General features: G+C 40.9%; 1 protein-coding gene across 7 annotated transcripts; it reads right to left on the reverse strand.

Moving 5' to 3' along the window:
• Positions 1 to 18,009: 18,009 nt before the first annotated feature.
• On the reverse strand, positions 18,010 to 54,254 carry PPM1A (protein phosphatase, Mg2+/Mn2+ dependent 1A). Of its 7 annotated transcripts, XM_080617876.1 has the most exons (6): positions 53,881 to 54,254; positions 38,165 to 39,016; positions 36,005 to 36,122; positions 30,919 to 31,027; positions 28,317 to 28,374; positions 18,010 to 26,177 (listed from the first exon to the last, which is right to left on the reverse strand). In XM_080617876.1, the coding sequence occupies exons 2-6, from the start codon at positions 38,996 to 38,998 to the stop codon at positions 26,148 to 26,150; spliced, it is 1,149 nt and encodes a 382-aa protein (XP_080474002.1). In that variant the 5' UTR covers positions 38,999 to 39,016; positions 53,881 to 54,254; the 3' UTR covers positions 18,010 to 26,147. The 7 variants fall into 7 exon arrangements, 4 of the variants coding, with proteins under 4 accessions (XP_080474002.1, XP_080474004.1, XP_080474005.1 ...); XR_013956866.1 differs by lacking the exons at positions 18,010 to 26,177; positions 28,317 to 28,374 and adding an exon at positions 32,272 to 32,403 and having other exon boundaries at positions 30,942 to 31,027; XR_013956867.1 differs by lacking the exons at positions 18,010 to 26,177; positions 28,317 to 28,374 and adding an exon at positions 32,272 to 32,417 and having other exon boundaries at positions 30,942 to 31,027.
• Positions 54,255 to 72,089: the final 17,835 nt, after the last annotated feature.

Consider the following 72,089-nt stretch of genomic DNA (forward strand, 5'->3'; position numbering starts at 1 on the left):
TAGCTCCCTGAAGCAAAGTAGGCAACGACTTATTTATGCTGGCTGGAAAAACTGCTCATTCTATACACTTGTTCTTCTCCCACCTATAGCTCTTCCCAAGTGAGGCTAACTAGCCTGGTGATTTTGCATATCAGGTCTTCTATTAGACACAAAAATGTCTGCTAATGTAACATGTATGAGTTAAAGCGCTTGGCAGCGAGTCATTGGTTAAGACATGTAACTCCATCAGCAATTATCCTCATTCTGACAAAGGAAGGAAAAGCAGTGGTGAAATAATTGTGTACCTAAAGAAAGGTTGCAAAGTCATGTTCTGATCCATATACAGCAGTGTCAAATTGCAATGAAGTCTGCTTACATCCAACAGAAAACTGGAGAAAAGTGTTTACTCTCATGTCCAACCTCATGGACCTGAGAAGTGCTGTATAGAAGATAAAGAAGTCAGTTCTCATGTCTGTACCAACAAATGGAACTGGCCTAGCCTGAGATTAGTACCTGAACTGCCTTCAGCATACACAGTGAGTCTGGTAGGACCTCTGCCACTGCCTCTGCTTTGCCTCCATATCTGAAGACTGTCCAACATGCAGACACGTGTGTGATTCCCACCAAATGCTTCATGGCTCCATGGTGAGCAAAGAACTCTCTCAAGACTCAAGAACTGTGTAGGGGCAGCCATTGTCCTTGCTGTGCAGATAAACTGGATGGTTTTGGGACAAACTGGGAGTGTTGGGTAACAGAAGTGGGAGGGAGGGGCGAGCTCAGTTGGATGTGCTATCTCTGTGTCCCACTAGTAAAATCTAGCTGAATATTGCTAAAAATCACAGATGGCAAAATTATTTTTTAACACCTTTAACTGAACTCACCAAATTAGTGCACTGTTTGCCTTATTGGTTGGAACGTCTTGCTACTAACCAAATAATTTCATGAGCTGTTTTCTTGCTAAACGTCTATAATTACTCTCAATTCAGATAAGCCCAAAGGTAACAAAATAACATCCTTTCCACAGGTTTTTCTTACTTTGATTCTCCAGAGATGAGGTCTTATAAAGGTCATATCTTGACAGAATTCCTTTTTTACCCTCCCTGTTGTGCTAAAATAGATCAGTATTATTGACCTTGACAACAATGCCTGAAAGGTTTAGTGAGAACCTATTCTGTATCAAGGAGCACAGAAAACTGCATTTATGGGCTGGGGCGCTCTCTGTGCATTTGATAGCAGGCAGATCAGCTCTTCTTGACAAGACATTGAGTAAAAAGATTTAATGTATCCATCTCAATGTGAATTGGATCGTACCCTCCTGACATGAGATCCCCAGCCCCAGGGAGAGCCATGCTCAGCGCTGTGTTGCTGCATTAGTCACTCGTAATGGCTACATGAAGAAACAGAGCATGACAAGAGCTAAATAACCTTGTGAGTGTGGAAACTTCCAGGTTTCCCCAGCCCCTCTGCTTCCCCAGACTTTTTATATGTAAAAAGCAATAAAATGCTATAAAAGGGGGCTTATTTTTCTTTCAAAGCCACTCTTTTCTGAAGCATGCTTTGTAGAGGTAGATGCTGCACAATGAATAATGCAGCCACGGGTGGTAAAGCAGCTGATAGAATCATAGAATAGTTAGGGTTGGAAAGGACCTTAAGATCATCTAGTTCCAACCCCCCTGCCATGGACAGGGACACCTCACACTAAACCATGCCGCAAGGCCTCATCCAACCTGGCCTTGAACACCACCAAGGATGGAGCACTCACAACCTCCCTGGGCAACCCATTCCAGTGCCTCACCACCCTCACAGTAAAGAATTTCTTCCTTAGATCCAATCTAAACTTCCCCTGTTTAAGTTTTAACCCACTACCCCTTGTCCTATCGCTATAGTCCTTAATGAAGAGTCCTTCCCCAGCATCCCTATAGCCCCCCTTCAGATACTGGAAGGCAGCTATGAGGTCTCCATGCAGCCTTCTCTTTTCCAGGCTGAACAGCCCCAACTTTCTCAGCCTGTCTCCATACAGGAGGTGCTCCAGTCCCCTGATCATCCTCGTGGCCCTCCTCTGGACTTGTTCCAACAGTTCCATGTCCTTTTCATGGTGAGGACACCAGAACTGCACACAATACTCCAAGGGAGGTCTCATGAGAGCAGAGTAGAGGGGCAGGATCACCTCCTTCGACCTGCTGGTCACGTTCCTCTTGATGCAGCCCAGGATACAGTTGGCTTTCTGGGCTGCGAGCGCACACTGAAGCCGGCTCATGTTCATTTTCTCATCGACCAACACCCCCAAGTCCTTCTCTGCAGGGCTGCTCTGAATCTCTTCTCTGCCCAACCTGTAGCCGTGCCTGGGATTGCTCTGACCCAGGTGTAGGACCTTGCACTTGGCATGGTTAAACTTCATCAGGTTGGCATCAGCCCACCTCACAAGCGTGTCCAGGTCCCTCTGGATGGCATCCTTTCCCTCCGGCGTATCAACCGAACCACACAGCTTGGTGTCATCGGCAAACTTGCTGAGGGTGCACTCAATCCCACTGTCCATGTCACCGACAAAGATGTTGAACAAGACCGGTCCCAGCACCGATCCCTGAGGGACACCACTCATTACCGGTCTCCAGCCGGACATCGAGCCATTGACGACAACTCTTTGCATGCGGCCATTCAGCCAGTTCTTTGTCCACTGAGTGGTCCACCCATCAAATTGATGTCTCTCCAATTTAGAGAGAAAGATGTTGTGCAGGACAGTGTTGAACGCTTTGCACAAGTCCAGGAATATAGGCATGGAGGGCTATGTCCTTTTCAGGAAAGACAGGCCAGCCAGGCGGGGTGGTGGGGTTGCTCTTTATGTGCGAGAGCAGCTGCAATGTACTGAGCTCTGTCCAGGGACAGGGGATGAGCGAGTTGAGAGTCTGTGGGTGAGAATTAAGGGGCAGGCTGGCAGGGGCGATACTGTTGTGGGTGTCTGTTACAGGCCACCAGATCAGGGTGAGGAAGTTGATGAGGCCTTCTACAGGCAGCTGAGAGCAGCCTCACAGTCACAGGCCGTGGTCGTCGTGGGGGATTTTAACTTCCCTGATGTTTGCTGGAAGGACTACTCAGCAACCCAGCCACAGTCCAGGAGGTTCCTCTGGTGTATGGATGATAACTTCCTCATGCAAATGGTGGAAGAGCCAACCAGGAGAGGAGCCCTGCTGGATCTCATCCTCACTAACAAGGAGGGTCTGGTCGAAGCAGTAAAGGTTGAGGGCTGCCTTGGTTGCAGTGACCACGAGATGGTGGAATTCAGGATCTTGTGCGCTAGGACCAGTACAATAGCAAGTAGAATTGCAACCCTGGACTTTAGCAGGGCAAACTTTGGCCTTTTCAAGCAATTGCTAGGGGAAATCCCATGGGCAAGGCTGCTTGAAGGTAAAGGGGCCCAAGATAGTTGGTTGACATTCAAGAATTGCTTATTCCAAGCTCAAGAGCAGAGCATCCCGACACGTAGGAAGTCAAGGAAGAGGGCCAGGAGACCTGCGTGGCTAAATAAGGAACTGCTGGGTATGCTCAAGTGGAAGAGGAGAGTTTATAGGTCATGGAAGGAGGGGCTGGCCACTTGGGAGGAATATAAGGCTGCTGCTAGAGGATGTAGGAAGGCAGCTAGGATGGCTAAGGCCTCCTTAGAATTAAATCTGGCCAGAGGGGTCAAGGACAGCAGAAAGAGCTTTTTCAAATACATAGCTGATAAAACTAACACCAGAGGCAAGGTAGGCCCACTGGTGAATGGGGTGGGTGCCCTGGTGACAGAAGATACAGAGATGGCAGTTATTGAATGCCTTCTTTGTCTCTGTCTACTCTGCCGGAGGCAGTCCTGAAGAGCCCTGTACCCCTGTGACCTCAGATGAAGTCAGGTCAACGGAGCAGTTTGCCTTAGTCGACGAGGAATGGGTTAGGGACCAGTTGAGCAATCTGGACATCCATAAATCCATGGGTCCAGATGGGATGCACTCGCGGGTGCTGAGGGAACTGGCAGAAGTCATTGCTAGACCACTCTCCATCATCTTTACCAAGTCTTGGGAAACGGGAGAGGTGCCTGAGGACTGGAGGAAAGCAAATGTCACTCCAGTCTTCACAAAGGGCAAGAAGGAGGACCCGGGTAACTATAGACCGGTCAGCCTCACCTCCATCCCTGAGAAAGTGATGGAGCACCTTATCCTTGATGCCATCTTAAGGCATGTCAAGGATAAGAGGGTTATGAGGGGCAGTCAACATGGCTTTACCAAGGGGAAGTCATGCTTGACCAACCTCATAGCCTTTTATGAGGAAATAACATTGTGGATGGATGGTGGCAGAGCGGTGGACGTGGTCTACCTTGACTTCAGCAAAGCATTTGACACAGTCTCCCACAGCATCCTCATAGCTAAATTGAGGAAGTGTGGCCTGGATGATCAGGTAGTGAGGTGGACTGCAAACTGGCTGAAGGACAGAAGCCAGAGAGTTGTAGTCTATGGGGCGGAGTCTAGTTGGAGGCCTGTATCTAGTGGAGTGCCTCAAGGGTCAGTATTGGGACCAGTATTATTTAATATATTCATCAATGATTTAGATGAGGAAATTGAGTGTACTGTCAGCAAGTTTGCTGATGACACTAAGCTGGGAGGAGTGGCTGACAGGCCAGAAGGCTGTGCTGCCATCCAGCGAGACCTGGACAGGCTGGAGAGTTGGGCAGGGAGAAACTTGATGAAATATAACAAGGGAAAGTGTAGAGTCCTGCATCTGGGCAGGAACAACCCCAGGTTCCAGTATAGGTTGGGGAACGACCTGTTAGAGAGTAGTGTAGGGGAGAGGGACCTTGGGGGTCCTGGTGGATGGCAGGATGACCATGAGCCAACACTGTGCCCTTGTGGCCAAGAAGGCCAATGGCATCCTGGGGTGTATTAGAAGGGGGGTGGTCAGGAGGTCGAGAGAGGTCCTCCTTCCCCTCTACTCTGCCCTGGTGAGACCGCACCTGGAATATTGTGTCCAGTTCTGGGCCCCTCAGTTCAAGAAGGACAGGGACCTGCTGGAGAGAGTCCAGCGCAGGGCAACTAAGATGATTAAGGGAGTAGAGTATCTCCCTTATGAGGAAAGGCTGAGGGAGCTGGGTCTCTATAGTTTGGAGAAGAGGAGACTGCGGGGGGACCTTATTAGTGTATATAAATATATAAAGGGGGAGTGTCACGAGGATGGAGCCAGGATCTTCTCAGTGGCAAACAATGATAGGACAAGGGGTAATGGGTACAAACTGGAACACAAGAGGTTCCACTTAAATTTGAGAAGAAACTTCTTCTCAGCGAGGGTAACGGAACACTGGAACAGGCTGCCCAGGGGGGTTGTGGAATCTCCTTCTCTGGAGACATTCAAAACCCACCTGGACACATTCCTATGTAACCTCATCTAGGTATTCCTGCTCCGGCAGGGGGATTGGACTAGATGATCTTTTGAGGTCCCTTCCAATCTCTAACATACTGTGATACTGTGATACTGTGAGATGACGTCAGCTGCTCTGCCCCTGTCCATCAGTTTCGTAGCCCCATCATAGAAGGCCACCAAATTGGTCAGGCAGGATTCCCCCTTAGTGAAGCCATGCTGGCTGTCACCAACCACCTCCTTGTTTTTCCTGTGCCTTAGCATGTCTTCCAGGAGAATCTGCTCCAAGAGTTTGCCAGGCACAGAGGTGAGACTGACTGCTCTGTAATTCCCCGGGTCATCCATTTTACCCTTCTTGAAAATGTGGGTTATATTTCCCTTCTTCCAGTCATTGGGAACTTCACCTGACTGCCGTGATTTTTCAAATATGATGAACAGTGGCTTAGCAACTTCATTCGCCAGCTCCTTCAGGACCCGTGGATGGATTTCGTCAGGTCCCATGGACTTGTGTACATTTAGGTTTTTAAGATGGTCTCGAACCAGATCCTCTCCTACAGTGGGCCTAGGGTCTTCATTCTCACACTCCCTGTGTCTGCCTTCCAAGACTTGGGTGCTGTGGTCAGAGCCTTTGCCAGCGAAGACCAAGGCAAAAAAGTCATTGAGAACCTCAACCTTCTCCAAATCCTGGGTAGCCAGTTCTCCCAGTATCTTCCGGAGGGGGCCTACATTGTCCCTAGTCTGTTTTTTATTCGCTATGTACCTATAGAATCCCTTCCTGTTATCTTTCACATCCCTAGCCAAGTTTAATTCTAACTGGGCCTTAGCTTTCTCACCTGGTCCCTAGCTTCCTGGACAGCATCCCTGTATTCTTCCCAGGCCACCTGTCCCTGCTTCCACCTTCTATAAGCCTCTTTTTCCCTTTGAATTTTCCTGAGCAGCTCCTTATCCATCCAAGGAGGTCTCCTGGCCCTCTTGCTGCACTTCCTCCTAGTTGGGATGCAACACTCCTGAGCTTGGAGCAGGTGATCCTTGAATAACAACCAAGAGTCTTGGGCCCCCCTGCCCTCTAGGGCTGTATCCCATGGAACCTTACTAAGCAGGTTCCTGAAGAGGCCAAAGTCTGCTCTCTTGAAGTCCAGGGCAGTGAGCTTGCTGCACACTCTTCTTACTGTCCTGAGGACAGTGAGAGCGATCCCCTAACATTTAAATGCTCTCCTGTTTGCTGACTCTGGTTTCAATGGGGCCAGCCCTCAGGCTGTCTATGCTCTTACACCTGCTCTGAGGCAATAGGTTCCTCCTAACTGCATTTTTCTTTTCCTTCAAACTCTTTTCTTCAGTGATGCCCAGTCAAAAATAATCAACAAAAACTGGAGTTTAAACTCTGTATTTGGTGAAACTCTGGCCCAAGTGGCGGCAATGCAAACGTGCCAGTGGTGTCAGTGGGGGCAGGATTTCACTTGTTTAGTTAGAAACAGGTTTTGCCAGAATCCTGACTCTTTTCCCCAGAGTTACGGTGATTACTGGGGGAGAGGGGAAGGGAGAGGGAAGAACTGTAACAGATAAATAGATGAATAAAAAAATCACACAGTGGGAAAATGCTCAATGACTGTTATAATTCTGGTGTTCTATATTAAAATTTTAAAAAGCAAGCGCACCAAGAAATGAAGACAAGACAGAAATTAAGGGGTTTGTTTCAGAATTCACATTTTTCTTGTTTAAGGGGTTATAAATAATTCTTCCTAATGGGCTGAGTTACCTCCCATTATTAGTCTTATCTCCACGATGCCTGTTCTATCATGTTGCTCATTTCAGGGTCAAAAAATTCACCTGGAAAAGCAGCACCACACAGCAGATTTGCCCGAACACAAGCAGGGAGTTTTGTTAACCAGCCGTTTTGTTATTCCACCACTGGGAAGTCAACCAAAGCTTTGTGTATTTGGCCTCAGGGTGTCCTCCTCTGTATTACTGTGTTTAGAAGGGGCATGGAAGCATCATAACAACTCTTCATGATCTTTCTTGGAGATGCAGGATTGTGGTTCAAGGATCAACAGCTTCTGTATCAGTCCATATATATCTGAAACGGTATAATTGGATTGATGTAATTGAAAACAACGTTTGGAAAAAAAGGTGTAGCTCACTGCAACTCAACCCCTGGGACTGGAGAACACTGAGTACAGGTACATTATTCTTGCCACGTGTGTGGGAATGAGGGACGGAACAGGGATGAATGCCTGTGTGCACACACATTACTGAGCACCAGGGTTTATGCAGAGACCCCTAAAAATCCCATACTCCTTTCTTTCTCAAAACAAAGAGTACAACATCACTCTCCCAAGACATGATGCTTCTGTACTTCATGTTTCACCCATATGAGCTTGTTTGATTTCTGCAGGGGCAGAAAGCACAGAAAATAGCAAAAAAAAGAGCTTTGCTATGGTAAGCTTGGCTGCATACACGTCTCTGTGCAAGTCAGGGACCACCACCATCGCTTAAAACATTAGTTTAGCACAGCATGGTTGCTGCAGGTCAAAGAAATCGAGCTCAGGTGGCTGGTAAAGTAAATTCACTGGCATTTAGGTTCCTGCTTCAATCATTTTAAGGGCAGCTTGCAGATCAAAAGGGTCTTGAAAAAGTGAAGACACAGGTTATTTGAAATACAATCTTGGTTGGAATAAGCCACTGTGGGGTTCCTTTCCTAAGGCAGCCCCTGTGTCCAGGTGCTGCTCTGGAAATGAGAACAAAAAAGGGAGGTAGCAGAGGGTGAACAAAACCCCCTGAAAGTCAAGGAAAGAATGAGGAGGAAAAGAGAAAAGGTTAATCGTTCCATCACCAGCAGACTCCTGAGCAGGGCATTTGTTCTTTCTCTATGAAAAGTCCTTCCTTTGCCATCCAAAACAATTACCTGGCATTTAGCTTGCCGTCAGCCCTTTCTCCCTGTTTCAAGCATGTAATTATTTACACCAGGTGCATTGCTTCAACCCATCTCTTACGACGTCCCCATTCACAAGTAAAGGATTGTAATTTGCCAGCCTTCACTGAAGCTTCTTTGTACAAGTCTCCTGCCCTGGGTGTAGCGTTACATTGACAAGAGGCATGGCACAATGGAAAGGGAAATAGAATTTACCCGTTGAACAAAAGGTATTAGTGCTCCCTGCCTCTAAACCCAGGTGACCGTACAGAGCTGCCTGCAGGGTCTCTGGTAACAGAAGGCTTGGGTCATATAAAACCCGAGAGTGTGGCAGCAGTGCTGGCAGCTACATCTGCAGCAGCCCATAGCTGTGTGCAACCATGCTGCTTTGTGCTGTTACTTCAGGTAGATGCTGCTGGTATTACTTGAAGTAGAAACTAAGGAAAGATTTTGGCTGGCAGGCTCCTCAGTGCTGATGGGGGGTATTTAAGTGAAGCAGCACTTATCCCCTCCCTCCCCAGCAACTAACAGAAGATTGCTGCATTGCTGCCTGATTTACACTGCGTGGTCTGGCCTTTAGTGCATGGCACTGCCCCAGACTCTGCTGACAGCTGCATTCAGGATCAGGTGCAGTAATAGAAATGCTGTGAAAACTCAGGTCTCGTGGCACCATCTCATGATGCTGCCTCTTTGTTTCACTGAAGCTCATGGAATTTGCCTGTTGCACCCACAACGGGCAGGACCTGTCCCTTTGTGTGCAGTCAGGAACCCTCCCTCGTCAGGGCTGATCCATGACAGATGCCCTTGGGCTCTGTAAAACAAATAAACAATGACAACAATAATGAGGGGAAGGTGAGAAGAGGGATTATTTCGGTTTGCAGCTCTGTCCTTTGATTTGGTTTAATGTAGCAAGCCCAGGCATAGATGAACCAGAAGATGAAAGGAATCTGAGTGCTCCCCCCTTAGCCCCGGCTATGCAGCATACGTGCCACTGCATGCAAAGCTGCTTGCAAGTGCAATCCCTTTTCATGATCTAAATCAAAGGTGTCTCCTGTCTTTCCCTCACAGAAAAAATCCCAAGGTCATGGACCACACAGAGATGCAAATAAAAATACTGAGACGATGATGCCAGATAAACACTGACTCTCCTATCACTTCTCATTGCTTCTCTTCCCTGGAAAGCATGTGTGATAAGCTAAATAATAAAACGTGTGTTATAAGAGTCCTGAATGCGACAGGGGAGAAATTCCTGCTTGTTCAACTTCAGCCTACATTCCCCAGCCCCTGCTGTCCCATCTAGACTTTGACTGGAGGCAGGGGGAGCCCCGGTCGCCTCTTTTCAGAAGCAATTTCAGTTCCCAATTCATACACTGCATACTCTGGCCATACTTTGTGATCCTGCTCCAGATTTGCCCTTTGAAAAATGGCAGTCCACTGCCTTTAGTCTGACCACCAACCAAGAGGCTGGAGGCCAGAGAAAGGTGCAGCAGGGAAGGGCCACCACACTATAACTCACATGCCGCACCTGGAAAAGTGGTGCACCCCAAGAGTCAGTGTAGGGGCCAATACTGTTTAACCTCTTCATTTCTGACCTGGGTGACAGGAAGGAATGCCCCCTCATCAGGTTTGAAAATGGCATGAAGTTTGGAGGAGTGGTTGGCACACCAGAGGGTTGTGCTGCCATTCAGATGCTTGGAAGATTTCCCACCACAAAACCTCAGCCTCGCTGACAGCTGCATGACCATTAAACCAGAAGCTACAGGCAGCTCTGTAGGAGAGATTCCCAGGGGTGAAAGGAAGGTTCAGATGTGCTCCTGCACATACACAATTTGATTTTTTGTATTTTCTCCATTTATTTGGGTTTCTAATCTATTGCAAAATGAAAATTCAGGGGAGGGCAGCAGTTCCGAAGTTGCTTCCTCTGAACATCCCTAAAGCAGCAGCTTACAACAAACTTGGATAACAGTATGCTGCTGGCTGCACCGGCAGGAGGAATGTCCTAAAGCCTTTTTTTTCATGGCTTCCTCTGACCCACAGACTGGAGGATGAAGTGGGCAGCTGTTTCAGATGGAGACATGGCATCACTGGGTTTTTATATCCTCCATTTGTATGAACTGTAACTTTGAAGTGGCGCCAAGCACAATTATTCCTGAAGAAATTAAGGCATGAGCAAGCCACATGGTTTAGCTTTCAGTACCGGAGAAGTTTAGCTTCCTTGTGGGGCACATTAAGATCTGTCCCTCCTTCCGATCACCTCCACCTTCTCCCTATAAACCTGCAGTTACCTGGAGAGCTCCCAGTACACCTGGCCATGCCACAGGACCATCTGTACACTCACTGAGTTAAAACCAGGAGCACTGGAAAATAACTTTCTTGAGGGACATTTCTAGGGCATTTGAAATAACAGTCTCAGCCTGGCTGTTTGATATAGTAGGTATTTCTCCCATGGACAAGTCGTTTAAAACTAGAAAGGAATAGCATAAAAAAAGTAATAAAATCTGCCCATCTCCAAATTGGACTTGATCCCAAGCACTGCAGGGAATGAGCCCACCATTCAATACGCAAGCCTGTACCAGAATTTTGCTTACCTGTTTCTCCATGGTTTCTCTAGGTCACCCCACAACTATATTTAAAGGTTTTTCTCAGGTGCTGAAAAGAAGAGTGCAGAAATGGGTAAAAGGTTGCACTGCAGCATTCTTGGAGCTTTTGGGTGCACTTGGGTCCCAGGCATGACAACAACATGTCTGTCTGTTCCACCCTACCACCTCTCACTGCCTGACTCTCCCAGAAGAAGTGCTGTTTTACAGCTGAAGAGCAAAATTAGAGTCATCCTCCCCTTGGAAAGGCTTTGACATCTCTAGTTGAAAGCTTTTGCTCTGTAATAAGCATTGCAGACTGAAGGTGTAGGTTTAGCATATTGCAACACCCTGATTTTTAGAGCATATTTCAAATGCAAGTTTTTTATCAGACTACAGATTTAGCTTGTAGATAAATAGGAGACCTTCAGATTTTGATTTTCTATTAATTTTCTATTAATTTTCTGCTAATTCTAATTGGTTTTCTATTGATTTTTACTATTTTTTCATTTTTTATTCCATTTCCTCTGCTTTTTTTTTCATCATTCTGCATTATAATCAGTTGAGATGAATAGACAGTTCTGGCCTCTTCCCATTCATTGCATGGGATTGTTTTGTTTCTCATTAACTTGTTTCTCTCTTTGGTGCTTTTTGTTCTGGAAACCATCCACTGTCTGCTAAGAGAAAGAGAACACAAGTGTTGCATTTTAACCCTCAAATTTTTGTCCAGATTTCTGCTGCTGAGATGTCTGGACCTTATCTTCATACCAGCCGCATTTTCTATTGCTCAGTTCCGCAGCAGCCAGACTTAGTGGCAAAAGCCCAGATCCAGCATTCAATGCTAACCTGGAGAAAGATGTCCTATTCTAGGACATCTTCCTGAGAACAGGCAGACAATTATGTTAAGTACAGGAGACAAGAGAGTGAGAAAACGTCAGTAGTGACAACCTCTTTTACCAGCATCTACCAGTTTCATTTATAAAAAGGAAATTACTGCAGGAAAATCCAGTGTTCACAGCAGGCTGGAAAAATCCCTCAAATACAGTTTCCTTTGACTCTCCCTTCTGCAACAGTTGGGACTCAGTCTGAAATTCAAATTAACTTTCATACACAGCCTACGATTCCATTTTGTGCCCCGAAGCAAAATTTCCTGCATAATTGTGCGTATTTAGGTCACTTCTCCATTGTTCGCTTCGCAAAGAAAATAGCTGATTTGCTAGTGGAGTAAATTCCTAATACAGTTTTCAAAAGCACTTTTGCAATTAGATTGTGCTGCTAAATGACACTGGAACGTAGGCATGCATTTGGTTGGGTAATGTCTTGAGACTTTTTATGTCTGTTTTTGACAGCAGGGTGACTCCATTTAGACACAGACCATATTAAATATTTATACAGTTTGCCAAACTATATCGAGAAAAGTTTCACACTTCTACCAAATATTAACCATAAGTATGCAGCATGTGCAAATGTCAATCTAATTAACATTTAATCAAGAGAAATAACAATTACCGTCTTTTCCTGTTCAAAGGCTCTATTCACTGCAACTTTTCCCTACACTGAAGTTGTGTGAACTGGTTTTGTTTCTAAATTTCTGCTGTGAGAAGTATTCCATTAGTACCTTCTTTTTACGTTTGACTGTAAAGCACCAGCCACATGCACAGACAGATCCATATAAACATTTTAACTTATGCAGGTATCAAATGAAAACAAAACATTTTGAGCTGAGTGTAATGAATAAGAAAGCTCTCTCGAATGCTCAGTTAATTGGCTTAGACCAGGGATCTACGCAAAGTGATGCCTTTATGTGTGCACCTTTCAATGAAGCAAGGAGCATGACTCAAAATGTGTATTTTCTCAGCGACCTTAGAGACCACCTTAGAGATCCATGGTCTGGTCTTCTGGCTTCCTAAATATTTTTGTGAACATGCTGCCAGAACAGGTCCAGACAGTTTGAACACATCATTCAAAGGCCCCATCGGGGCTGCAGTTCAGGGCAACGGCAACAAGGTTGGGCGGTGGAAAGCCAAAAGCTGCCTGTAGATATCTAGGCATTAATTAAGAAATCAAATCAAATCTCTACCACCCCAGCCCCCCCCTCCCCCCCGACGCTTGCAAGGGACAACAAAGCATGGCAGATCTACCTTGGGATGCTGGGAGAGAGGGGGAAAAAGAATCAGGTCAAAGCACACAATATACAAATCCTTGGGATGCCGTAGGGCACAGTATGCAACGACCTCAGACTGGTTTGAAAATCGATTAGAGGCAGCCTTCAGCTGAATGGAGTCAATGACCCTATCTATGCATGGCAAAAGGAAAACAGCTACATCTTCCCTGAGCCAATACGTACGAGGGTTCCTGGCCCAAGATCCTCACCATGGCTTGCAAAAGGGGCCCAGCTATTCTTCTTCAGACCAGGAGAGGAAAACACTGGTTTTCTTTTCATAAAGGATTGATTTCCATGAGATCAAAATAGATGAACCCCAGTTTTCCTCCTCCCCTTTGAAAAAATATCACCATCTGTGCTAGGGGTCACAATGTAATAGACAAAGAACGTGTGTAATTCTGGAACTACAACTGCCTAATGAAATATATGTCAAAACAGACAGCTGGCCTGAAGGCTTGGGCTGCCAACTGTCTTTGTCTTAAGGACTGGTGGTAGGGGTGAGTATTATCTGGTATATTCAATTGCCAATGCCTCCTTTTCTTGCGCTTTAACTTGCATCCTTCGGGATTTGTAACTATTGTCCAGTTAAAGCTGTTCTGCTTTGACAGTGTAAGCCATGACCAGTGCATGAGAATGAAGGGTTTTACTCCTCGTGAGCAGAGGATTCAAACACCATTGAATGTGATTTGGGTAGCACAGAAGTGGCAACACTAAGACTCATGATGCTCCAACAGAAAAAAATGAGTCTCCTTGTGTTACCTACTTGGGAAAGACTGCTTCCAGTAGCTGTTTCCATCATCCTCATCAGAGCAGGAGAATTAGTAAAGATCTCGGTTCAGTGACGTGCATTGAGTCTGCTCTCTCCCTCATTGCTTAAAGCACAGAAGATATTTATGCTAACCATATAAACACATTTTTAAGCTGATAAGGATGAAGAAATTACACCAGAGTGTGGTCAGCAGGACTAGAGAAGTGATCATTCCCCTGTACTCGGCACTGGCGAGGCTGCACCTTGAATCCTATCTTCAGTTCTGGGCCCCTCACTACAAGAAAGACATTGAGGTGCTGGAGCAGGTCCAGGAAGGGGCAACAAAGATGGTGAAGGGTCTGAAGCATAAGTCTTATGAGGAACAGCTCAGGGAACTGGGGGTGTTCAGTCTGGAGAAGAGAAGGCTCAGGGGGGACCTTATTGCTCTCTACAACTGCCTGACAGGAGGTTGTAGTGAGATGGGGTCTGGTCTCTTCTCCCAAGTAACAAGTGATAGGACAAGAGGTAACAGCCTCAAGCTGCTTCAGGGGAGGTTTAGATTGCATATTAGGAAAAACTTCTTCACCAACAGAGTTGTCAAGCATTGGAACAGGCTGCCCAGGGTGGAGTCGCCATCCCTGGAGGTATTGAAAAGACGTGTAGATGTGGCACGTAGGGACACTGTTTAGCTGGGAACTTTGCAGTGCTGGGTTAATGGTTAGACTTGATGATCTTAAAGGTCTTTTCCAACCTAAACAATGATTCTATAATTCTATGAATTGGAAATAAGGTTGGAGACCACTACTTCTATAAAATTGTAAACTGGAGCAGAGGGATTACCTTGCTTAAAAGCACACACTCTTCAAATGTGAAAAACATGACAGAGCAGCACCAGTTCACTGACTAAACACATTTTCCAGGCACTTGTGAAAAAAAAAAAAATCTTTTGAAGTCAAGCAATACTGAAGTAATAAAGATAAAAAAGGGTCAAAAGCGGCTCCATTAATTTTCTTTGCCTTAACTAATGTAGACTGTACAATTGTGTCTTCCTGTTTCTCTTTCTTCTCTCAAAAAAGCCCATAGCAATGATAGAGGAAATGAATTGAGAGTTCAGTGCCACAAACATATGAATGGGCTTACTTCTAAGCACGCAAGAAGCTCACTGGCTTCAGCTGGGACGGAATGTTCAGCATATGCTGCAGGGCTCTGCCAACGCAGGACCTACTTGAGTGGAAATACACAAAATGTCTATGCATGGTCAGATAAGCTGAGATAAGGTATTCACACTACAGCAAGAATTAGCTGCCTGTAGACACGGTAAAAAGCATTTAGCTTTTTAGCAGTGCACCTAAGAGCCTCAAATCCTATTAAACCAGGTGGTATAGAAAGCAAGCTTTCACTATTCCTAATACAAGGAGATGTAGAAAATGCACAGAAGATACAAAAGGGAATATTACAACACCCTGAGAATCTGAAGACTTTTACAGAATAGTCCAGCAGCTTCAGGCTAAAAGAGATAGTTAGGGAAGAGAAATCAAAGGGATCAGGTGTATGTGAGAGGTGGCAGAAGGAATGCGCTTCACTGCATGCAAAGCAAGAACCAACCACAGAACAAGACCCAACCGATTTGTGCACATGGGGAATATAAAAATTAGGCTAAAGGTTCCAGTCTACCTAGGTGATCAAGTGAGTATAGCCTCTTATCAAATTTTAATATGAAAGCTTTGATTAGCTATCAAAAGCCAGGCTGTGGCCTGGAGCAGCTTTCTTCTAGCACTGTACTCATGCCCATGCCAAGGTTTTCAGACACAGGTAAATTGAGACTCTTACCCTCAGCTTAGCATCTGAAATCAGGGCAAGGTTCAGCCTATTAGGCTGGCCACCTATTAATGTCTCCTAACAGAACAATGAAGTTTTCATACTGAAACTCATGTAAGTTTTAAGTCTCAAAGCAATACGCTAATATATTTCTGTAATTAAATATTTACATGATTTCAATTCATGCTGTCCATTTCATCATTACTATTTTCAGTAAAGGCCTTCTGAAGTCAGCCTTCTGTTTTGTTGGGTTTTGTTTGTTTGAGTTTGTTTCCCTCCCCAAAACTGATTCCTGATACCCTGCCAGTCTCCAGCTCATTACTGGGAGTCAACAGTAATCAACTGGAAGGTGACTTCACTTACTTCTATACCAATTGTAGTCCTTTAAGATAGCCAAATATGAGCATTAAAATCTCCCAAATAAACAAAACAATGCAACAACAGCAAAAAAATCCAGGACCGTTCCAAAGTGCACACTTCAGGATACTTAATATGAAACATATTGGGATTGAGACTGATTTAAGCAGATCATGTAACTTCATATTCTTCAGGTGGGACTCCCACTATATCAGTGACAGAAGCGAGCACTACAAAACCAGGAGATGACTCTTGAAAAGGCATACTTTGAAAGGCTTCTGGCCTTTTGGAAAAACTAATTTGCCCAAGTAGGAAATGCAGGTAACAAAAAAAAAAAAGCACAGTTACAAAAGACCTGGAGGACAGCCATTTCCAAATACCCTATTCTTACTGTCTAGATTTTAGTCCAAAAGCTTTTGTCTCAGTAAATGTTTTTGGTTGTGTTGTTTGTTTATTTTTTATGTTTGTAACATACAATTGTAACAATTATTTTGCTGAGGTACATTATACACAGTTGTTTGATCCTGTACCTTCTTATAATTCATGGGATAGGATTCAGGTTTCAGAGGAAGGTGATTGTTCTTACCAAGCTACACTTGGTATTCATGAGCCAGCAGCAAACTCTACGATTTTAAAGTAGAGGGGATGAGCCATGATGCAGCTTTGGCAAGATGATACTTCCTAAAGGGAATCATCAGGACTAGACAGTGTCACAGACATGTCTACTACTAAGGAGCAGAGATAAAGACAAGAAAACACATATAGGTTACGTTTATTTTATATTTACTTCACAACTGCTCTACTCTACAAATAAACTGGTTTAAATGTCTATTCAGCAAACTTTTAATTCAAGACACGTCTAAGAGTTAGGTCTCAGCAAAGCTTTCAGTCTTGTTTAATAGAAGGAAAAATCTGGCTAGCAAATACTTTCTTAAAGTAGAAGATAAAAACCAGAAAAAGTCGCTAATTGGGTAAAGAAAACAAATCTCTCAGTTGTGGCTTGTAAATATGATCTTTGAAGGGCTGCAGATAATCATAAGCTCTCCCACTTTCAGTAAAAACATTGGAAAGTTAGCACTGAAATTGGTACGTACAAATTAACTGTGTCAATATATGAATTCTCATTATATCGAACTTCCAGTCCCGCAAGCTCACAAATGACAGCCACAGCCCAAGTTCACTCAACTCCCAGAGCCTCTCTCATGTACACATACTTGCAGAGGTAATTATCTTAGTTATTACTATCAGTAACTGTAAGCAATTCTTCTTGCTACTCTTTGCCAAATTCACCTTCATTCCTTCAGAAATTCATATAATAGGAAAATCTTATATTCTTAAAAATTGCTGAAATTAAATTGAAATCAATTAAATGATTTAACTGAGCTTCAGGGTTCTACCTCTTTTAATTTAGCCCATGTAAAAGCAGTATGACTAAATTCAGCCACAACAAATTGTGTCTTAGATCAGCTAAATATTTTTACCTAAAAAGCTCCAATGATATTAAAATTGTTACATGTCAAGAATAAAAAACCACTTAATTCCAAACCAGTAATGCTATTCAGAGGTATGCTATTCTTCGGCTTTGAGGGAAAATACACTAAAATGCAGATTTTCAATTGGACGGGATAAAACATCTTTTTTAGAAACTTTGAGCTAGAAAACAAAGCAATACACTTTGTCTCTCATGTTTGCTCCATTAATGTGAACAAGGATAACAATCACTCATACCATAGCAAATTCAGTTTTTTAATCCACAGAAAATATTCCTTAATTCTGCAAGACAACTCAGCTGTTCTGATTTTCAATTCTCAAAGGGATGGGGCTGAACCCTCAGAAAGGACGAGTTTGCTCCAGGTCACAGGTGACAGCAGAACACCCTCCTGTCCCCTCCCCTGGTTTAATTTGTATAGTCCATGTCAGCATCTGTCTATAAAGATTTCCAGGGAAGACAAATGCGAACAGATAATATATAGGCTCATATTCCCTCAAAATCCTAAAGAAGTCTATCCTGTATTTCCGGGTCCTGAATCAGGGCAAAAGATACAAATATATTTTGCTCCTTTGTGACGTGGTTTTTCCAGAAGCTGGGCACCCTGAGCAATCCCTAGCTTTCGCAAAAGACCCAGACCAGGCAGCCTCTGGGGAATGCCATGGCTGGAGCCAAGTGCACACTGCATTACCTTGGAATTTCAACATTCAAGGGGAAAAACAGTGAAAAAGGGGAATTTTGATCACTGTAATTAAAAATGATCAAAATAAGCTTTCAATATTCCATTTTAATATAACTAACTTGAATCAGAAAACTGAAGGAGGTCTGAGTTTGGAAATTAGTGATGGTAAAACAGGTGTGAAAACGGTTTATAGCATACCAGTCAAATACACACACATGATGTAGTTGCCTGTTTTATTTAGTGGAATCACTTTTGTAGATTAGAAATATTTCCAGTTCCCATTTTCTCCAATGCAAGCCTCCACCATTGACAGGCATAACACAGTTTGTTCAACTGATTCCAAACAAAAAAAAAAAAAAAGAAAAAAAGAAAAAAAGAAAAAAAAAAGGTACAATCTCAAAAGTTAAAAACTAAGTTCACACATTTTCTTTGGGACCAGGAATCTGTACATAGTACAAAATATACATTTATTGAACTTTCTGTAAACACACAGTTTGAATTGTGTAAAACTGTAAATAGTGGGTGAACTACGTGGAGAATAATTTATTATATATTGTTATACATTCTACTTAAGGAAAATAGTTATGCTCTTGTATATTACTCTGTTAAATTTATAAATTCCATAACGAAGCTGTGTAATCTGCAAACATGCTTTTCAAGCTTAAAACTCTCAATTCGTAACATATTTATACAGGTCATCAATGAAAAAAGTTACACTTTCCACAAAATAGATATAAAGAGGTCATGAATTTTCTAAAAAGACAGGCACAGCATGTCACTACAAAAGAGACTCTAATGATACGACGTGGAGTCAATTCTGTGAGAAGACAGGTGAACACTCTCTAATTCAGCATGTTCATACATGGTCTTAGTAACAAGACAGATGCTAGAAAACATAATCTCTGCTTTGAAAGATTCATAAAGCAGCCACCCTGGAAATCAAACCTCACACTTTTCAAATATCCAGTATTCCCTGGCTAGGAAAATTGAGGCTTTCATCTTGTATTAACCCTTCGCTGCTAGTAATTTAGTTTTCCGAGTACTGAACTACTCAGCACAATTTGCCAAGGACATTTGCATAATTCAGCACTTACTCCAAAAACTAGATTCCTGGCACCAAAGAGATCCAGTTAATAAATACAACTTAACTCTTGTACTCAAAGTTATTGCAAATCACACCATCAGCAATAAAACACAGGATAGGAAATCCCATCTTCCAGCACCAAACTGGTGCATGGCATTAACCTGCAGAACACATGCTAACAGGTACTGCAACAACTTGTGTACTGGGGACTCTGTTGAATAATGCCCAGTTTCCAATTTAAGAGTCTGGAAATCTCAAATTGCAGCAGACGTGTCAGTCTAGCATCAAAAACTCAGCAAGAATAAAAAGTCCCCCTAAAAATATCAACAAAGATCCCTTCAGTAGGTTCATCACTGGACATGCAAATAATGCTATGTAAATTCAGCAGCTTTATTCCTAGATTTTTAGGGTCTCATTGTTTTTCTATCCTGGATAACTCAATTTGTATTTCATCCTTTCATTTATTCTTTACAGCTAAAAGCACTACACCAAAGACCAAACCTCTTAAACTATGTCCTTCTGACCTTTTAAAAGAAAAAAATGCAGACTTAATTTCATAATTCTTTAAAATGTATCTCCAATGAACCTAACATTCTGCTTTAACATTACCACCTTCTTCATTTTGGCTTTGAAAAGCTTTTCCAAAACCTAAACTGAATAAAGATTACATTTTGTTTTCATTCCAAAGTGGGACAGTTAAGGCTCCAACAATACATGCGCAAACTATATATTGTGAGTGAGGCTCCATCCATGTCAGCGGGATGCAAAGTTAAGTACGTGCCCAATTTTCCCAATTAATTTGATTTTTTTCCCTGTTTGGACAAAAATACTAAGCTTCAGCCTGAAACTGAAATTGGCTACTCAGTACTTCCATTGCTCAGATTGGGTTGAATTCAGTAACGCACGTGAAATTAAGCTGTGGGCCTTAGTCTTACAGTCATACATGTACTGCACTGACAGAAGTAGAAGTACAGAATGTTTTATGACCAGCCAGTCTCAAGTTTTCTAATTTTTCTTCTCAAAGATATTTCTCAGAAGAAGCAACAATGGCATCTCCTTCAACTCTAGGAGCTTACTCACAATGTATATGGACAGTCCTGTCTGCTTTAGCTGTAAAAACACCACGCTCCCGCCAGCTCTTCAGAGCTATCCAGTTAATGGAAGAAAAATGAATTTCAGCTTTGGCTCCACGTTACAGTGAGCTGTGAAGTGCCAATGTAGTGCTCTCAGAGGAAAATGTTACTGACATGTTCTGACACAGCACTCACCCTTGCAAATGGCTGGTTACACAGCAGTAAGGGCCACTGGTTTTGATTCTTTTGGGTTGTTTTTTTTTTTTTGGGGGGGGAGAGCGGGGAAGTAGATAGTGATATTTTAAAAAAGATTTGGCATGAATTAGTACAAGTTAAGCATGAAAATCTGGCCAGGCATAAGCCAATATATACTCTAGGAATCTGACCTGTCATTCCACCTCTGCTGAAGTTTTGACGCTTTCAGAATAGAACTATTAATTTTATAAAAGGCATTTTTAATGTTAATCCCACTTCCCCAAATTTTGAGGGTTACAATGATTAGGAGTTCTGTTGCTGTTGCATTTAAAGCAAGCCTCCCCAAAATCTCTTCTTAAGACATTATCTAACAATCCTGTTCTCTTAGCTTGGAAGCAAAGACTATAGAAGGGTGTCTACATGAGGGGAAGAGGAAAAAAAAAAATAATCTGGTTTAATGCTGCTCAGAGGAAAGTCAAATAAACACATAAAGCAAGGAATATGCATACAGTCTAGGTCACTGTAGGTCAACAACTCTGACACAATCAGGAGATTAAAGCTCCAGACATTTTTCCACGCATTAAGTAAACAGCACAATTATTTGCACATTTTTCTGGAAATAAATTGTCAGTGGAAAATAATGTAAACTCAACTTTTAGCATGTTGTATATTCCTTCAAAGGATTTACTGGTCCATGAGAATAAAGAAAAGCTTTAAGTTTTCCTACAGCTTCCTGAACTTCTGTGAACAAATGCCATGGCCCATGTGACTGCTACCTCATTTATGAAGTAGCATTATTAAGCAAAATAAGGCTCAAAGTACTTCAGAAGGTGCATGCCTGTGTCCATAGATACCTGCAGACTGCAAGCACTCCACAGAGATAGCTCAGAAAGAGCTCACCAACAGATCGGATTCTCTGATCAGTATTTCAGACAGGTCAGTCAAAAGTACTTAGCACCTCAGACTGTTACTTTAAACTTTTGCTCATTTTCAAATTCAAAATTTTTACAGCTTACAGCAGCAATCACTTTCATTTTATGCACTGCAGCATCCTAGAAATTCATGTGTGGAGCCTCTTTTTACTATTTAAAGAGTTAAAAAACACATCCAGCCAAGCAGACTCTACACCCTGTATTGGTATATAAAGGCTCAGTATATGATCATCTCAGACACACATAGCAGTAGGAACAAGGAGCTACACTAGTTACCCAGTAGATGTTATTTCCACACCTCACGAAGGTTGGCACAGAGTAACAATTCTGTTTTCTACAGGAAAAAAATCAGGTACAGCTTTATAGCTCTAACAAAGTTCTGCCATTTCTGAACCTATACATCAGGTTTATTAAAATACCATATTTGCCAAACGATGAGGAAAAGGATAACATTTCACTAAAGGTTAGTCCATTTCAGACATGGCCAAGTTTAAATATACCAAGTAATTTGTGTATAAAAGCAATTCAAGAAGGGGCAAGTGGAGCTGAAGGTGAACATCTCAGAATGATGAAATCCTGATGTACACTGAAACAAAGTAAACTGTAACAACCATATCATTAACCTTGTGGCAGCCATGCTGTCTATCCTGCAGGACAGAGGTACTTACATCTAGAGAAAGCAAACAGAAAATAGGTTTGTCAGCATGGAACTCATACATAAGATGACATTAAAACCAGTCTCATGATTCCAATTTTAAGAAAAAGAATGTTTATCAATGCAAAATATTTGAGTATAGAGTGAAGAAAGGTCTGCAAAGGCTTTAGATGCAGGTCAATCACCTATCTGCTTCTAGGGTGTGGATTCCCAAACTGTGACAGAAGGGCTGGCACAACCTTTCCTTTGCTCTCAGTCCTGTCTCCCCGCTCTGCATCTTGACCTCAGACCAACATCCAGTGACTGGATTATCAACTTACCCAGCTGAAGAGTACAGATTTTTGCCTTTCTCCCAACTGCATGGCCACATAAGCAAGAGTAGTGGCACAAAAAGGGCAGAAGGTGAAAACTTTGAGCAACGGTTTAGTCTTGACTATAAGCTGATTATGAAACCATACTCTTAGTTCATAAATTACTAAAAAATGAAATGCAATAGGAAGGCTATCTTATCCCAGTGTATCAAATTAATATGAGATTCTTATCAGAGGATCAACTGAATTGAAAACTGTTCCCCAATTTTGTTAAATCACCATTTCAAGTATCCAATTCTTGAAATGAGCAAAATAGCTCTGATTTTAACCTACAGTTGAAATAGTACCAGCTTTGCAATAAACAATTTAATGGACATTAAAGTCAGTTTATCATAAGTACATGTTGAAATTATTTGTTTTAGCATCTGCATGAACTATTAAGGTAAGCGCTACCATTACCCATCTGCTGCTTAATATTCATCCGGCACCTTGCTAGCATGACACAACCTAGGACTACCGCAATTCAGTGTAGTTTAACAAGAAGCATCTGAAATTCCTTTCTCCAATTTTGACTTCCGCTGGAAGATGAAAACGAGTGATGACCATGCATCAAGGTCTTTGTGGTGCCAGCTGAAAGGCCTTGGCTTCATAACTTGCACATTTATGCCCCATCACATGTGAAAGGGACTCTACTGACACAACCAATTTACAAAGCCTTGCAAATCTAGGACCCTACTTAATGTAATTACATTTAGTTAATCCAACATTGGGTTTAAAACACATTTTAGAAGCTTCTGTCTTGAACATATTTCAATGCTGAATTAGTGAGAATTATTTAAAACAGTTGTCTATAAAGCAGTACAGGTATTCTCCCAGAATGATCAGTGAAACATTTAATCTGACTATAACAAAACACACAGAAACTGAAGCCAGTGAAGCTGTCATATGTAGAAGGAAAACAAAGTTGCATGGCATATGAAGCAGAGTAGCTTTACAAATGTAATTTCCTTTTAAAAACAAGCAAATTGGGAGCATCCTATTTGAACATGTATTTAAAAATACATCTTTTAACATCACGCAATTTTCATTTTTGTCACACAGGAATCTTTTTCCAAGAGGGAAATAAATAGCACACAATACTTCAAAAAAATTGCTGCCTTGCCCCTGAGGTGCTAATGTTTTTAGCATTTAAAAAAAGTTTCTGGTGCAAGAAGGAGATGCACAAAGGTGCAAAAGTGCCTTTTCCTTTTCAGAGCAGTGAAAAGTACAGCTTGCCTCTTTTCTAGGATGCCTGATACACTTGATCCGTGCATTTTTAATCAAAATCTGTATCTAAAATGGCAGTGTTTATGCATACATAGTAGATTCAGTGCTCTGACCTCATCAAAACGCTGAACATAGGCGGGAGAGAGAAAGGCCTGAAACGGGCTTTCTTCTGCTACCCTCAAACCTAGTTACATCACCTGTAGCAATAGCAGAATTATTTTCTTTCTAACCTTTAGGAGACCTCCAAGAAGAGGCTTCAAATACATCATTTGTCACTGAGACAGTTTAAGTGATTATTGTTTGAAGTATGGCTTTTCACACCACAGTTTTCCTTCAGATTTTAGTTTAAAACTCAAAGGTTCCACAGTCCAAGGTTCAAGGTTTTGCAGTTTCCAAACCTAAACTTTAGTCTCTACGTAAAAAGGACAGAACTTTAACTGCCTAGTCCTAAATTAAGTTTAGCCTTTTGCACTAATATGCCATGTATTATTAAATATGCTTGTTAATCAGGTGCCTGTGAAGCTATAAGTTAACATTATTATAGTTTTGCACTCTACAACAAAATTAGACATTTTAAGCATTTATTCATAGGTAGGTAAGGAACTGGTTCTTTAAGCAAAAATTGCTATAAATTTATAAATACAAATAGTGCTTATGTTTTCTTCATTCATGCTTGAACAGATTACAAACTGAATACAATGAAGTTACGTTTAAGCACCCCACATAGACAAGAGGGATAAAAGAAAAGTTTGCTGGTATATACTATACTTAGTTCCAAGACACTATAAGTTACTTTTTCAATGTTCAGTGTTCCCTAACTCTGCATTAGTTTTAAGGCTATATATACAAATATGTATATTTCAAAGTCAGGGAAAGACAAATATAGCAAAATGCATTGTACTACAGTTTCCTATCAAAAAGTAATTATACACCAAGTTCTGATCCTGTTTAACTGCAGTAAATGTTACAATCTACTTGTTTTACTGATTTTCCTTTTTGGGAATCTGCCTACTAAATGAGTAAACTACATATTAAACACAATATTCTCAACCAAAAAGACAATACAAGGTGCACAAAACAGCAGTTTTGCAAACACGACTGACTCAAAAACTTAGTTTTTGTATGCTTAATGGGAAAAAGCTAAGCTTAAATCAAATTAGTTTATTATCTTATAAAATTTTAAATTAGAATTTTAAACAACGAACAGTTAAATATTGTCAACATGCTATATCTCAAATCACAAGTACTGTTTAACCACTAGTCTCTCATTCTAAGTGGGTCAATTAAAAACATATACCATAAAATGTTAAAGATTGTCAGGCTTTGACAAATGTATTTTTATCAAACAGTAGGCAAATTCAAACCAATGCACACCTTCAGTGGGGAGAAAAAACCCAAACCAACCACCAAAAAGCCTGAAAAAACCCACGCTTAAAAAATAGGGTAATGGATTAATCCCACATCATCCTTTAGCATATGGCTATGTCTTGGGCAATAATCAAAATCCTTCCCATTTTAAAAATGGGCTACCAATTAATAAAAATATTCTTCCACAAATAAAATATCATTTACAATGGCACTGACATTTTAAAAGGCAGGAAAAAAGGAATTACACATTTATGGATAAATTTCTTGTTTGTTAAATCAAGCTTTATTGATAAAATGGAATTCAAAGTTATTTTACTTGGAACAGCAGCAGATCCAGCCAATCAGGATTGTAAAAATGCTGCAGACTCCTACTGTGTGTAGAAAGCTGCCTGTTCGTGCTCAGTGATTAGTAATTTCAGGTAAGGGTTAATGAAAAAAGAGGTGCAAAGAATCAAGGCATTCTAATCCCAAGGTTCGTACGTGTATGAACACGATACTATTAATAGGGCATGATTTGACTCCCACTGAAGTCAAAATCAGAACTCCCTTTAACTCGATGTGAGAGCAGGAGTATGTCCAAGAAACCGATTCACATTTGCTGAAGAATGTGCACTACTCTTAGTTACGTTTCCATTGCCAAGCAAATTCACACACTGCAGTTTCTGGGAAATTGCCCACAAGACAGCTTTCATATAAACCAAAAAGTTGTCTTTATAGTTTTGTGCACCTCTTGAGCACCTAGCTGGCTAGGCTGCTGCTCCTTGCAATCCAAAACCACAACATGAATTAAAGGGATATATATTGTTGCATCACACAAGCCAAACATTTCTTCTAACCTTTATAGTGATTTAAAGCAGTTCATAATTAAATATGAGCATTTTGTACAAGACAATTGCACTTTACAAAAACAAAATCATACAACATAAATTGCTGGAGTCTGATTTACAACATGAATTACGGTTTGAAATCACGTTTACAGAAGTCTGTTTTACAAAAAAGATCAGTTCCTGGGCTAGATGTCGCACTGCTGTAGTCACTCTTGCCAACACATCATATTCCCTTCTTTAATTAAGGTTGAAGATGGATGTTAAGAAGGGTCAGTGAGGTTGGGCTGCACTTTCATTTGAAGGATGAAACGTGAACTCCACAGCTAGATGACCAGTTTACCACATATCATCAGTTGAGGCAGAATCCTTAAAGAAAAAAGAAGGAACCCTTTAAAGTCTGGAGTGCCCGTATTTACAGAAATTTCTGGATAATCCAGACTGAAAAGGGTAAAGACCTAAATCACTTTAGGAGTCTCTTTTCTCCCCCCTTTAGAAATAGCATTTAAGTATCTAAAGCCTACATATGCTTAATTTATGAAGTACCAACTTAATTTATTTTAGTACCAACACACTTCAAAATCTTACCAAGTGGTTTAGGATAGCCTTATTAAGCCTCAAAATAATATCCCAGGACATCATTCAAAAACATTCCCAGAGTATTTAGAAGTAATAACACCCTAACTACACAGGTGTGTTAAAAGAGCACGATGTGCCTCATGCCATTTGTTATTATCAATACCATCTTCTGTGTTTTCAGCCCTCCCTCACTGCGCAGGAAGATACAGTCATCAACTGACACCCTGTTGTAATTCAGATCAATTTTAACATTTATAATTTCAAGTTAAAGAAGTGCACTTAGGGCAACTGCAGGAAACCCTAATTTTGGATGCTAATAAAACTGCAAAGATACGTACATAAGAATATTTGAAGTGAAGACATGACATGCTCTAAATCGTAACTGTATGGCCACACTACATGGCATAACAACCATGCAACCAATACCCGACTACCTCTAAAATTTGGTCCATTTGGGCTCACTGGGCAATTGTGGATTTTGTGTAACTACCACACCCCTGAAAAAGTGTTTAACAGATTCTAGTGCAACTAGAAGCAAACTGCTTCTGACAGCAATCCTGGTGGTTTCAGCATTACCTGCTACTTCCCCTAAGTAATTAAAGGCCAAAATGGGCTTTAACAACAGCATATGGTGGTGCTTCCACAGTTACACTTCCCTATCATCAGTAAGATTGAAGGTGGTAGAAATATTACTCCTCTTTAAAAGCACTGCCTTACTGATTCCTTTGAGAGAAAAAAGGCTAATTAAGCCTCTAGCAATGCCACATATGACAATTTCTTAGCACTAAAGTTCTGCACCCTTCATTCAAACTTGCACACAGAATTCATTATAAATCATAAAGAACAGCTGGCACAGAGGTACAGTAAAAAACCCCAAATCACTGAAATTACCCTTTGCAAAAGTATCACTTCCAGCTTTTTTCTTCTGGACCAGAATTAGCAAAGGAGAGCAATTATATGAAAGACCAAAATGGTTATGTTTGTTTCAAGTGTAAGATGAAGAATAAAAGCAGTAGCAAGCAAAAACTCAGGAGCTCCATGCCAACTATTCAGCATGCAAATTTCTTTATCCAAGTTGCCAATATCATCACAAAACTAGTAGTTTGTGTACTGTACATTTATAGAACAGTAACATACTACAGAATGTATTTTGAAGGTAAAGGATCTTTCAGTCACTATTTAGGATTATTTATGCTGAAGAGATAACAAGAACTGCCAAATAAACTAGCACCCTGTTGTAAAGCCAACACACAATTCTTTATGTCTGGATGCATTTCACTTACTTCACATCTAAGCATGTAGTAATTTTTGCTGGTAGGTAAGAGAACTATTTAATTGTTTTATGAAAAACAGCACTTTTGGTGACAGAACATTGTTTCCAGTGATCTAATCGCAACTGGGAACACTGATCATATTTTAGTTTGTCTATTTTTGTCACTCTGGCCACTGACAGGAAAGAACCTAAACTGTATGCTTGTTACAAGTTGTTCTATGCTTAAGAATAAAAGCACTTATGCAGTCCATTTGGAAAATTAGTATACTCTTAAAGCTGATAGTTACAAATCCACTTAACCTACAAGTACAGCCATTTTATTATTGGTATTTGGGGGAAAATGTCTCCCTTAAGAAGGAATAAAACCCCATACATGACTGCACCATTTGGTAGGAAAGCATTTGGAAACCCAGACAGAAGACAAATAATGAAATTCCAGAGGACAAATGAATCAACCATACTGGGGGTCTGAGACTACGATCAGCAGAAGGCAGCAGAAAACAACTAAAAAATACAGTCCAAAGAGTACAACATTGCTACTGCTTCTTTGGGGGAATGAGGCTTTTAACACAAACTAGCAATATGTTTCTTTACAAAACAGCTAAAATAATTGTGTGTGTGTGTGGTGAAGATAACGTAAGAGAAAGGATACTTACAGTATCATCATTCCTGTAGGGGTTCAGTCTATTATAAACGGCTTCAATCACACTCCGTCTAGAGCAAAAAACAAACCCACAAGATTTTAAGGTGGTGCCATTTTTTTAAGTTAAATTCCCTAAGTACAATTTTTGCTTAAAATATAAACTTTAGAATGCTTTAAATTCACAGAACCAAGTTCACTGCAACTCAGCACTTAGTGTCATTAAACACTGGAGACAGTTACGGCACACTTTAAAAGCTTTAGGTTAAAGAAAAACAAGGCTGAATACCACTCAGAGTTCAGCAGGAGAAGAGCACAATCTGACATCCAGGTGAGGCTGCAGTGCTGCCTGGTGCTACTCTTCCTAACTTTGAGAAAGGGCATCAGAAAACTTGATGTACATTGAATACCCTCGTCATTTGTGTGTCTGATGAATGCTGCAGTAGTACTTAATATATTATGGCACTTTAATAAATAATAGGGCTTTTTATTTTCTGAACGCAAAAAGAACTGCATTCTGAAATACATTTTTGTTCATATTACATTCCAAAATGTACTTTTCATGAAGCAGTATGTCCACTACTCTCTTGCCACATTTCTCAAAAAAACGTAAAATGCAAACAGCAGTTCTGTGTATCATATCTTCAGACTGAGCAGAATTCTGTCTGGTAAAAAATATTCTTAAAAAATTCAGGAATTTTGTCAGCTTCGTCCTTTAAAAAAAAATTTGCTTAGCATATTTAAGGTAGCGTGGAATTAACTTTGATCTCTGGGATTCTTGACTTTTCTAATACTGATAAGATATATTGACAGGAAAAAGATTGATAAAATATTCATAGAAAAACTGCACTTAACATGTAAACAAGAAACACTTTGTTTTTGGTTTTTTTTTGTTTGTGACACATGGTGCAAAGGTTTTCTTTAAAACTGACGCTCAAAACCAAAAACCTCAACAATGTGAGTCTGAAGGAAGAGGGAGCCTTTGCCTTACACAGATAATAAGGAAACAACCTTGGAGAAGGAGCAGGAATCAAAAAGGGGAGTAGGAAGGAAAGAGGGGAGTAAAACACAGGAATTATAGATTGGACTTTAAAAGCAACTTCCTTCCAAATCCCCTTCTGCAGAATGAAGTATGAGGAAGTACCAGGCTACAACTGCCATACAAAACCAACTTCAAAGAACAACCTTTTAACTGCTCATGAATGCATGCAGTGCAATCACAAAGGAGTGCAGCAGAAGAAAAAAAGCAGATGATAGGCTTTATAATGATCTCGTAACACTAAAATGTCACGAACTACCATGCAGCAGTAGAAACATCACAGTGGATCTAGCAAATGATTATATGGCATGGAAGAAGAAACTGAATTTAAAGTAATAAAACCAAGCAATTACACACAAAGTACATTGCACATATGAACTTGAAAGTTTCCCTTATCTTTCAAGCAATATGTATCTTTCATTACAAATAAAAGGTTTCTTGAAAAGCATTATTTTTCTTCCAAATTGACAGTAGTGCTTTGAGCTACACTAACATCCAATTAAATCTATACTTTTATCAATTCCTATTCAAACTAGCATCACTAAGACACAAAATCCAATGGAAGTCAGTCTGCACCACTTCACAACCATACTACTGCTAGCCAAAGGAGACCGAGAAAAATCAATTTGTATGCCATACTTCATGAGTAAATGACTCATCAATAGTTCAAGACTATAGCAACACATCCTAAATAGATGCTATTATACACAAAACTGACATTTCTTCCCAATTAAACAATTCATACAAGAACAATTTTATTTTGTAGAAGTCATGCCACAGTTATTTATTCAATTACATACCTAGAGTCTTCATGGGTTTTGTGTAACAATACAAAAATCATATTCTGAAGGATTAAAAATAGTCTGTAACGTATATGCCCAATCCATTTTAACACAGCACAGGTTCACAAAAAATCTTTTGAACCAAAAAGCACTTGGCTTGGGTGTGCAAACGAGCTAACTGCATTGTTTCCTTAAAGACTGAACATCTATTTGGGAAGCCACAAAGCATCAATGCTGAACTCCTTAAGGACAAAGCCAGCCTATATAAGGGTGGAAATTTAACTTCCAACTTTTTTCGTAGACTTCTATGTGGTTTCCAGATTTGTCACAGCAGAGAGATACAAAAGCAAACTTTAAGCAATTACAACATTGCTTTAGCTACAGACAAGAAAAGAAAGCTGCCAAGCAAAACATTATATGCATGTCACTTCTTGTCAAAGTGTGGAACTACATACCCAAGGGGCTATTTTTATGTCAGTGCATTATACCTGCATCTTCAAATGTAACTTCCCACCCAGAAAACCCAGTTAATTACAGAAAACAGACACACTCAGGCCACCCTTAAAAAAACCCTCAGTCCTTGCCAAAGTGACAGTTTGACATTTTAGTAGCGATTCATAGTTAACTCTGTTGTTATGCTTGTTCTGTCCATTCAGAAAAACTGAGTAACACAAATTGAAGAACAGATCATCACCTTTTGTCCTCTACCCTTTTTCCCACCCCCCACTTTTAAGAGTGGCCTTACAGTTAAGTTTTGATTTAAATGAAAAAACACATTTACACCAATGTGAACTCACTTGCTCGCCAATTCACCCCCTGGCGGGAGGTTTGGGATGCTCTCAGTTGCTAACGTACGCATCACGTGGACTAAGTCTGGGACTCCTTCACCCTGCTTCTTTATGATCTCTGGGAATCAGAAGTACTTTTTTTGTAAGTACAGTCCAAATTTAACTTATAAAGATTGAAACACTCAGTTTTATAAAAAGGCAGCTTAACTTCAGTAAATATATATACATATACTAAAAAAATATGACAGACCATATTCAGCATGATAATTGTTAACTTTGGTTTGGTAAGAAAAAGAACCTGTAACAGATTTGACATATATTCCTAACTGTTAACATGCACACTGGTTTTAGAAGTACACAGCTACCTAATAGAAGCAGGAAAAAAATCTTTAATGGCTTTTCTGCTATACATTAGATATAACAGAAGATGCAGTATCTTCCCAGCAGAATGCCCTGTGCTTTATCGCTGCAATAGGAAGTAAAAGATTATTGCTGCAACAGAAGGTAAAAGACTATTGCCATCTTACAAAGCATAGCATTTTCAAAACCCAAAAAGTTAGACATATTAAAAATAACTCCCATGGCCGTTATGCGTGTTAGCCAATACTTGTACCTCACTGCATTACAGCAACAAGCTAATTTAAGAACTATTACATACAAATTAAAAGCCAGGGACATTACGCCTAAGAGACAATTCTGTCCTCAACTCACTTCAGAGATACGTGAACATTGGGCAGTTATTAAAACCTGATCCACTCCAACTTCTGGGTGAAGAGAATCTGTACTGTAGCCACAGTCACATTTGCTAAGAAATTCAGTCTTTAACTTTTTTTAGGCTTTTTTTTTGGTAAGCACACAATTTTATTTGAACTCAAGAGACCATACCACCTCTGAGGACTCACTCTTTAAATAGGGATTTTATGAAATTTAAAGAACATTGGTTTCTCTGTAAACATGAGCTCTCAGAAACTGCAAGACAGATGAATTTTTAAGATTTGGCGTTGTTGATCTTCAAGGGAATACTGCAGCACACACCATAATGTGTACATACATGCACACATACATACACATACGTAGATGCACACTATTCTTCACGTAATAAGGTATTTATGCATCCTGAAGAGTAACTGGAATTCATCAGTACCACTTTTGAAGAGTACTCTAGCATTCAGGTTTTTTCCCTAAATGATAATTCCAGAAAAGCATACAGAGTTTCTATTTTATCATTTAACTCGTGAGGTAAGGCACATTAAAAGCTTTAAAAACCAACATGTACCCAGTCCTTTTTTGTTAACAAGAAAAAAAAAACCTTTAAAAAAAAAAAAAGAACAACCAAACAAACCCACAAGAATTGTGACTTACTTTCTCTGCATGTAAGATTTTCAGGGCTGTGTGTGTTTATAAAAACCATCAGCTCTATTTGGCAGTCAGGCTGTGTAAATTATTTGCCAGGTACAGCGGAAGCACTGCCTAGGCCTCAACCAGTGTCAAACTCTGCAAACAAAAAGCTTTAAGCCATTTACTTCCAAACCTACTTTTTCTATAAATGACACCACACACCATAGACACCTCAAAAATTTGCCATTTCCTCAACATCTATAGCCAAAATTTGTTTTACCATCTAGTGTTCAGTGAACAATCTAACACTCTTAAATCTCAATAAAAAGCAAAGATCTCAGATTTGGTTTGCCAAGTTCCTTTATTGTGCAATTTTGAACATCTAATATATTCTACATTGTACTAGTGCTAAAGTTCTGCTGTACAAAAATAAGGAATTTATAGTTTACCTATACTACACAGTTTCACAACCTGTAACTGCAGTACATTTAACATACAGTCTCCACTAAATGAATACATTTATATTTTGATAAAACTACAGATACAGACTGAATGAACACTGAAGACACAACAAATGGAGTCGGTCTGCTAGCTGTGTTGAATTTATTGGAATTATCTTCTTTCAATACATCTTGTAACCCTCCCCCCAATCTTTAATTTACTTTTAAATCTTCTACACATTTTCATGGCATCAAGTACTGGAAAAATGTACTTACAACCCTAAAATAAAAGATTCAAGACATATCTGCTTTTTGATATTCTGAATGGGAATCCTACACAAAGTTTAAGGAAAAGCCAGAGCTTTGATTTTGTGAAAAATATGAGAAGGAACATATAATGGCTTACTTAAAATTATTTCTCTATAGGTATAAATATCGCAAGGATTATCTATTATGAAATGTTTTTATGTAAAAAAAAAGAGAATAGAAAAAAAAGCTTAGACAACTTTCATTTTAGAGTCAACACATCAATAACACATATTAGTGCAAATAATAGCAACACATTTTGGAATGACTGATTACTTCTACACTGAAATTCACACGATACTTTAGGAGTAACATTGTTTTATTGCAAGTAATGGCACAAAGATGCTTCTCCACACTTGCTGCTTCTTCCATTATTATTTATTGCAGCTGTAAATCTGGACCACAAACGCATCAGAATTAGTAAAAGGAGAGTCCTAGGTGTGATGGTAAGTAGAAAACTTCACATTTTTAAGTCTGAATCGCCTCTCCTTATTCAAGATGACCATCACTACTAAACCCCATTCAGTCTTAAAATTGCACTGCTTCTTGAAAGTATAAAGTTATATTCTAGGTTGAGGGAATAAAAGTACAGCCAGGGAAAAAAAAAAAAAAAAAAGCACATTAGTAAGCATCAAATCTCATCACTTGTTGGACTACACTGAGTAGTGAAATGCATAAAAATATGATATGCATTTTCATCAAGTCTCTGTTTTAACTTTAAACTGAAGGTACAGATTAGTGAGATCTTTATAAAAGTACTCTTTATATTTTCTAGTTCCTTCAGCTATAGATTACACTTTAAAAGTTAAGCACTGCCATTCTTAAAGTATCCTAGGATAACAGCAAGATTATTCGTTGTAGTGTTGAAAGCTTCAGATGCTGTAGCAGCCCTACCTCACTAGTCATACTGCACTATCCACTTACACCAGGAAACAATTAACTACTAAGAATTATTAAGTTCAATGTAACAAAGTTAATCAACTCCTGGTCTTGAAGTTCTGCCTTAGTTCAGCCTCTCAACTTCCCTCATGAGTAAGACCTAAAAGGCCAAATTCTCCACTCAGCTGATATAAATCACTGATGGACTGAATAGTGTTTAATACATATTCATTAATTTAAATAATATCTTTGTGCAAGAATAGACAAGAGATTGAGGATAACTCTAAAGACCCTTTTAGGGAAGTACAATATATTTCCTCAAACTCTTCAGACATCATCCCTATAAATTAGTATTAAAGTGCTTTATAACTACATACAGAATCCTTCTGCCTCTACACAGGTATCAAACTTTGCTCATTCTTGAAATTATGCTTTTGTATAAATGCAAAGTACTGGCAGCCAAATTCATTGTATGTACCATAATCACATACAGTTCCAGTGTTTAGGTTCTTCATTTACAAAATGAAGTGTCCGTACAAAAATGTCAGCTTTCCTTATCATACATTCCTGGGGTACAATGAGGCCAGCTGAAGACGCAGCCTTGAATGTGTTTTCATATTGTAGGTCATGGGTTTGTCTGAATTCAGACAAAATATCTAAGATACAAAGGTAATACTTGCCCAAACGAGGAGAGTTAGCATGCTGTGAATTAATGTGTGACTTTACAGCACACTTGCTCTTCACAAATTTTGTGGGTGGGCATACATAGTAAGCTCTTCAAATGCCTGGTGCAAAACTGCTCACTGCTTTGAAATGGAGAAAGCCATCTGACACTGAACTCATGCAGTGTTACCATGCACTTGGATATTCCTGCTACGCTGTCAAACAGATTCGCACTATTGCTTACTGTGCACCAGCTTCTCCTATTAGGGAAGTGTTAGCCTAAAACACAGAAATGTCATTCTGGACATTTGTTCAGGGGCAGAACAGATGTAGTTTGCCAAGACATGGTGAATGAGGCCTTTAAAAAGAGTGGTACTTTCTGAAGGAACACCTACGCAGGTGGAAAGTGCTTTAAAATTGCACATTGATTTATCTGAACCCAGAACTCCCATGCAGGCAAGTTCTCTATGAAATTTCTGACGCTGCACTGTCATCTTCATGCAAGTTAAGGAGGGGAAAAATGTGCACAATATATTCCTCTAATTTACTAATCACCAATACCATAGATGTGAAGAACTCCGTGTATTGTGCCCTGTGTGCTGTTAAGGACTTGTGGAGTAAACACACATAACTAGACTTGTAACATATAGGTCTTGAGGAGTCCACATCAAAAAATAGACTTAACCTATGCAAGTAATGCATATAGCTTGTCTTATGTTTCAGAAACAAACTCTAAGCTGTGGTTGTTTTTAGATATCAAAAGGCACTATAAATCCAGATATAATGAGAATCTTTTAAATCAAATTGATTTAAAATATAATTTTCAGTTAGGTCACCCAAAATTTGTTAAGACTTGCAGTTTAAGTTTAAAGCTTAAGAACTCCTGCAATACAAATCTGAAGCAAAATTCTGTAGTTATTGCCAGCATAAGATGAGCTCCCAGCTTTTGTTCATCATGAATGCTTAAAGATTAGCTTTGACAAATTTCTGATGTACTTTCAAATAAATGAATATATTAGCAGGTGCCTTAAAGATGACAGCAATCAAGCTGTAACCCTACTGTAACTGGATAATATGGCTAACTGATTTGTACATAACTATCCAGAAAAATGGCACTGAAATTACCATCACTTTGCAAGATATTCTGATTATTTCATTTAACTCATTTAAAAGGAACCAGGATTTACTGGTCAGAAGTTAGCGCTGCCAACGGACTCATGAAGAACACAGAGCACAAATGCTGTTCTGAGTAACTTTCAGGACCACAGGCTGCTGCACTTTCATAGCAGATTTTTTCAGGACATGCAGCAGGACTGAGTGCCTTTTTCAGGGATGCACACTAGATGGCCAATGGCACTTGAAGGTCTATTAAAAGCCTGAATGTGTTAAAAGTTTAGTTGTTGGAAGGGGAAAGGGGCCAGGGGGTCTGTTTAGAAACAAAGTTACTTATTTTTTTTTAAATGATCCACCTTCTACTCTGCTTTCCAGGTACTTGTCCAACTCTGCCTCTCTTTTCACCGCCTCTGGCGATACCTTTGGTGCATTCGGAAAACAGATCAATATCACACTCATGTTGTCTCGACTTCCCTGGTGGAAAAGAAAAAATTATTTGAGAACGTATACACGCCAGGCTAAATACAATTCAAAGTATTTTACACACAAAAATTCACAAGTCATAAGGTATTAGAATACAACTTTTACTACTATGGATTAATATTATCATTCTCCTTAATTTCCTTCTACCCCCTCAAAAAATTCCAGAAGTCTGCCCACTTTTTTTAGCACAATTTAAGTCACTTTGTTCTTTGCTCTTTTATGGTCTGAAGACTACATGAGGCCAATGACAGACAGCCCCATTGTCTTTGAAAAACAGACATTACTAAGGAGTGCTGTGTAATTACAAAGTTGTGTTCCATCTTATTTTAAGTACTATCCAATCATTTTGGGAAAACAGCTGAATATTAGATGGGTAAACAAAACCATTATCACTTAAAAGCTCTAAATAGAGAAGTGCTGAATTCAGACAGTGCTTCCACCTAAAACCACAGCTATTAGTTTGTTTGGGTTTTTCTTCCCCTCTTTTTTCCTCCCTTCTCTTTTAGAACAAAAAAGTTACAAGGGAAAGAATCAGTTAAAAGACCAGCTGGAAGGGGCCCAGGCCTTTACAAAACCATTCTTTGAAATGAACTTCAAGTAAACAGAACCCTAATACTTGAATATGTAAAAATACAAACATATTCTGCTTATGAAAAGTAACAGTTTGCTTTCAATATCTCTATTCTCTTGTATAAACACATGCCTCCATATGCTTAACTTTTAACATCAATTAAAACTGCTGAAGTAAGCAAGAACAAGCCAGTGTTTAAAACAAGTGTATGGAGAGGTACTGACAGTTGGCTACTGCAAAGCTTACAGCATCCACAAGCCACTGCTCCTTCCCAGGGTATTTGTTTTCAGGATTACCAGATGAAAATTGTAAACAAAAATATATATATTATCAACTTGCCAAAGTGCTGGAAAACAATAATGTTTTTTCCAAAAGGGAAACAATGACCCTCTTAGCCAGGTGCCAAGAACGGAGATGCTGTCAGGTCTCTCTAGTATCAAAAATGTTGGCTGTTTTCATAGAGCACAGACTGGCTTGGGTTGGAAGGGACCTTAAAGATCAAGGTAGTTCCAACCCCCTGTCATGGGCAGGGACACCTTCCACTAGATCAGGTTGCTCCAAGCCCAGTCCAACCCGGCCTCAAACACTGTCAGGATGTGGCAGCCACAGCTACTCTGGGCAACCTCTGCCAGTGACTCACCACCCTCACAGGGAAGAATTTCTTCCTAACATCTAATCTAAATCTATTCTCTTTCAGTTTAAAGCTATTATCCTTTGTCCTTCACTATTTGCTCTTACAGAAAGCTTTCCTTTGGAAAATCAGGTGTCAAGCTATGAAACTCTGTAACTGCACCATCCTGCAACTTACTAATACAAAGTATTAAGTTATTGTAGACAAAATTACACAGATGTGTTAAATAAAACCTTTCCACCATCTTCTACCTGAGCTAGTTTCAGAGTTGTACCACATGAAGCTGAATAAAAAATATAGTCACTAAACCAGAATAAAAACTAACTTAGGAAGTCAGATCTTCATCCAGTCAAGAAAAAATTTTAAACTGCAAAATATGAAGTCAAGGTTCATTCATTCTGCATTTATACTGCTGTAGTTATGACAGCAATTTTACTACTACATGCCCAAGAGGGGAAGATTAGAAAGGGAAAGAATATTCTCTAGCCTGCTTAAGTCTTACGAGTTAAGCTTAAAGTATGCTGTGAAACAGAAAAGGGCAGTTATTGTCCTTGGCTTGCCCATAAATTCCCATGAGCTTTTAGTTTCCCAGTGATCACAATGTAACTGCACATGGTTTTAAACTCATTAAGCAAAACCACCCAGGAAGCTGTACTCTTCCTGTTGTTCTTCTCTATCACCATTTTTGTGTGAATCATGGTAATCACTGTCAAAGTCATGTTAACATAAACCATCGGATACTTATAGACTGGACTCAACACTTATTCTGAACTTGTTCATAAACTTCTACCAGTGAAAACACAGTAAACTTCTTCTCTCAAGTCTGGCTACCTTGTACAAGCAGGTGTCAACTATCTCATTGCAAACTTTCTCAAGGTCATCAGTGACTTCAAGTCTGGATCTTACAAAGTCACACAGCTCTTCATTTCCCATAACATCCCAGATACCGTCGCAAGCCAGTATGATGAACTGATCATCTTCTTCTGATCTCTCAATTTCATAAACTTCAGGCTCAGGTGAGACTAGCTGTTCTGTAGGACCTTTTCCATGGACACACTTGTAATCAAAGTCCCCAAGTGCCCTTGAAACTGCAAGAGAGCCGTTCACACGCTGAATCATTACAGAGCCCCCTGCATTCTGTATGCGCTCTTTCTCCAGTGGATTACTTGGTTTGTGATCCTGCGTGAAGAAGTGAACCTTCCTGTTTCTACAAAGTAAACCTCTCGAGTCTCCACAGTTGATGAAGTATGTATGTTGGGGAGAAATCATGACACCCACAGCTGTTGACCCACTTCTGTCTGCACCATGTTTCTTCTCAGAGATGACTCTCATGTGTTCATCAATTTGCAGAAAACCTGTTCTGATGCCGCTCTTTACACTTTCCACAGATGGAGGCCCATCTGGCCCTTTAAAATCCTGGTTGCTTGTGATGTGATCTAATAAATGCTCACAGCAGTACTTGGCAACCTGTGATCCAGCATGCCCATCATACACAGCAAAAAATGACCATCCATCAAGTCCATTTGGCAAACCAATCACAGCTGTATGTGCATCCTCCATTTCAACTCGCCAGCCTTGCATACTACTCAGACCGTAACGAAGCCCATTCCCCTGCCCCTGGGCATTATGCTTCTCCATCTTTGGCTTGTCTAAAAATGCTCCCATGATGGCCTTCCTTCAGTTCTAAAAAGAAAAACAAAACAAAACAGAATTATTTCTTAAACATCTTGTCTAAACATTCTATTGGGAACTATTAAATAATAGCCCAAATAAAGCTAAGATGACAAAAACACACATACAGAAGGTGACTTTTCTGTGTCTCAAGGAAAATTTGCATTGTTTTCATCCAGTTTAAACAAGGACACTGCTACTAGCTGAACTGCACTTTTTATATTTTAGAAGTATTTTCAGCTGTTTTACTTGAAAAATTCACATTCCACTATCATTCATGGTTCTGACAAATGCCTCTTGTCTAAGTATGTATGAAATCAGTTTGAAAGAGGACTTGTTAACTGGCACACATCTGAATAGCTGTGATTACTGAGCCAATGAAAAGTTCAACGAGTCCAGGACAGTGGCACTTCCTAGATCCCTACCTGCTGGCCATAATGTCCTGGCTGACACCCCACTTCTCCGATGGAGATGTGGAAACAAAAGCAAATTGATTAGGTTTGGGGGTTTCTTGGTTGGTGCTTTTTTTTTTTCTCTTTAACACATAAAATGATCTGAATCATCAAGATGATGCCAGAGTCCACATAAAGGAAGAGGCAACACTGGATAACTAGGGGCAGGACTCAGAAGGAACAGAGCAGCTGTCCCTTTAGGCATCAGCAAGCCATTAGTTTGGCTCAGCCATCTTGTGAAAGCTCATCCTTAGATTTTCGGTTAAATTACGCAGCAAGCTTCTCAGATGTCTGTGCTGCAGATTTACTTAAACCCTTAATGTATTCATACTTCACTGCCCCTGACAAGTCTAAGAGAAATCTGTTTGGAAATAAAATCACATGTGTTGTAAATTCATGCTTCTTTATTCAAGTCAGACCAATATGTTGCACACCCCATCCTCCTCCACCTCCTTTCACTGGGATATGAGGCAGCAAATATTCATGCTTAAGAGAATAAGAATTATTATTTGCAGGCAGTGTAAACTGACTGGTTTATCTTCATGGCTTTCACTCCCTAACCATCCAACCCACCCTTCTAATCCACATCAGTTTGTGCATTCATTATTAAAAAAATCATACAAACTAGGTCACACATTTTACATACTTGCAAATTCGGCCCTGGGAAGCATCAAAGAGTGTGCAAATCACTGTTATACAATACAAAGTAATGGAACAAGATTGTGAGCTTTTCTATTTGAAGACAGTGGACAAAAATCAAATGTGAGAAGAGTCCCTGAAAGAGATTTTACCTGAGGCCCCAACTAAACAGCTGCACTAGCACAAAAATTAATACTAGGAGATTTAGAAGGTTTTAACTTCTATGTGAAACACATTTATCAGTTTTCTAAGTGATAACACCGCTTTTTGATAACATGCTTCTATTGCAATACAGCTCCAGCTATGACACTGTATATCCAAAAAAGCATTTACATCTTCCAGCCAATATCAGCCTTTCAAAAAAAAAAAAAAATCTGTGTTAGAATAAACAGTCAAGAAATGTTTATATTTGATCTCACCACAACAACGATTCAAGTATGAGGCACAGGGACTGGATATACACTCTCTGGCTCACATGCTTTGTTAGCAAAAACAAAGCCACACATATTTCAGTTGTACAGATTGATGTCAGCAGCAGTACACCTCTGCTACCTCTCACCCTCAACCCCTGCTCTTAAGTTCTGTGTCTTCTCAAGTGAACACATAACACTGATGCCCAAGCTGTGGGCAGTCAGGGTCTGGCGAACGGAAGATACTGCGCTGTACGGAAAGATAGGGCCCCTCTCCTGATAGCCAATAGCGTTTAGTTTATGATGTAAGCGGACGGAGGTGACGTAACGTATCTCAGGTATATAATGCCATGTCACGTGCCAATAAACACCATTTGCCGTCCACCACATTGGTGTCTGTGAGCTAATGGTCCAGTCGGCCAGGGGTGGGCCGTTGCACCGTTCCTGAACCAGGTCGCCACGCCCACTAGAGGCAACACCAAGCAAACTGTAACTAGCCAACAAACTACAGTGTTCACTGGTCTTGTATCCTAAGCACATGCATGAGGTTCACATTACTGCAGTTGCTAGGAAAAAAATACGACTTAAGACTTTTTTATCTTCACATGCAAATCTAGTGAAGTCAGAGTGATCAAAATAATTACAGAATGCTGCCATAAATCAAATGGGGAATTATTTTGCAGAATAATAGACTTTTTATTCATTCCATGATAGCAGCAGAGTTTAAACTAACACCTAACACTTTCGTATTGGCAAAGAGACCATAAAATAGAATGCAGATACTCAATTATTTCTCCTTAATTTAGAGCTCAAAAAGCAGGATCTGCCCTGGCAATTACCACATTTTTGTGAAGCATTTTACATTACTGTGTTTAAAACAAAATAGAACAGCATTAAGAACAAGATAGTTAGAATGATCGCAAGCACTGACAAATTTGGACTAAAAAAAAGCAGTTTTCTTTCTAATTTATCACATCACTAAATACATAATATTCAGAGTTGTGCTTCTGAAGCTATCTGTCCCTCTCAGTAGTTTGTCATGTAAACCACAATTAAAAATACATAGTCAGGTCATAAGCAGTTCCAGCAACTCATACAGAACTGCTAGCACACTTCAAAAGTTAAGAAATCCACTCTCCATTTAAAATCAAGTTGCTTTATCCCTCCCCAGAAGGTAAACTGAAAGTGGTTGCTATTCTAAATTAAGCCTTGTTGGTGAGATGTTGACACCCTTCCAGGGCGCAAGCAACCCACCATAGATGCGCATACAACCAGACAGAAGGATAACCACAATGTTGTCATGTAACTTCAATGCAGGAAATTATTCACAGCCCATACCATAAAGTATTCAACTTCTGAAAACAGCAACAACAGACTGCAGCTGCCTTCTCTGCAAACACTCTAGCTGACCATACTTCCACTAGAACACAGGTCTAAACCTGTAGGAGAGTAAGGCCAGGTTTCAAAACCCTCATATGTACCTGAAGAGAAAGTACAGCTTACTCATGGACATGATGAATATGCCAAGCCTTTAGTTTTAACAGAACTTCAATTCTTGTTCAGAAAAATGTGAGTTTAATATGACCAATCTGTGAATTCTTCTTAATTGGAAGGCTACCTACTACTTCTCCCCCCATACCTTTATGTGTGGCTAAAGCCTGAGGAATTTAAAGAGTCTTGGTTAAAACAAACAAACAAAAAAGCACCACAACAACCAACCCAAACACCCCCCACAAAAAAAAAAAAAAACCAACCCCAAAAAAATCCAAACCAAACCACGCCACCTTAAGACATTAGAAAGTGCTGCCTCCTTCCTGCTAAAAATAACCTTTTAGGCTCTTTTGGAGTCCATATCTACGGAAAAATCTTTCACCCATCAGTGTCTACCTAAACCACTGGTATGTTTTTCGTTCTTTCAGGAGGTGGTTTGTGCACTGTACTGATTTAGTTGAAACAACACCTTTAGTTAAGCACGTAACTGTATGCAAATCAGACTAACTTACAGCAGTGCCAGTGCCTAAGTTACAGCATAACTTTATGTAATAACACTAAAGAGAGAAGTCAGACCCAGAACAGTCTGCCTGCACGATGGGCAGTAAAGCAACAGATTCTCAACATGGATTAAACCAGCCCTCTCCCATATTTCTTTAGTCATCTTCCTAAACAGGAGTCCTCATCTTAGGACCCTTCTTCTCAAATAATTTTACTACACCTCCCATTGCACTGCTTAACCCAGCCACATATTTCTGCAGTCATGTTAGAAAACTGCAGTCTCGTAGAGGGAGACAGAACCAGTTCTACACTCTGAAATGTTCAACTTTCAGGCTGTTTGAACGATGCACATACATACTAAAGACACTCTTCCTACACTTATTAAAGCCAAAGTAAGAGAAAATGCACTTTAACATGAAGTTTAGTGGCAAATGTACACCACACACTTCTAAAAGAGAAGAGCTTTCAGCAGTCAAAGTTCCTGGATTTTGGCTCTGAAGAAGAGAGGCTTCTGAACAAAACTTAAAAGGAAAACAGACCCCTATATGTAAAACCACATACGCAGAGGACCCATATACAAGGGCATCTAAACCATGACCTCCGCCATGGTGATTTTGTGGAGGTCAAACTGAAGACAGCCTCTACAGCAAGTGCACGAAAAACTCAAGTAGCAATTTGCAAACAGAAAAGTAAGAATACTGTACAGGGCCTAGAAAAATCAACACAAGTAACAAGATCTTGGATGAAACACAAGAGTGCCAAAACTCAAAGGACTGCAGCATTAGAAACAAAACTGAAATAATGAATGGAGCATGCCAAAGAGTCAGCAGCTAAACTCCTTGAAAATAGATGCCACTGGAGAACAGAGTGGCAAAGAAAATGAGGGTAATTAGTATACTGGACCATGGACAACCATGTACAACCACAGATACATCACTGGAATGCATGAAACCTGTTTGCCCCTTTCATTTGTCCCTCAAATTGTGCTATCCAGACAGCACAAGTATAAGGCCTCCTGATACACACAAAAATAATTTTGGCTGTTCTGCTATTTGCTTATTCATTTACTTGAATGTTCAAATGAAGATAAATCTTAAATTGTTCACAAACGACAGTTAATGTAACTCCATGTACCACTGTAAAAAGACAATTTATTTTTCCAAGGAATTCAGACAAGGATTTGATCACACTGCCCAAGAAAACCAAGCACCCCCATTTGAAACTTGTACTTCAACAATTTGTAATTTAATAATCCTTTTAAAACAATGTTTGAGTTATAGTCCTTCCAATAGCATAAGCTGCTTATACAAACCACGCTTAAGTCATGGGTGCTTGCTCAAACTAAGCTGAGAAATGTCCCCACACTCCTATTTCCTAGAACAATTCTCCAACTGACATTATCCCCTGTGTGTTGTAATGAGCACCATAAAGAAAGATTACAACTTTTACTTGAACTACAGGATACAGATCAAGTCACCAAATTATACAGACTGCTACTGAATGGGGGGGGTGGGGTGGAGGGTGGGGAAGAAAAAAAAAGAAAGAGCCTTTGATCCCCTCAACTTCCATCTGCTCGTGATACTTCTCCCCCACACCTTAAGCAGACTGGACACACTAATCAGTCAGCACATAATTGTGCAAATTATGTGGAACCATGTTAAGAAGTTAGCACCTGTCGGATGAAAAACTGATAGTACTTAGCCGATGCCCCTCATCAATTAATGTTAACAAACAACACGTCAGAGATCATCCCAGGGATCAGAAGAATGACTAAAATAAAACAGAACATGCAGATGAGGAGACATAATTACACCACAGTCATGGGCTGAATGAAGTCATGAAAAAGCTTCTTGCCAATGAAACTATTTAAAAACTATTGGAGGCTATATGACTGAGTTCTGGCATTTACGGTTCAACAACAACAAAGTACTCAAAACTACAGTTGATGTTTCTGAATGCATACTTTCAGACAGAGAAATACATGGCCAACTAGGGAATGTGAATTATCTAGGAAAAGAAGTAGAAGAAAATACATAAATAAAGCTATTTTACTAAACATGGACTAACAATAAATTTCCCCATCAGAATTCTTGCTTCTTGGAGATGCAAGTGTAGTCTGCACTATAATTCAGTAACACAACTGTGAATAGAAGAACATAGGAAGAAACTACATATTGCTAAGAAAGTTTGTAATAACAATTTTTCTGCTTTAGCACAGATGTAGGAGCTATGGCATGTGGTAGACAAAGAGAACAGGAAAAGGTAGACAGCTAGAAACATTAATTTAAAGAAAGCAAAGAGAAATATCCAAGGTCTCAGAAACGAGCCTTCAGACTCTATACATGGACAGAAGTGATATCAGCCAAAAAACCCCACAGGTTTTGAAAAGCAAGTTAATGACTCTGGGTGTACAAGGGAAAGTATGAATTTTTAACCTTTACCCAGTTATCCTCCCTCTCTCCCTGTAATTAATATGCAACAGTGATTACACGTACAACTTCATACCACAGCAGAAAACACTAAATCACTGCACCTCTGACACAGACAACTGAGCTCTGACCTCTTGATAGCTGCTCCACAGGCACTGCCATTTCACTGAGACAACTTGTTTTGTGAGTTTTTTTTTTTTCCAACGTAACTTCCACTTAAAATCCTTTCTCCTTGCTAAGAGCTGACAAATTTATGAATGCTTCCCAGTAGTAAGCAGCAAAATACTTTATCCCATTTGTTTTCCTATAATTACAATTTATTTTTCATCTGTCTGTAGGGTAGGTAGAACTTAGCACTGCTGAAGTCTCCAAAAGTCTTCTGGAACACAGAAGGTAACCATTTCTAAGTTAACACCCTCCCTCCAACAATATGTTTCAACTTTCTTAAAACACCTTTTTCTGCTTCTATGTACCTTTCCTGCAGACACCTAAACCTGTTTCAAGGTTAAACTAGGAGCTGCTATTCTCAATACGAATGTACACTGCCTGAGTTTCAAACTCTCTCTGAAGGAGATGTATGTAATCTGAGTTCTGAAAAAGAAAGCCCTGGACATTGAAACAGGTAATTCATCTAACAAGCTATTTCTGAGGAAATCTGAAACACGGTGATGTAGTTTCAAGATTTCTTTATGGAGTTGTTTTCATTTACATTAAGAAGGACATGGAGTTGTCAGAGTAAATCCAGAGGAGGGCCACGGGGGTGGATCAGGGGACTGGAGCACTTCCCGTATGAAAACAGGCTGAAAAAGTTGGAGCTGTTCAGCCTGGAGAAGAGAAGGCTGCGTGGAGACCTCATAGCAGCCTACCAGTACCTGAAGGGGGCCTACAAGGATGCTGGAGAGGGACTCTTCGTTAGGGATTGTAGTGATAGGACGAGGGGTAACGGGATTAAACTTAAATAGAAGTTCAGGTTAGATATAAGGAAGAAGTTCTTTACTGTGAGGGTGGTGAGGCACTGGAACAGGTTGCCCAAGGAAGTTGTGAATGCTCCACCCCGGTAGTGTTCAAGGGCAGTTTGGCTGGAGTCTTGGGTGACTTGGTTTAGTGTGTGGTGTCCCTGCCTGTGGCAGGGGGGTTGGAACTAGATGATCTTAAGGTCCTTTCCAACCCTAACTATTCTATGAATCTCTGATTTTGTAATATAGCCAGTTACTGAAGAAACTAACTTCCTTCCAAAATCACTAGGACCACTGCTGGGAACAAAAATCACTCCATTGATTTTGAGAGGAGATACAACTTGCATCCACAAGTATCAGTTACTCATCAGCATCCCAAAACGACTGGCACCTTGAGAAGACAAATTAGTATTTCTTGGCCCAGACAGAATTCTTGCTTCTTTCTAAATATTTGCACTACAAATTAGAGGTGGGAAAGCACAAGGAAAAAAAATTAAAACAAAAAAACCCCACTAGGCAGCAGCATCAAAGTACAAGCAGCCAAATCACTATGAAAAACTGTGTAGACAACCAAAATGGCATTAACAAGTACTATGAAAATCAATGAGGTAGCTCTGCATAAATTCATATGCTGCTGTCTGAACGGCATGAGAAGGAAAAAGCCAAGGTCCTTGCTTGAAAGCATTAATAAGCAGAAAACATGCCCATGCTGGTGTTCAGCTCAGCACCTTTCTGGTTATACTTCATTTTCAAAAAATTTCTTACTTAAAAGTGTTGAAAGTTAAATAAAAGACACGCATTTTAGACATAGAGATTAGAAAACTTTCACTAATAGCATACAAGCTCCTGCAGACTCCAGCCAAAATTCAACCCCCCATTGAAGCAAGCACTGTAAAAAGGAAGTGGAAGACCCAAAGAAGCTGCAGTCTATGAAGACAGAAGCCAGGAGAAAGGCCTTTCTTCATTTTATGTATCAATGAGACGCAGTAAGACCCAAATTAAAAAAAAACAACCCACAATACAAACAAATGAAAATAAGAATTCCAACCAAACTGCTCATGTCAGAAAGAGTATACAGTGCTATGCAGCAACAGAATACGCACAGCAACAGTTTCACCAGAAAAACACATGGGTGAAAAGGAAACAAAGACAGCACAGAAGAATGGAGTTATAGTAAGTCATTAGAGTTAAATTACATTTTTTCCCAGTACTTGTAATATAGAGAGTACTCTGCCACTGTCATCTATCATCATAACAGAATAGTAGCCCACTCCTAGACATCATGGGCCTAATGGACAATTCTTGAGTACAAGCTGCTGTAAATCCAGGAACTGAACAGATCTGAACATACCAAATGCTTAAATAGCTAAATCACCCTTGTTGTTTTATTTCCATTCTTCTGATCTCTCATTTGCAGCTCAAAGCCTCAGCATCTTTGCTCACTGCTAGTATTATCAACCAAACAATACCATTAAAAAAAAAAAGAAAAAAGTTAAGGATTCATAGAGTAATGCTTTATTTAGTAGAAGAACCACACAGAGGAAAGTGAAGTTATCGGGCAAAACACATTCAGACCAGAATGATTGATTAGAATGACCAGGACTGTTCAGGTTGTTCAAAAGCCACTGGAATGAAGTCAAGCTATTGCAAATTTGTCTTTGTCAGTTTTTTTATCTGAAGTGTTAGAACTAGGAAGAAGATGCTATATGGAAAAAGGTCCCAATGGGACTATTCACTGAGACTCCAAAAAACAAACGGAGGCTTAAATAACAGTTATTTAAAAAACCAAGAGAACACCAAGTGCATTAATCAAACCATTTCTAAAATACAGCAAAAAAATTACTCTCTCATCTGTGGTGATGAAGTTCAGCAAACTGCCACGTTTTTACAGCTGGCATAATTCGGTATTGTCACCTTTGGTAACGAGTACAAACTCTTACAGAATCCTATCATCCTTCTGTCATACTGTTTTACTAATAACCTCCCCACAAACATTTTAAAATCTAATATAGTCCCATATACCTTAAAGAAAACTGAACACATGGAATCATCACACCATCTCCTCTTCAGTTTTTAGTCTTTGCACCTCCAGCTGTTCACCAAGGTCACTGTTCACTCAAAACAATTATTTAAAGCTTTCAAACTTCAGATCTTCCTAACTTCAACAGTAAGCATCAGCCACTTATTTCTGATACGTCTTACTAGCAATTTATTTATCAGTATGGAAGAATAAAACCTAAATGAAAATGTTAATACAGATAGTGCTTGGGAGTAAAATAAACTATTCAGAGAAAACACAACCAGTATGCATGTGCCCAGTCATTAGAAGATGTTTGCATGAAGGCTCCAAAATTTTCTGTTTAGCCAAGTGCTCAGTATCAGAAAAATAATTCAAAGACAGACACATAAACAATTTCCCATACCCTTCATTTTACATGAAAATATTTGTGGGGTTCTAGTTCTAATCTCAGCAACATTACCACTATTCTAGTGAGAATATAAGAAAAGCAGCATATAGAACACATAAGGCCTGATGACTACACAGGGGAATAAAACAGGAATAAAATAGGAAATGTTCTGAAATGTACAAACGTAACCTAGCTTTGCTTCCAAGGAAATGCCATTAGAACTATGCCAGAATCACATTAAGACCTGGAAGTCAAATCCGCAAAGCTTAGGAAAAGCCAGAGTTTGCTCATTCATACACACACAGAGCTTTTATTTACAAAGCTATTTTGCCCTCATGTACCCAGCATTCCTATCTCATTAAAAGAACAAGGAGAGAGGGTGACTGCTGCAATAGTCTATTTTCCCCTCCCCCCACAAGACTACATAAAAATATAAAAACAGAAACCAAGGGAAAACCCCTATTGCTTTAACCTTTTATGCATACAGTAACTTTCAGGACAGGCATTCTTCTGAGGGTCACATCAATTTCCAAATTCACTTCTATCACTATCAGTGCAAAGTTGACTGATTTGCTCACGATGAACACAGTAGTAAGATGCTCTCCTGAGTCCAAGGTTAAGATCACTGCAGCTTGAAATATTCTGGTCACCAAATGGGGACATTGACAAATTCATCTGTTCTTCAAAATATAAGCAGTACTAATGCCAGCATTTCCTAAGCATACAGGGCCTCATTCTGCAGCCTCAAAATGGTTCTTTACAGAGAGAAGAAATACTAGATTTTTAAGAAGGTCTGTCCAAATACTTACTATAATTAGACTAGGGGAACCAGCAAATTATTTACTCATAGAAACTGATTCTTTCTTCACAAAATGGTCCTACAATTTAATACTAACATGTCCACATTTTTCTGCATTGTAGACTCCTTTCTGAAAACTAGGATTTACTTAATTTAGCAGACAGCTGGACAATTCCTTAAACTCATTTCCAAACAGAAAGGGCTTAAGTACAGTTTACAATTCTCATGGCTACTGCATTTAATGGCATTTTATAAGTAAAAAAATCAACATAATTTTATGCACAAATAGCTATGATACATGGTTAGGAAGAATACAGTCTACCATTCAAATTCCAGATGAAGTGTACAGTTGGCAGTTAAAATGAACTGCATACATAGGTACAGAAAATCTATCAAGTTACATCTGAGACCCAAACATGAAAGCACATTTCACCCTCTAGGTCACAACCCAGCAAGGCATTTAAGCCTGAGAGCAACATCATACATCTGAGTAGTCCCACATAATTCAGTTGCATGTGGTGTACCAGCATAAGCACATTCAAGTGCTTTGCTTTATTTAAACTGCAGCTATCAGAATACAAGTGATGTTACACTTGAATTTCTTGGGTTTGTAAACTACTATCTTAAAGACTTTAGAGATCTTTCTAGCTATTAAAATATTTTTACCTGAAATGAGAACTAAGATATTAGCAGTAAAGAGGCTAACATAGTTTTTCCTCTATGTGTAAACTGTTAGGATTACTCTACATTTCAATATTGAAACCTGATTAGCCAGGTTTTTTTGCTTTGTATCACTCTTAGATGCTCTTCTGCTAGTACACTGCTGTAAAGTTTATGCTCTAAATAGTGTTAAGTGTACTGCATTGGAACTATGCGTAGATAAAGGCAGTTTTTATTCTGTTATTTTAGTCACGTATAAACATCTTTTTAGAAGAGCTGTTTAAAAAAACTAAGCAACTGTTTCACCTATTTATAAGCACTGTGTTTTGTAGACTTCAGTTAGCAAGCTGAACTAGCCATTAGTTAATTTTACCAGTACATGAAAAAAAAAAAAAAAAACAACCAACACTCAGGGAAACAAAAGCTTATTCACTTCAAACACAAACAGAAAAAAAAATAACACTGACTTGACAGACATCTGTAACTTAGTATGCAGTTTAACATAGAGGAGTTTAGCATACAGAAATACAGCAAAGCAGACCTTCCACAGCAGATAGAAATATAGAAAAGCAGGCATTATAACAGAAATATAGAAAAGCAGATCTTACAGCACTGGTTTAATGCCAGTAACAGCCAGATACTAGCTCTAGCCAGAAACAAAAATCAGTCTACTCACGCTCATGGTATCATGCCTGCTTTCTTCTCCTGTCCCAGTTACAACTTCCTTGGTAGAAACATTCCTCCTAGTCTTAAGATTTAAATTATTTACTCTAGCAGTGCTGCATCTTAATAAACCCTAATTTGTTCCAGCACAGATAGCAACAGAAGCAACCTAAAGAAGCTACAAGGAGATAATGCTATCTCCACTGTGATCCACGCCACATCACAGCTCAAATACATGAATCCTTCTCATGCAAGGCCTAATGGCATGTGCACAAAATGCCATTAAAGAAAAACAAATAAAAAAAAAATAATCACATTTTAGGTGTATTCCCTGGATCTTCTAAATATCCCAAGAACACTGATGTTTTTTCAGGGATTACATATTGTTAACACAGACATTACAGTTTGCAATTTTCCATTCTTTCAATGAGGACCACTGTAGTTAAACATGCTTAAATTTTATAGAAGTTTATTTCTTAATCCTAGTATTTTTACTGAAATTTGGATCATGTGACTAAAACTAGAGAGATCACTAAGAATTCAGCAACAAAGCAGCACACAAAAAGAGCTTTCTTTTCCAAAGAACAAATAAGACTACAGGTTGCATCATTTAAAAAAGTTATAGATGATACACAAATGTTAAAAAAAAGTTAAAAGGTGAGGTACAAATTATGAGAAAAGATGCGCAAAAATTACAAAAGGTCACACTGAAATAGCAAGAATGTTGTTTGGCTCAGGTGTAGCTATAAGTCACAATTGTCTTGACTTCAAACACTGTTACTATTCAAGTCTTTGAAGTGAGCTGGTTTGCAGAGACAATGAATACAATTATTTTACAGTACATCTCATTCCAAAATTTGCTTATTTAATACCACAACCTGCATTATTCAATCCCTTAATTGAAATGTAGTTCTGCTAAGCCAACTACATAGAAAAGAAAAAGTATTTTTATATCAAAACGATCTTGAACATGTAAGAATTAAGTCAATAGTAATGACAATATTTTAGTAAACAATACATTATTGTGAAATTACTTATATTTGGGTAATCTGGTGAAAGCAGCTGTTTTATATTCCCTAGTTCCACTAAAAAGGAAAAGTGCAATAAGATCCCCTATTGACAGCTGCATTCAAAAACATACCAGTTACATAAGTTTGCAAATTATACTGTGCCAGAGTTAAATATCTAAGCATTTTAACGACAGTTTTAAAATGCTATCTCAGCAAGAATGACTCAACTTCACTGCATAAGCTGTGCTCCAGATAAGAAGCAACCAGCTTGATTTTATAGAAAAAAACTTTTTTTTATTCTGCTTTAACTCAAATTGCTCTGAGTTCTGCCTGTTTAGACCTGCAAGTTTCACCAGTCATTTGGCATTTCCATCTCTCAGTTTCAAAAGTATCTCAAGTTCACCTACAGACAGTTAAGTAAATACTTGGAAAACAGGTATAGTTTTCTACTGTACGTCATGGGGAGAGATTTACCAGAAACCACCAACCAAAGCACTAAACCCATAAACCAGAGCTAGGACTTGCCTGTATCTGAGAAAAACACTCTTCTGTGCCAGATTGTGAGAGGAGAGACCAGCTCTCTCCAGACAAGCTACATTTATCTGAGGATTTTATCAGGAATCTGTCCATGAGGAAAACATTAATAACTGGCATGATGGATCAGCAAGTCTTAGCCCAGTCTCACATACAAAAGATAGGCCCAGAAAGGCTTGAAAAGAAATCTTTAGGAGCAGCTGTCCCTACCCCAAGGAAAAATGCTGGTATACCTATCAGAACTGTTTTTCTTTCCTTCAATTGCTACTTTAATAGGTAAAATGTAAAACATCCCTGACCCATGTTTCCCTCCCCCTACCCTGTGTCTCTGATGTTATTCATAGAGAAACTATGAATAGTAACAGGAGGGAAACTATCAGAGAAGAAATGCGGCTAGAACTTGCATAATTTTTTGTCATTTGTCAATTCACAGAGGGTCCTGAGTACCAGCAGCTGTCTTTAATTTCACTAGTGCTTCACAAACCCTGCTTCAGCCACCTAACCACTGAAACAGTATATATACAGGCTCAGGGAAGTGCTACATTGGCTCCTATTTGGAAAGTAATTTTGTAGAATCACAAGAGTTAGAACTGCTTTAGAATGTTTCTTGCTGCTCTGATGTTAAACATCACAACCTAAGGAAAACATACCACCTACTGCTCTCATGATCTAGAACTGCCTTCTGCTTAAAAACAATTAAAAAATTCCTTTGATTGACACACAGGACCTTAAACCTTAAGGTTACCATGCTGGCCAGCTGACTGACCAGCACCTTCTCATTTGAGGAAAAGTACTACTAAAAAAAAATAAATTAATTCCTCACAAGTACTATGGTAAACCTTAGTTTTGCAACAGCAAAATTTTGCCATACACAGTACTAAAACTTATCTAAAACTTATCGAACAGATGTCTACGAAATCAATTCTTTTGAAACTATTAACCTGCAGCCAGTCTTAAAGCTGTATCATATCTACTATAACACAAACTAATGTAATAAAAAGCTTAGACATATGCTCAGAACCTCTGGCATTTAACATGCAAGTCCAATTATTCAGTACATCACTGGACAACTTTTTATTCGAGGAGAGCGTTTTACTTCTATCTACTTTGAACATGCACGCTGGTAGATCACAGCTCATCAGTGTAACCTTTGCTCACGACATTGTTTTCAAAGACAGAGAAACCTCTCAAAACTTTAAACGCGTGAAAGGCGTTGGCAAGGGAAAACCGCCCGCGGCATAGTAATGTCACTATCTGGGGAGTGCTTGATGCTCCGACCATCGCTAGGGTGGGGTGCTTTATAAATAGATGCGTGTTGGTTGTTTTTTTTTTTTTGTTTCCCCAGTGGCGTGCCCCAAGCGTTTGGGTGGTGATGGGAGAGAAGACTGTTTATAGCCATTATTAAATGAACTCTAAATCGGCCAAGGATATGGGGGAGGGGGTAGCTGCTGCTACCTGACCCAGGCCCAAAATCCTCTGCTCACCCGTCTCCGCCCCTGCCCAGCCCCGAGGGGCTGCCGTGCCACCCCGTACCCTTCGGTCACGCCGCCTGCAATGCAGGGGCTGCGCAGCGCGGCCAGGCCACCTTCAGCCCTGGGGGAGATGTGGGGGGGTAATGGCTCCTAGCAGCAGCATCCCACATCAGGCTCGCACCCGCACCGCCCCCCTTCCTATTTCCCTCCTTTTCGCCGCCCCGACCCGCTACCGGCTGCTGCCGCCGGGGATGGCGCCTGCCTCCTCACCAGGGCTACCGAGGAGCCCCCACCCCCTCCAGGCCTGCCCCCTCCCGCCGCGTCCGCCCCCACATGTTTACAGGCCCCATGGCCCGGGCGGCGGTGGACGCGGTCCCCTCCAGCCCCACCGCCGCCCCTCACCCGCCTCAGCCCGGCCCGCCGGCGGCCCCGCACTGCGCAGCGCTACTTACCCCCTGGGCCGCGGTGGACGGCGCCGGCTGTGGCGGGCAGGGCCGCGCTCCCGAAGGTGCGTGGGGGCAGGGAAGCCGGGGACGGCCGCAGGGGGGCCGCCAGCGGGGGGGCAGGCCGGGGGGGAAGGGGAAGGAGGGGAAAAAGGAGAAGGGGAGGGGGGCACCCGGCGGGCGGCCTTGCCTCAGTTCATTCACAAGCGGCGGCTGTCGAGGGCGGCTCTGTGCCCAGGAGGAGCCTAGCGCTCATTTCGCCTCCACTCCTCTCCCCCCCTCCTCGCTCGCCGCCGCCGCCGGCCCCCCCCCTCCGCGGCCCCCTCCCGCCGCCCGAGCTCCGCGCCCACTCGCGCACTACCGCGAAGCGTTCTCCGCCCCTCGCGGACGAACACACACGCGCGCGCGCACTGGGCCCCCGCCTCTGCCTCCTCCCTCCGCGCAGGCGCGCCGGGAGCCGCCGCGCGCGCGCCGAAGAGGGAGGGGAGGTGAGAGTGGGTGCGCGCGCACGCGCTCCTCTTCGCCCATTCCCTCCGCGCCCGGGGGGTGCATAGGCACGCGCCAGTTTCCCCGCTCCTTATCCCCCCCCTCTCTCCTCAGTTAACCAACACCAAAGCGCGTCAAACACCGTTTGTCACGGCGAAAACCCGCCTCTGGCGCAGCGGGCGGGATACCCGGATGTTAGGGCTGGGAGGGCAGCAAACACACGGGGGATAGCGGTGGGGCCGTTACAGGTATTACATCACCCTCTGCCCCATGCCCCCCGTGCTGCGCCGCACCGAGCATACGCGGAGGCGAGGCACGAGCTTGGGCGGGGTAACAGCCGAAGACGTTAACGGCACCGCCCCCTTCCCCAAGCGGGGAGGTTGAGGCGGAGTGTTGGGGGCGTGCGTGGTCGGTCCCGATGCCGAGGCGGTGGCATCGGCAGCGGCGTTATTTCATTGTCGCTGCTCGCCTGAGGTCGAGGAAGGAGGCCGGCAGGCAGGCAGGCAGCGGTGCCCAGGCGGTATCGCCCGCAGTGGTGTGTCTCGTCTCCTTGAGGAGGCAGCGGGCGCGGGGAGCAGCGCTTCTTGCCTCTCGGTGGGGACGGGCTGTGGAGAAGCCGCCCTGTTCGTGTTCCGTTCCCGAAGCCGCGGGCGGGCGCAGCGCCGCAGGGATGCTCTGGGATATCCTCTTAGCTGGCTAAACCAGATCCCTGGAGGCTGCCCCGCTGGAAGCACAACCGCTGGCAAAATCAGCAGCGGATTACCACTAATGAACGCATAATGGGTTTAATAATCTATTAATCCCGCGATTTTCAGTGACCCTTTGATGAAGGCTGGCGTGTTGACAAAAGGGACGGGAATGTATTCAGGGAGCTGCTCCCCCCCGCCAGTCTGCAGAGAACAAATTTAGAGAAGAAGCTGTTACCCAAGCCTCTATTTTGTCTGGGGGAGTGAGAGGGGGAGGACGACGAATGTTGGGCTGTGGGAGAGGATACTCAAGGAGGCTGTGAGAGGGGTGGCTGGTGGCGGGGGACAGACGATGACGGACGACGACGTCCTCCGTGCGGCTAATTCCAGCATGCCAGGGTTAAATCACGGGTCTGGGTTTTTTTGAGATGCAGTGGATGCGAGGAGGAGTACTTTTAAGGGGAGGATTAGGAATGCATAGTAGTTTTTGAGGGTGTGAAGAAAGAATTGTCCACAGAGGGAGAGATAGAGAAGAGGACTTCGGAGGTGAAGTGGGTACTTAGTTAAAGGATCAGGAAAGTTGTCTGCTTTAGATAGTTTCCATCGTTAACAGCAGTCAGAGTAAACAGCCCTGTGATAAGGTTTCCCTAAACGGAATGTCTGGAAAGCCCCAAATTGCCAGTTATGTTCCCTTAGCCTTTCGAGAAAACAATCGGTGCAGCTTTATCCCGAGTGTGCCGCCGGCTGCAGGCAGTTAATCGAGGGCTCTTGTGCAGGTAAGGCTCCAAAAACAGCAAAGCCCTTCCCGGAGATAGCTAAAAAAGCTGTAACAAATACAACAAAACCTCATCCTTGTAGGGCTTTCCTGTGACAGATAAATCAACTCTGTTTCGGTGTGATTACAAAATCGCCACTTTCCATTGCTGACTGTGACGGAACGGTATGTTGATATCCCAATGGCGTTTGTTAGTGTGGTACTGAACGCCACTCAGTAGTGCCCGATATCGTGTTGGCTGCTCAAGACCTTTGAATTCTAGTTAAATGCAGCAAAGTTTGTTAGCGGAAACAAACCTTTAGGGAGATTTAAATGTAAAATATTCTGAAAATACATTGTGGGAGAGCAAAATGTATACAGTGTATTTCACAAGAAAAGGGAGACTTTGGAAGGTCATGAGAAAGTAATTCCCATAATCTTAATCAATGAAATTTCGAACCTCTCTTGGTATCCAAAGATAATTGGTTACAATTTTGATGCAGTTCAGATTTTAAAAACTGCATTTCCCCTCCTACACCCCCCCCCAAAAAAAACCAAAAAACAACCAAACAAAAACCAAACAACCCTTCTACAATGTACAGACAAGGCAGAGGTTATGTAGGATTGTTCCTGCAGGCATGTGCCATGCATCTTTAACCTCTGCACTTTTTTTTACATTTAATTTTTCACCTTTTTTATCCACTTTAATAAATCTCTCCTAAGACTTTGAGTTACATACAATTGTGGATTTCATTTAGATTCTGTTACCTTCAGCTGTGTTTTTGTGTTTTTGTGTTGTTTGTTGTTGTGGTTTTTTTGTGTGTGTTTTGGTTTTTTGTTTTTTTGTTTTTTTTTTTTTTTTTAAGTAAAAGTGAATGAAAACATGGCCCAGGTTTTGGGGGCGGGGTTTGTGTGGGGTTTGTTTTGTTTTGTTTTGTGATGCCCTTGTTTTACGCTGCTGGAATGTAATGACAGCAGAGAGTTTGCTGCTGTCATTTTCTATTTACATTTTTCTTGGGAAATTGGATGGAGTCAAATTACCACAGCATTTTCTTAAAGTGTAGCTTTTATTTTAGTTTGTTGGTTTTGCCTGGCCTGTTGTACTGACAATGAGAATAAATATTTACAAGAAATTCAAACATCACTTTTAATTAGGACACAACAGCTGTGTATAATGTATGGCTCTAGTATGCATCTTTGTAGCTGATAAGACTACATATCCCAGCATGCAACTATATTTTCTCCTTAGCTGTAGCTCAAGACTGGATACAGTTGACTGGGACCTGTGGTCACTAGAGTCATTACAATCAAGGAAGCTGTAACAAGAACCACTGTTTCAACCAGTGTTGAAACTTTCAACACTGCATCATCAACCATAACTGAATTATTGAGAAGATTCATATTTCACTGTTTGGAACAAGAAAATCCATTAGCACAATAAGGCATATTTAAAATGACCTGCTCTTCCATGGTAAATTTTTAGAGAATATTATTTTTAAAGATTTTTTTTTCCGCTTCCTGTTACAGCTTTAAAAAAGTCTTTAAATGGATATTTGCCAAGAGTATTTCTAAACAAAATCTATGTATCTAAATAAATGGATATTTACAACCTATGCACACTTGGTTATTGCAGGCAGGAGGATGATTTTGTCCAGTGCATTCATTAAAACTGTCAATTTAGAAAATTTCACACTTTTCCTGATAAAGCTGCTCCCAATAGCATCACTTCCCATCAAAAAAGAATATGAGACTGCAGTTGCTACTGGGATCGAATGGCAATTTAATTCCAGTGTAGAATCAGTTTCTATTGCAAGGGCCATATTCTGTCTGAGTCTCCTGTAATCTCTGTGTGTTGGTATTGCTCAAAGCTCCTTTTAACTCTTCAAGTTTTAATACCAGTTGGTTAAACTTCTTTTATTACAAGGCATATCATGAGGTATGGGAATTTTGACTGTATGTTCTTTAAACAGTGGACATTTAGTACAAATATTAACTGTCATAGAATCATGGCATAGTTTGGGTTGGAAGGGACCTTCAAAGGTCATTTGTCAAACCCTCCTGCAATGAGCAGTGATATCCTCAACTAGATCAGGTTGCCTAAAACTACATCCAGCCTGTGCTTGAATGTCTGCAGGGATGGTTGCATTCCACGACCTCTCTGCATAGCTTGTTTCAGTATTTTACCACCTTCATTGTAAAAAATGTCTTCCTCACATCCACCCTGAATCTTCCTTCTTTCAGTTAAAAACCATCACCCCTAATCCTGTTGCAACAGGCCTTGCTAAAAAGTCTCTGCCCATCTTATAGGTCCCTTTTAAGAACTGAAAGGCTGCAGTAAGGTCTCCCCAGAGTATTTTCTTTTTCATTCTGAACACCCCCAACTCTCTCAGCCTTTCATCATAGATGTGTTCCATTCCTCTGATCATTTTTGTGGCCCTCCCCTGGACCTTTTCCAACAGATCCATATCTTTCCTGTACTGAGGACTCCAAAGCTGGATGCAGTACTCCAGGTGAAGTTGCAAGATTTAGATTTCTTGATTCCTAATTGAAAAAGCTGTACTTCTTTCAGTGTTTCACATGTAGTTCATTCAAAAGGTCAGAAAAAGCAGAACCTTTAGGTTTCAGCTTCCCTTACTTATCATGCCAGTTTCCCCTCTCTATGTTGTCTTATGTAGGCAGGAAATAATATATTTGAAGTTACTCTGCACTCTGAAGAGGTAGTAGACTGTGGGGTTCTGTTTTGCTTGGAATAGGAGTTGTATCACCTAACAATACTTATCTAAATGTTAGATATATAATTAAGCTGTTGTCCAGGCTGTTGTGGTCCAGTGGAAGGAGACAGGCACCTTCATGTGGTTGTTACTGCAGTGCTTACACTGGTGTCCAAAGAGGGTTGGGTGAGTTGCCTTCTGAAGGTGAATTTTCTCTCCTATGGTTTCTGTGACTACAGAAGATTCTGAAATCACCACCTCGACTAGACCCTTAATTTTTATGTGGCTAAAATTTATTATCTGTGGTGCTTAGAGGTTATCTAAGAAATCTCAATGTTAATGATATGCATGGCTTGTCATAGTGTGAGCATGAACTTGCCAGAACTTTATACTTGGTTTGTGAAATACTGATGCCCTGCCCTATCTTTTCTCCAGTGTGCTGTTCCTACTTTTGGAATCTAAACGCCAGATGGATAACTTGCTGCAGGCTTTACGGTTTCTTGTTACTATTCCCGCAACACATTTGTATGATGACATGTGTAGGTACCTGGGAAGGCAGCGTGCCATTGGAAACTCCATAAAATGCCAGTACTGTAGCTATGATTAATAATCACATGATGTTTAAATCATCAAAAGTACACACCTAGGGTGTATCCTGTAACCAAACCGAATTTACCTGAGAGATGGCACAAAGACTTTGGTCTTTTGAAGAACATCATATGCAAACATCCCACATTCTTGAAGTGCAGCAGTTCCGATACAATTCGCTTTCTGCTGAAGTCTTGTAAAGTTCTGTGCAAACTGCCACACTTTGGCTCTTCCAAGATGAAATTTATGCTCTCCTGGTAGCTTTTTAAAACAAGGTTCAAACCATTAGCACATTTGTCAAAAAACAAATGCTAGTAATTTTCAATCTACAAAATTATTGGGGCATCGCAACATGGTTTTCTTATTCTAGCAGCAAGAGAAAGAAAGCAATTCTTGGTCATGAGTTTTATTTTCCCAGTGAGAATTTGCTGAAGCAATTCAGGAAAATCAGCAGGAGCAAAGTACAGTAAAGACCAAACTATCACTAGAGTGGAAATCCTTTTATGCTGAAAATTAATATAAAGCTTTATTCTAGATTATTGCTATTATTTTTGTCCCACTATTTTTCTCTTCCGGTTTTCTATGTGAAATACAGGAAAAACATAGCACTCCCAATTTCTTCAAAATTTTCTGCAAAGATGTCTAAAGTAAGATGACAAAAATTCAGGCAGCTCAGGAAGATAACTGTGGTTTGTCTAGGTTATCAGAGCTGATCAAATCGCCTGCATTTCATATGCTTCTTTCTATGTGTAGCAAAATGTCACTAAAGACACGGTAGCCAGGAAACTTTGCTTTTCATGTGGAATGGCAAAATTAAAAAAGAATGTCAGTATAGTCTACAAACATTTTAAAGAAAATGAAAAATGAGGGAAAAAAAAGAGAACTATTTAAATACTGAGTACCCCTCCCCTTCCTCAGAATTTCAGCTGCCTCAGTAGTTGAAATGGAAAAGTCTTGCCTTTTTGTCCTGTTTGTCCTGAACTTGTCTGGTTTGCCCCTTTTTATATAAGATGTCTGATGCCTGAAGAAGTGCTGGCATGGCCTGCGAGAGTAAGCCAGTTCATTTTGGCTGCTGTGCATCTACCACATTCACGATGGTACTATGTAAGTGGTCTTGTTAGGACTGTCTGCTTTACTCTTCAATGCGGAAACTATCAACCAGCTTGAAGCAGCATCAGTAAAAACCAGAAGTTGGTTTGAAGTACTCTAAGGGCTGGGTTGAATTGACGTATGACAGGACTCCAGCATAGGCGCCTTTCTGCGGTTCTTTCCAAGCTGAAGGGGATACACCTTATTACATGTTCATCTATCAGTGGTCAATGCTTACATCTTCATGTTCAATTGCTGAAAGTTTAATTTTCTTGACAAGATCTTCTTTTGCTATAAGACGAGCTGTGAAGTAGAAAACAACCAGAATATTTTATCAGCTAGGCTTTAGCCCATTCTATTCACTAGATGGTTCTTCTGTTTTAAAAATGTGAGAATAAATGTAAGTTGCTGTCTTCATTTGCTATTAGTAGTCTGTGCATGAAGGCCTGTATCCTCACTGAAGTTGGGGACAAAGCTTCCATTGACTTCAGTGTTGCTGGATCAAACCCTTAGTCATTAGCATGTTGTAAAAACAGCTGTTATCCCAGCCAATTTTAATGGACCTGCCTACAATTGTCAGTCGTTTAATCTAAAAATTAGCTTAGCAATCACAGCTAGAATTACATATGAGACTGTTGATGCATAAGAATACTTCATACTGAGTCATCGAGAGTCTTGTGATGTTCTTAGAGTCTTATAATTATTAACATTCGAGCAAGAGATTCTGAAATTTGATAAAGACTGAAATTTCCAGACGTGAAGGAGATCAGCTCTGATGAGAGGATAAAATTTATATTTTGTAAACTCAATTTTTTCGTATTACTAGTCCTTTTTGTTAAAATAACTGGATCTAGTTGCCTTCTTTGTACAGCCAGACACAACTTACTTTTTGCTATGTTCATTCATATAAAACTGCTGAATCAATTGTCTCTTAACAAGCCTGTTAGTTGGGACACAACTGAGGAGATAATTCTGTGTGTGTGTGTGTGTTAATTAAACAGTTATATTACACTAAAAGCAACATGTCAGAATCAAACAGCCGATGTGTGGAGATATTTGAAATCTGAACCTTGCTTAGTATTTTTCAAAATAGGTTTTCCACAGTGCCAAGGATTCTGGAGAGTCCAGGATTTAAAGGTTAATCCTGTTCTGGAGCTGGATTTTACCACTTATGCCTTTTTTTTAGTTAACAACATAACTGAAGTTTAAATTTAGTTTCATTACATAGGTGCTGATGTGGTATGACTGTCAAAAGTAAAGACATTGTTTCATGTTTGCTGGCATAAGGGACATGATAAAAAATGGATATGAGATCACAAGCTATATTTGATGGTTTTCTTAGAACAGCAGAACAAGTATAATTTGCATTTTTAGCATTTTTGTGACAACCCATGATGGTGTGTTTCTTTAGGGATGGCGCAGAACAAAATACTAGCAAAGCCATTACCACTTTGAAAAGAATAGGCATCTTGTGCAGGTCAAGATCAGAGTTTCAGGAGGAGGAACCTATCAGGAGAAGATGAATTGCAGGTCACTTTAGCATATGTTCTTTTATAGAACATTTAAGTCCGAGTCATGTGATACAGCTTTGTCTCAGAGTATTACTCAAACCATGGATGCTACTTAGAGATGATCCAAGTCTCCACCCTAAACAGAAAGGTATCCTTCCATTTTGGGAAATTTCAGTTAATCCATTGGATTAGGAGGCCAGCTACTTTTTGAGAGGTTTGGGAATGTGTTTTCTGTTAAAGACTTGAAATGTGTCTTCTTTTAAAGACTTGAAATATGTGTTCTTGATTGTTTCAGTTTATTGTATATCACTCATGTATTTATTAAGATAAATCTGTGTTTCCATTATATTTGTGTGTGTAAAGGCATACATTATATTTTTACAAACACATTTATTTTTTGCATTTTTTAACCTTTATAGGAATAATCAAAATATTTGGCTAGTGCTTGACATTTCTTGTGATGTTTCTATGATGGGGCTACGGAACTCATGGACAGGGTAGAGCAGCTGACGTCACCTCCCTGGACTTGTGCAAAGCGTTCGACACTGTCCCACATGACATCCTTGTCTCTAAATTGGAGAGACATCAATTTGATGGGTGGACCACTCGGTGGATAAAAACTGGCTGGATGGCCGCACACAAAGAGTTGTGGTCAATGGCTCAATGTCCAGCTGGAGACCGGTAACGAGTGGTGTCCCTCAGGGATCGGTGTTGGGACCGGTCTTGTTCAACATCTTTGTCGGTGACATGGACAGTGGGATTGAGTGCGCCCTCAGCAAGTTTGCCGATGACACCAAGCTGTGTGGTTCGGTTGATACGCCGGAGGGAAGGGATGCCATCCACAGGGACCTTGATACGCTTGTGAGGTGGGCTGATGCCAACCTTATGAAGTTTAACCATGCCAAGTGCAAGGTCCTACACCTGAGTCACAGCAATCCCAGGCACAGGTTGGGCAGAGAAGAGATTCAGAGCAGCCCTGCAGAGAAGGACTTGGGGGTGTTGGTCGATGAAAAAATGAACATGAGCCAGCTTCAGTGTGCGCTCACAGCCCAGAAAGCCAACTGTATCCTGAGTTGCAGCAAAAGGAGCGTGACCAGCAGGTCGAAGGAGGTGATCCTGCCCCTCTACTCTGCTCTCGTGAGACCTCCCTTGGAGTATTGTGTGCAGTTCTGGTGTCCTCAACATACAAAGGACATGGAACTGTTGGAACAAGTCCAGAGGAGGGCCACGAGGATGATCAGGGGACTGGAGCACCTCCCGTATGAAGACAGGCTGAGAAAGTTGGGTCTGTGCAGCCTGGAGAAGAGAAGGCTGCGTGGAGACCTCATAGCAGCCTTCCAGTATCTGAAGGGGGGCTATAGGGATGCTGGGGATGGACTCTTCACTAGGGACTGTAGTGACAGGACAAGGGGTAACGGGTTCAAACTTAAACAGGGGAAGTTTAGATAAGGAAGAAATTCTTTACTGTGAGGGTGGTGAGGCACTGGAATGGGTTGCCCAGGGAGGTTGTGAGTGCTCCATCCTTGGCGGTGTTCAAGGCCAGGTTGGATGAGGCCTTGGGGCATGGTTTAGTGTGAGATGTCCCTGCCCATGGCAGGGGGATTGGAACTAGATGATCTTAAGGTCCTTTCCAACCCTAACTATTCTAGGATTCTATAATTCTATGTTTTACTTTATTTTATGTCCAAAATAAACAATATAATACCTTGTTAGAGCCAAGATGAGGAAGAGGAAGAAAGCTTGTCTTACAACCATGAGAAAAATGTTGAGGTGAAAAGGGAAAAAAGTGGCAATATTAATTCATAGCAGCCTGCTGAAAACAGGATTGAATCATTAGCTCACTCTACAGAGGTCACAAAATTGCCATTCTATGACATAAATTTCAATTAGTATAGACAGTGTCTCAACACAAAAGTAGCAGTTGGCCTGAGCTGAACCCATGTTACATGAGAAGCTCATGACCCGTAACAGTTAGCAAACAGGAACTTTCCTGCAAGTGCAAACTGAAAAGCGAAGTTACGTACCTGCAAAGCACTACACAACCTTTCATTCTGCTGCTGCCTAGGCAGAAATTGTGAATTCTCAAAAATGGCTGATGTGCAATGCTTTGCTCTCATCTTGCTGTGAAAGCAACCTGCTGAGAAACCCACAGTAAAAAAACCCCACCATCCCAATGCAATTTCTAGTGTTGCTGACAAAAATGAAGTTTAGGATCTTTTCTGAACATGAATCCTAGAAGCGCTGAAGTTGTTCCAATGCCTTTCAAGTTAACCTCAAGATTCCCACTGACATCAGTGAGTCTGGATTGGGTTTATATTTCTTATTTGCTCAGGGAAGCATTAGTACTGTCAAAATAACTTCCATCAGTTTAAGATGGAGTAATGATACAGCAGTCACTTTTCATAAAATCATAGAATAATTTTGGTTGGAAGGGACTTCTAGGGGTCATCTAGTTCAAGCCCTGGCACAAGATATGTACAGTGAGATGGACTTACTTAGGTCTTTGTCCAGCTGAGTTTTTAATAGCTTTGAGAATGGAAATTCCACCTCTGTTTCCAGTTCAGAAAGTCCTGCATTGTGATTTTTGTCTGTTGTCTCTTTTCTTATCACTATACACCTTGAAGAGTCTGCAGTTGAAGACAGCAGTTAAAATCCTCCCTTTTCCTTCTTTTCTTACAGCTCAACAAAGATGGTTCTCCAAGTCTCTCTTCATCTTGGTGGCCCTCCAATGCACTGTCTCCAGTATGTTGAAGAATTTACTTACCCAGGAAAGGTACCAGGAGAATTACTTAAATAGCTTTGATTTACATACTTGTAGCTAGTATTTTGCCTGTTGCTGTGACATATAACATGCTTTTTAACCTCATTAGAAAACTCAGCTATGCAAAATAAAACATTACTATATTTTGCGACTCTCCTGAACCTCATTGTGTTGAGACCTGTGCTACCGTACACAGAAGGCCGTATGGATCCTCAACAAAGGTTGCTTTCACTGAGGCTTAATGTCAAGTAAAAGTTGGCTTCAGAAAGTTGAATAGGTGAAATGCTCCTCAAAACACATAGACATCTTGGTTTTGTGTTCCTGTAGATTTTAAACAAAATTTCTTGCAGCATACCATCCTACACACCTTGAAGAGGAATAGGACCCTCCTGCAGACCTATATCTCCTGTCCTGGGCAGTGCAGGAGACTTGCTTAGATGCTGGTAGTATTGACAGCGGTCTTAGAGCTGCCTTTTCTTGGTTTTGGTACCAGAAAGAGACTGCTAGAGTACCAGGTGCACCAAACTTTCCCTCTCCCAATATCAGCATGTCCTACCCTTCAGCCAATTAAGAAAGCACTAGGCTCTAATTTACCTCTCTGACACTCAGGATTTTCTGAGATGAATAATTAGATCAGCTTTCTGTTTTATTGTGCTGCTGGAATGGAAGCTAATATTTAGCCACTGTATTTCCTCATCGCTGACTCTTTAAAATATGTATTATCTAAGCAGGACTACTGCCCATGACTTTTGCTAACTGAGATACACAGGGAAAAAACCCATCTGCAGTAGCGTATGCTTCTAGAGCTCCTTGCAGAACATCGTCATTAAAATGCCTATCACAGAGTTCTGCTAAGAGCCAGGTCAGGCTGTGATTAGATTTTTAGGCCATGTTCACTTTTGGACTTTTTCCCTGAGAAATTCCACAGGTTTACATGCTTGATTATGCAATTACTTTCTTGAATTAATTAAAAATCTCCCCCCTGCTCAGTTTATAGGCCCCAAACTGATCTTTTTCATAATTTATGTTCTGATAGTAAAAGGTTAAGAAACAGAAATCTGGATTTTTCTCTTTAAAATGTTGGCAATGATCATTCTCTGTTATTTTGTGTTCTACTTTGGTAGAACCAGCAGAGGGTGCCTGAACTAGAGAGCAAACCCCATCTGAGATTTGTGCTGGAATTGATTATGTAAATGTAAAAAAGGAAATAAACTTTAATTTCCTTCTCTATTAAAACCAAAGAGGAGTACGTTAATGAAAATGAAGATTGAAACTAACTGTCCTAGGGAAACTGAACTATTAAAAACCTGTCAAAAAAGTAATGCTAATAATGAAGAGAAAAAATATTTGGGGACTAGGAAAGGATTTTTCATTATCTGATTCTGTCATTGGCTAACAGCTACTAGAGGACTGGTTCCCTGTGTTTACTGAACACATAAGCTACTCCATAAGATACCTCTGTGTAAGGGGACAGAGCAAGAGAAAATCTTTCAGTGCAGGATTCAGAGTGGGTTCCTAATTTATGTTCCCTGGCCACCCCACAATGGAGTTCGTTTCTGCTGACTATAGTGGGTGCTCAGGGAAACAAAGTTCAGCAGAATCAGTCTTTTGGACACCACCTTCTCCTCCTCCTCTCCCTCACTTAATATTAAATGTTGCAAGAGAGAAAGTTTTTGGTAGTTCCTTTCATGAATAGTCTTTTCAGTACCAGTACAGAGAGCCCATGCAGAAAGAAACGTTTATAGATTCATCACAATATATTTAAATGGAATAAATATTGTTTTACATATCTAAATATGTAACTGGAAAGTTCCAGATGTTGAAAGGGGATTGACTTTGGTGACCTTGGAACCCTTAGCTCAGGAGGATAGATGCAGAACAGGGATCTAAGAATCAGAATGTACGTATCAGTGACAAAGTCTGCCTCTTCTTCACCATCAGAAGAGGTTTGTTCTATATGAAGAAAGCAATAAAGCTTTTTTTTTTTTTTAAAGAAAAACATTAAATACTTTATTTCCCTCAGTTATCCACCTATGATAAGATTCAACTAACATGGTTTGTTCAGCTATGTTCTAGCCTTACCTATAGCTATTCCTCTGAGGAAAAGTCCTTATATATTTGTATCTTGATGACTTCTAATATTTGATTTGTTTGAATAATCATGAAGCATTATGTAGAAGTAATGTCACACAATGGCATTATCAGCAAATGGAATTTTGTTCAACCTACCTGAACATGTTCTGTATTTCTGTTATTTATATAAACACAGGTGATGTAGTCACACCCCTTTAGTGAAAGTATGTTATGAAAAGGAAATGGGTAATACTATTCAAGGAATCTGGGTTCCATCATTGTCCCATCATGCTAAACAAATCTTATCTTCATATAAATGGCCCATCTCCTGCAGCAAAGACTGGAGTTTTTCTGGAGTGTTTCATTATTTCTCTGAGTAAAAGTGCTTGTAATGTCAATAATAGAAGGAGAAGTCAAAGTAGTGTGGTCTAGAGGAATGAGCAAAACTCAGGCAGGCAGACCTGAATAAAATTCATCCTTCTGTGAAGGAGAAATCTGGAATACATAAGTCACATTGAAATATCCGGTTAGGTCAGTGTGGGAGACTTGATGCCCAGGAGCTCTCTGTCTGGAGGTAAATGTCCTTTAAAAAGGAACATGCCCCTTTTAAGCAGATACAATTAATGCAGTGTCAGTAAAAGCTTGTGGAGCACTTTGCAAATGAAAAGTGAAGCTAAGCAGTTTGTAATCTAATTGAAAAGTCATGGATTTGAAATTTAGAAGAAGGGCAGGGCCGAGTGTCACTACAGGTGGCTGGGATCACTGTGGAGTTCTACGTCTTTAAACACAAGCATCACACTGTGTAGAGGGTAGGAAATGGCTCACGCCTCTTATATTGAGGAAATCCTTCCCAGGGGATGCCACAGAAAGTCATTGACTAACAATTAGGAATCATCTACTTTTGTGTCTGAAGATGTTTCGTGTATTTGTCCTGGCTGTCTGAATAAGAATTGTCTTGCCACTGTGTGTTTTTATGTTACTATTTTGTATTTTTTGTGATTCTTTGTTGTTAGGAGATGTTTTCTGAGGGAGGAAACAGTGAGGTGTAGGGTGAACCCAGGACAGGAGGAAAGAGGAGGAAAGAATTATTTATTCACAGTTACACCACTTTAACTTGGTATTTACTTAACAGTTGCAAAGATTTGTGTAACCATCTTTGCTATGTCTTTGCTAGTAAGTAAAACAATCTTTGGACTTTCTATCCCTGAGACCAACTGGCCTGCCTGGCTTGTGTCTGTAGCTAATGCCTCTCAGGCATACATCGCCCACCCTCCTTGGGACAGTGTTTATGGGCAAAGCCATACCATGAACCACAATAACTGTTTAAAAGAATGGATGATCAGCTGCCACTGTGTGACTCCTTGCCTTAGCCCTGTTTCATTTACTGGTATAAATGGAGCTTACTCTGGCAAAAAAGTTTACCTTCTATTGCTTGGGAAGAGGTTGTACTGAACTGTAATGCAGTGGCCAGGAAGGCAGCACCAACAGCTTTATTTACTGTTTTAAAAATGGATAGCAGACATGGTAGCTCAACTTGCCCTAATTAGAACTAGACTTCAGGTTTTAAATTAATGGGAGCTCACGCACAAGACCTTAACTAAACAGACTGAAATGAAAAGGATGCAATAAGTAAGATTAAGGAGAGATTTGAACATTGGAAAGATGGAAGTTACTTCCTTCAAGTCTCTGTAAGTAGCCTGAGTAAGGAGGCGGGGGGATGGGGGACTGTGTGTGAAAAACGATGAAGATAGAGCAACATGCTAAAAGCTGAAATAAGAGATAAGGGTAGGTAGGAATGCAGAAACCTAAGCACGTAAAAACTCCAGGACTTGAACTCAAGAAGGTAATGCTGAAAGCAGACATCTTGTGCTCTGTCCTGGGTTCAGCAGTAGCAGTCATTTTTCTCCTTCTTAGTAGCTGGTGCAGTGCTGTGGTTTTGACTCTCAGCCTGAGAACAATGTTGATAACACCGATGTTTTTAGTTGTTGCTAAGTAATGTTTACTCTGACCAAGGACTTTGTGAGCCTCATGCTCTGCCAGGGAGGAGGGGAAGATGGCAGGAAGCAGAGACTGGACACGTGACCCAAACAAGCTAAAGAGGTATTCCATACCACAGCATGTCATGCCCAGAATATAAACTGGGGGCAGTTACCCGGAAGGGCTAGATCACTGCTCAAGTTGGGCTGGGTATCGGACGGCGGGTGGTGAGCGGTTGTATTCTCTTCCCTTGTTATTTCTCTTATCATTATTATTATTGGTGGTAGCAGTAGTGATTTGTGTTATACCTTAGTTACTGGACTGTTCTTATCTCAACCCGTGGGAGTTACATTCTTTCGATTCTCCTCCCCATCCCTCTGGGAGCAGAGGGAGGAAGTGTGTGTGTGGGGGGGCAGTGAGCGAGCGGCTGCGTGGTTCTGTGTTGCCGGCTGGGCTTAAACCATGACAGTTCTTTTTGGCGCCCAATGTGGGGCACGAAGGGTTGAGATAACGACAGATCTGACCAGAGTATATCTAATTGTGATAAGCATTCATTGTTTTGGATTAATAGGCACTCGTCACAATGCTGATTTATTGGCTCTCAAAATTGTTGCTCTTGATCTCAGAGTTTCAGCATGTTGTACCTTACTTACAGCCGGTATTTGCTGTGTTAGTGTTTATCGGCTGGGGGCCTTGGGCTAAGGTTCTTGCTTCATTGTACTTTATGGTAATGACTTGTAATGTAATCGACTCATTGTTCATGAAACTGATCTGGCTTGCGTTCCCAGTGTGGTCACCACCTCTATACATTGGGAGGTATATAACAGAAGTGTTTAGCAATTACACATCTTTTTTCCCCTCCTCGAGTGGTCAACCTGTGAAGGAGACATTCCCTTACCTTCCCAGCCTCCCCACCAGACCGTTTACAGCATCATTTGAGAGTTCTGAAGGTTTTGAATGGCCTTTGGGTACCCTTGAGACCTGCCTGCTGATTGTGATGGGGATCACCATGTTGGAATGCATACAGAGTGTGTTTTACCCATGACCATTTCGTCTGACCTGGAAAGTTAAGCAAAGTTGGGTTTGGGCCTTGTCTAGAATTAGACGACAATATAGGAGGACCAAGAGATTTTCCCTGAGGCTGGAGAGTCATGAGTGGCAGGGTGTGTGGGATAGTATGGGCAAGTATCTAGGTCAGTGGGCCCCTCCAGTGCTTTGGAATTTCACCACCGAACATGTGCAAAATCCAGAAAAATTAGTAAAACACTTAAATGAGGTGTGTTGTCACCCTGGTCATACCAGAGAGGGACAAATCATGGGAACGTGCTGGGGCTTGGTCTATGCTTACAGGGCCTTGTTCAACACTATCCAGCACCTTCAAAGGGAAAAAAATGTCTCTGGATCTGATGGCAAAGCAACAGACAAAGCAGCTACTCTAACTCCAAATACACACCTACACCAACTCCAAATACAGCAGCTACACCAACCCCTAGGGACAAGTACAGCAGCTACTCAAACTCTGACTACAACAGATAATGCAGCTACTCCAACTCCAAGTACAGCAACTACACAAACCCCAGCAACAAGTACAGCAGCTACTCAAACTCTGACTGCAACAGACAGCACAGCTACTCCAGCTCCAAGCACAGCAGCTCTACCAGCCCCAGTGACAAGTACAGCAGCTACCCAAACCCCAACAACAGATACTGCAGCCACTCCAACCACAGTGATAATCACTGCAGCTAAACCAGAGGACCAATTCGTGCCAATATCGGTTGCCCCTGTATGCAAGGGGAAAAGCAAAAAAGAGACAAGAAATATGAAGAAACAAGATGAAGCAGCAATGGCAATGCACTTACTACCCAGGACAGCATCTGATCAGGAGTCATCATCACATGAATCAGAGGAAGAAGAAGAAGAAGTGACTTCTCAACCCCAGACCTCAACCGAGCTACAGAATATGCGAAAAGATTTTACCCGTCAATCAGGTCAGCACATCATCATTTGGTTGCTACAATGCTGGGACAATGGGGCCGATGGTCGCGAACTAGAAGGTAGGGAAGCCAAGCAGCTGCGATCACTTGCTAGGGAAGGGGGAATTGACAAAGCACTTGCAAGAGAGAAACAGTCCCTAAGCCTTTGGAAGTGGCTCTTGGCAGCTGTGAAAGAAAGGCTTCCATACAAGGATGATGTTATGAGTCGTTCAGCCAAGTGGACTACTCTAGAGAAAGGCATCCAGTCTCTGAGGGAATCAGCCATTGTAGAGATGATCTATCACAAGCCGGATGCTGGGGATGCACCCATAGATGCAGATGAAGTCGAATGTACAAGACCCATGTGGCAGAAATTTACATGGAATGCACCGTCATCATATGCCCATTCATTGGACAGTAACATCAACAGTAACCTGGAATGATGTAGTACCACCAACAGTGGATGAAATGATTCATAAACTCCAAGAGTTCAAAGACAATCTCACCCGTTCCATCATTTCAGCTTTGGAAAAACTGTCCCAGGAGTTCAAACAATTGAGAGACGATCTATCTGATCTATCCAGCTCCCCACATGTACCAACACACGTCTCAGCTATTAACAAAAGGTGTCCTACTGCTCAAGAGAGAAGATATAGAAGATATATGCCATGGGCCACCCTGTGGTTTTACTTGCAGGATCACGGAGAAGACATGAGGAAGTGGGATGGAAAACCTACCTATCTGCTCTGGAGGAACAGGCACGTGAATTGAAGAGGAGAACAAGGGTCAAGGCTGATCATCCCATGAAAGCTGCGTCTTCAGCCTCTGGTGAGCAGGTTCCCAGGTGGAGCGGAAGAGCTGATTTTACTCCAGCTCCTGTGATAAAGAAGACTAATTCCTGTCTACCAGACGTGAGTGACCAATATTGTGATCACTATTAGAGGGGCCTTGCCTCCAGCCAGGTGGAGGTAGGGGACAATCGGATTTACTGGACTGTGTGGATCAGATGGCCTGGCACATCAGTCCCATAGAAGTATAAAGCTCTAGTAGATACCGGTGCACAGTGTACCCTGATGCCATCAAGCTGTCAAGGGGTGGAACCTTGGAAAATATTCATGCTCATGCTCCTGCAGTATTATTACAAGAGCTGGCATCAAGTCATCTGAGGCCCCCTCGTGAACGTTCAAAGAGGAAGCACTTCACCCATGTATCTCTGAAAATGTACTCATTTTATAGAACTACAGAATGGTTTGGGTTGGCAGGGACCTTAAAGCTCACCAGTTCCAACCCCCTGCCACAGGCAGGGACACCTTCCACTAGACCAGGTTGCTCCAAGCGCCGTCCAACCTGGCCTTGAACACTGCCAGGGATGGGGCAGCCACAGCTTCTCTGGGCAACCTGTGCCAGTGCCTCACCATCCTCACAATAAAGAACTTCTTTCTTATATGTAATCTAAATCTATCCTCTTTAAGCTTAAAACTGTCCTATCACTACATACCCAGGTAAAAAAGTCTGTCTCTCTGTTTCTTACAAGCCACCTTTATATATTAAAAGGTCTCCTCTGAGCCTTCTCTTCTCCAGGCTGAACAACCCCAACGCTCTCAGCTTG

The sequence above is a fragment of the Psittacula echo genome (genome assembly GCF_963264785.1).
Source record: "Psittacula echo genome assembly, chromosome: 5".
NCBI classification, from domain to species: domain Eukaryota; kingdom Metazoa; phylum Chordata; class Aves; order Psittaciformes; family Psittacidae; genus Psittacula; species Psittacula echo.

Bases quoted from the DNA above. Each gene is read 5' to 3' on its own strand.
- PPM1A (XM_080617876.1), bottom strand. From the start codon at position 38,998: ATGGGAGCATTTTTAGACAAGCCAAAGATGGAGAAGCATAATGCCCAG. The intron at 36,123-38,164 runs GTAGCCAGACTT...CTTTTCCACCAG, and splicing joins TTGACACCTGCTTGTACAAG to GGAAGTCGAGACAACATGAG. The intron at 31,028-36,004 runs GTGGATCATTTA...TCTGATTCCCAG, and splicing joins CCTGGAAAGCAGAGTAGAAG to AGATCATAAAGAAGCAGGGT.